The 60,948-nt window shown below is 41.6% G+C and overlaps 1 protein-coding gene across 2 annotated transcripts; it reads left to right on the top strand.

Annotated features, from left to right (window-relative positions):
* The first annotated feature begins 301 nt into the window (after nucleotides 1–301).
* Timd4 (T cell immunoglobulin and mucin domain containing 4) lies at nucleotides 302–34,045 on the top strand. 2 transcript variants are annotated; one of them, XM_021726499.3, is made up of 9 exons: nucleotides 302–411; nucleotides 5,609–5,950; nucleotides 9,202–9,459; nucleotides 10,860–10,943; nucleotides 11,452–11,547; nucleotides 29,789–29,829; nucleotides 31,350–31,434; nucleotides 32,910–32,949; nucleotides 33,867–34,045. In XM_021726499.3, the coding sequence occupies exons 1-9, from the start codon at nucleotides 354–356 to the stop codon at nucleotides 33,949–33,951; spliced, it is 1,089 nt and encodes a 362-aa protein (XP_021582174.2). In that variant the 5' UTR covers nucleotides 302–353; the 3' UTR covers nucleotides 33,952–34,045. The 2 variants fall into 2 exon arrangements, with proteins under 2 accessions (XP_021582174.2, XP_077907692.1); XM_078051566.1 differs by lacking the exon at nucleotides 11,452–11,547.
* The last annotated feature ends 26,903 nt before the right edge of the window (nucleotides 34,046–60,948 follow it).

Here is a 60,948-nt window from a genome sequence, read left to right as displayed (position 1 = left end):
TAGGAGTTGGGGTGACCATGGCCATGCCCAAGTTACACATGCACATAGCAGGTGAGCAAACACATGGATGTTCATGCACACATAGGAGATTCCCTGACGAGCGTGAACAGAGGCACATGTACACCCCCACCGTCACTCCACACATTTGTGCACACACACTTATCACCAGGACAAAAGTGCTCAGCACATTTTATCACAGATCCCAAATTGAGGGAGGCTATTCAGGATGGGGGAAAGGGAAGATAATGAGACAAAGAGAGAACTGAAACTGAAATGTCCTACCCTGTCAGCAGTAAGCGTGGTATAAGAAATGGGTCTTGAATAGACAGACAGACAGACAGACTCCTGTCAAAATGTCCCAAGGGCCTCTCCTTCTCTGGCTGGTGATGCAGTTCGGGTGGATTTATCTGGGTAAGTGTTCTGGAACCTTCCCCTATAAGGGCTCGTGTTACCCAGGTGTTCACCATGAGATTGATCTGGGAGCTTTTGGGTTAGGGTAACTTGTGCTTATGTTGAAAATGACAATTTAAGAGAAGACAGAGGTAAATGGGGATAAGAACTGTCACCTTCAGGAGCTATGTATCAGTTAGAGTCAGAGCAATTTGTTCTAGTAAGAACCCTTGCTATAATTCTTATTATTCTCTTTATTATGGGAGTGTTGTTTGCTTTTCGTTTTGTTTTGATTTGCTGGGGAAGGGCTTCAAGGTTTCTTTCCTGCACATTGTTTCCAGGTTTTGAATGATGTAATGCACCACTTAGCTTTGGCCAGTGACACCCTTTGCACCCCGGGGTTTTCTGCAGACACTTGCCTGAGCTAAGGTTGCTTCCCTGTCATTAGCATTGACACTGAATTGCTCTGCCTCTTCCATGTGTGAAGTGAGGGACCCTAGTGAGAACTCTGACTATCTATGATTCCAGGATTAGACAATATCTAATGGCGCTACTGTTTTGAAAGTCTGCGTTTATTCGGGTATGAATTTTAAATACGTCCTGTAGGAGAGAACACCTTTGTTCCAAGGAAAATCACTGTGTTCCCTCTCTCCCTCAAGACCACATTGTGCTATTCTTTCTGTCTCTTTCTTTCCTCTCCAAGAAACTCCAAGCAACCTCTGGTCTCCACTAGTCAGCCTTTTCCTATCCACCCTGTAGACTGAATTCTGGTCTAGGTGCTTCTGCTGAGTTCTCCTCCACCTGCAGGAGTTCCTGCATCAGAGAACTTGTCACCCAAAGTAACTGCTCTCTTCACTTTTTCTGGTGCAGACGCTTTGTAGGCTCAGAGAGGGCAGGACAGGTTGATTTATTTCTTGTATCCGAGGACCTGGTTCCATGCTTGATGCATAAAAGACTGTCAAAGAATAGTCTAATGAAGTCTCTGTCACTTTGACATGTCATTTTGGGTTCGGTGTGAGCATTCCCTTTTTTAATGTAAGAAAATGATGGTCTGACTATCACTATTTTTTTTTTTACTTGTCTTTATGTTGCCCTGGTAGCTTGAAGTTTGGAGAGTTTTGTTATGTTGAAATTTGATGGAGTGATATCCACGTGTCCTGCTTCAGATAGGTCAAGAATGGGCTTCTCCCATCTTGTTTGAAGGAAATAGCACCTGATAAACTGTATTTTTTTTTAACATGCCTTTTCTAAAATGGTCAACTTAGAGGAGAGTGACTCCACAGAATTACCAAGGATCAAAACTGGATGTGCACCTAAGGGGTACCTAATGAAACCCTGCACTCTGTAAACGGTGAAACCAAGCCCTGGATTGGGAAAGGGACATCAGCTGGAGAAGAAACCTAGCTGGCCCCAGAACCTTGGTTATACCCAACCTGGTAATTCCACAGAGGGGAAACTGATTCGATTCCAGTATTTCCTTATCAGGATACTTTTACAGCTGAAGGAAAAATTCTTGTCCCATTTCCAAATCCCAATGTGCTTGGTTACTTCTACTTGTGCTTAATTAATTTCATATGGCATTTGATATTTCATGTCATGTGAACCTTAGACATCTTCCTGAGGTGAGTGCTTCCTCTTTGTCCTTTTTTTTTTTTTTTAGTTGTAGTTGGACACAGTACCTTTATTTTACTTATTTATTTTTATGTGGAGCTGAGGCTCGAACCCCCCCAGCGCCTCGCACGTGCTAAGTGAGTGCTCTACCACTGAGCCCCAGCCCCAGCCCCTCCTCTTTGTCTTATGATGATGATCACTGTGGCTTTTCTGCAAGAAGGCAAAAGCAGTAAGTGGCAGATGAGGTTACAACGTGACGCTGAAGGGTGTTTTCTACCACACCTCGCAGAATGCTTCCTTTTTTCAAATATTGATTTTTTATCAGATGAGTAATATAGAAACTCCCTTACTGGAAAACTAAAAATATTGTAGTGCTAAAATCCCTTCTGATCAGTACACCCGGTTCCAGTCCCTTCCCTGTTACTGTGGAGGTAATTGATGTCATGAATTTGGTCTGTCCCACCACAGACTTCTCTATATCTCAGCCCATAAGAAATGCAAACTGTTCCATTTATTTATTAAAAATGTTTTATATTTTATGTCTTCTTTTGAAATTGGCCCTCTCCATACATTAAAATAGCTTGAAATTTTCATGCAATTCATATAGGACTTTCTAACACTATTAATCTACTTAGACTTCCTGCAAACTAAGAATGCTGCCATTCAGCCATTCCACACACATTCACAGACTGCAAAAAAAAAAAAATGATTTGACAATAAGCATCCTTATGCATACATGTTTCTGTAGGGTGGATAACAAATATGAAACTGTCTAGCATAGCTAGGACTTGCATGTATTGAATATTAATAGAAACTACCAGTGTGTCCCCACCGTATAGCTCCGCAGGTTCACACCCTCATTTTATTCCAGTTTGCTGTAGAAGGCTGAGTCCTTCCCTTCATTCCCCCAGTGTCTGGGAGCCCCGTTTACTCACATGCTGGCCAAGAGTTGATTTTGTATGTTCTAAATTTTTGCCAGTATAATGGGTAAAATTAATTGGTTGCTCCAATTTTCTCCCATCTTTGCCAGTTTTTCTATTGGGTCTTTTGTTATTATGTAATAGGATGCCTCCTTTAATATCATAATGTTTTAAAAAATAAAAGAATCGCCAGTAGAATATATATATATAGTACTGAGGATCCTAGGGGTGCTTAACCAGTGAGCCACATTCCTTTCCCTTTTTTATATTTTATTTAGAGACAGGGTCTCCCTGAGTTGCTAAGTACCTCGCTAAGTTGCTGATGTTGGCTTTGAATTTGTGATCCTCCTGCCTCAGCCTCCCAAGCTGCTGGGATTACAGGTGTGCACCAGGGTGCCCAGCACATTTTTTAATTCATTTACCAAATAGTCATAGGAACAAATTCATAATTCAGTGGTATTCATTTCAGGCATGTATGTTTTACATTGCTAACACTGTGGGGAGTGAAGACAATGTACTTCTTAGTTTTTTTCCTGGCTTTATGGGGATAAATGGACTTCCCGGTACACCTCCATAATCTGCAAGGCCTTTCCACTGTGGAAAAGTGAAGAGACTGAATCAAGGAAGATTGAAAGCTGGTCCAAACTTGGAATGCGCTTCCATTGTTAAGAGCCAACTGTGGAAAGTTCAGGAACATATAGTTTTACTTACCACCTGGGGGACTCTTGGGCTTCAGGATCACCATCTCCTAAGGAGGAAGACCTGGATGTTCCTGAGACAGGAGGAACATGACTCTATTTACCATGTTACACAACTCAGCCAATCAGCTCCTTGAGTTAGTGAATAGAGAGTCCCATGGGAGGGTACCTTGGAGAAAATAATTAGCAGAAATCCAGATACTGGAAAAGGTACAGGATGTTATTTTAAGGTTTTGAGAGATATATCCTCCTGAGCTATCACTTCAACAGAATCTAGCAAGGGTGTGGGTTTTAGAAAAATTGATCATGGTCAATTGAACCAATGGGTTTGACATGTGCAGTAGTGAAAATGTTTCATGGATTCCCAGAGATGGAGGTAATCATAGAAGAACTTCCCTGGTGAAGAAGAACTTCTCAAACACTGGCTGAACAGCCAACTGTAGCAGAACAACCCGCAGAACCTGATTAATGTACCCATCCATAGGCCTCAGGGAGGCTGACTCTGATTTCAGCAATAAATTTATGTATTTTTAACAAGGTCCCCAGGTCATGCCCATGAGAATCAAGGTTAGGAAATACTGATGTTTCATTTTAGAAACAGTGTACCATTCCATCTCACATAGCTTCCATGGTAAACGCAAACCTCCAGAATTTTTATATGTCACAGCTGCCATTTTCTTTTCTTTTCACATTTTTATTGGTGCATTTATTGTACACAATGATGGGATTTGTTGTTACATATTCCTACATGCACACAATATAACAATATAATTTGGCCAATATCACTTCCCAGCAGACAGCTGCCCTTTTAGATAATTCTGTGGCCCTTTCTAGCTCTAATATTTAAAAAGCACTAAGTGAGATAAGCTTGGCATGAGAAGCCAAATACTCTATGATCTCACTTACAGGTGAAATCTAGCAACAGAATAGAAGGGAAGATGGGGAAAGGAGAGATGTTGATTAAAAGGTCTAAAATTTAGTTAAGACTGGGACAATAAGTTTTAGTGATCTATATCACTGCATGGTTTTCCCAGTTAAAAATAATAATGTATATTTCAAACTTGCTGAAGGACTTAATGTTCTCACCACAAAAAAAAAAGATACATTGGTGAAGTGATGAACATGTTAATTAGCTTGAAACTTTCTACAGTATATAAATAGATCAAAACATCATATATACCCCCTAAATGAACACACTTATTATTTATCTATTAAAAATGAGTAAGTAAACATCTATGAATTCCTCTTAACTTCATATTCTGTAACATTAAAGAAATGGTCTAGAGAAGCAATTTCCATTTCCAACACTGAGAGGCGAGAAGGATAATGGAATACAGTTTAACAGCTCATCTTCCTGTCATGGTGCAGTCTGGGTTGGGAGACTCATTTGAGGCATTTGAATCAGTAGTACATGATATTGGCTTATTGAGGTTTTGGATTAGTTTGCATAAGACAGTGAAATTGGGTTATAGGGTCTGAGCTTTGATTTGAGAATTTATTGGTTTACTGAATGGTAGTCAAGATCAGAGTGTTTAAATCGGTAGAAAGCTCTCACTGCCAAGATTAGTTTATAGACTCAGGTGGTCGACCATCTCTACTGGGGGTGAACTTGTGTGGAGTTAGGAGCTCCCGGGTGCTGAAGGGCACATCAAAATTTTATGCTAAAGAAACCTGCTGGGCACACTAGTGCAGGCCTGTAATTACAGCTGCTTGCAAGGTCGGGGTAGGAAGATGGCAAGTTCAAGGCCAACCTTAGTGATTTAGCAAGACCCTCTCTCGAAATAAAAAATAAAAATAAAAATGGCTGGCAGTGGTAGAGTACCCTGTGTTGAATCCCCAGAACTGCAAAAACAAAACAAAACAATAAACAAGAACACAGACTATAATTCTTTGCATCTTCCTGGAAGCATCTATTTGCAGGAAAGCTGTGTTGCATGTCCGAGAGATTTGAGTCATGTGCAGCTTAATGTTTTCATTTTTCCCTTGCAGTACCAACTGCATCAGAGGATACCGTGACATCGTTTTTGGGTCAGTCAGTGACTTTGCCCTGTTTATATTTGTCCTGGTCTCAGGACAGAAACAGCATGTGCTGGGGCAAAGGCCACTGTCCCAATTCTAAATGCAGCCAGGCGCTTCTCCACACGGACGGATCTAGAGTGCTCTCTAGTGCGTCTGAAAAATATAGGCTTCTGGGGAACATCCAGAGAGGTCATGTTTCCTTGACCATCTCCAACACCAATGAAGAGGACAGTGGGGTGTACTGCTGCCGCATAGAGGTGCCAGGCTGGTTCAATGACGTGAAGAAGCATGTTCACTTGGTGCTGAGTAGAGGTGAGCACATGCAGACGGGCTTGTTTCTGGGGAAGGGGAAATTCAGTGACTAATGGGTGTATGGTCAGATTGGTATAACTGTGACCAATATATCCACAAGAACAACTTAGAGGAGGAAAAGTTAATTTGGGTTCATGGTTTCAGAGGTTCAGTCCATGCTGAGCTGACTCATTGCTCTGGGCCTGAGGTTAGCAGAACATCGTGGCAGAAAGGCCCGCCGGAGGGAAGCAGTCAGGACTTGGCACCAGGAAGCAGAGAGAAAAGGTTAGAGGGGAGAGTGCTCAGCTCAGCAGGGACAAAACACCAACCCTAAAGGAACACCCTCAGTGACCTAGTTCTTCCATCCATACCCTACCTGACCACCATTACCATCCAATTAATCCGAATCAATGGAGAAATCCACATAATCTAATAATTTCACCTCTGAACATTCTTGCATCCTACACATGAGCTTTTGGGGACACCTCATATCTAAGACATAACCGTGGGTGATAGATTCACTGGTGGTAGTGAAGAGGCTGTATTTGCCTAGATGGTAATTGGAAAGATTAGACTTGAAGTGCTAAGCCATGATATGAAGCAGGAAAGGAAACTCAAACCAAGTTTGACAAGACAGCCTCAGAAATGAATGAGGTTGAAGGTGGGGAGACAGAAGAGAAAGAATTAATTGCGGAGTCAAACTGATGAGGGCAGCTGCTACTTACTTAGGGGGTTGTCTGCTAACAGAAATTTGGGCACAGTGTTTTCGGATCTCCCAATTTTTATATGGATTGTGTTGATTTTTGCATATTTTTTTCCATAATTTTTCCAAATAATAATTAAATACATACCATGTGAACTAAATAAAATGTGTTCACGAGTAAGCTTTAGCCTATTAGCAAATGGTTTGTGACTTCGGACAGAGGGAAAAGGACTGGGGATCTGGAGACAGAGTAGTTTTTAGGCATATGTTTTTTCTGTTGCCATCAGTGGCTTCTGATAAAATTTGGAAAGCAGGGATTCCTAAAGATCTGAGCTATGTAGAACAGGCTGTTTAGAGCCTCTGGTTAAATTATGCTATCAATAACCCACTTTAGTGCTTGTCCACCATGTAGATTCTCAAAGTGAGGTGTGTATTATGCCTGCATCCACATCAACTGGAAGATTCTTGGGCTCTATTCCTAACAGATCTGTACCTTGGAAGGCAGGATCTGGATATGTTTCATATTATTTTTCCTCCACATTTTTAACTGGTACATTATAGCTGTACACAATGATGGGATTTGTTGTTACATATTCCTACAAGCACACAATATAACAATGCAGTTTGGCCAATATCACTCCCCAGCACTTTCCCCTTCTCTCCCCTTTTCCCACTCACTGGTTGTTTTTGTCTACTGATCTTCCTTTTATTTTAATGAGACCTCCCCCCACACCCCCCCCCTTTTTCCTCTCTAGCCTCCACATTTGAGAGAAAATATATGACTCTCGACCTTCTTTGACTCATTTGACTTAACATAATGGTCTCAAGTTCCATTCATTTTCTTGCATAATTTCATTCATCTTTATGGCTGAATAAAATTCCATTGTGTATATATGCTATGTTTTCTTTATCCAGTCACCCATTAATAGATACTTAGGCTGGTTCCACAGTTTGGCCATTGTGAATTATGCTGCTATAAACATGAGTATGCATGGATCACCATAGTATGGTGGCTATAATTCTTTAGGTTAGATACAGAGGAGTGGTATATGGCTGAATCATATGGTGGTTCTATGCCTAGTCTTTTAAGGAACCTTCACATTGTGGATATCTATATTATTGAATCTCTCCATTGACTATGAAACACTCTAAAATTTGGGAACAACTAAAAAGAATGCTTTAAATTAGAAAACTTTCATACATATCGATATATTTTTCTTTTATGAGATGGAGGGTATTCTAATTTTGCAGAAGAAAATCTGCAATTTTGTTGAATTTTGTTGAAGTTAAATGACTCTGACCCAAGTCTTCTCTTGTCTTGTCCGGTATAACTAGCTATTATTTTATAAAATAGTAATTGACTTTCATACTCTCCAGGGTCACTTCCAAGTTCATTTGGAACAAATAGTACATTTTTGCCTCATTAAAGTCTAGGGAAATTTGACATATTCTAGAGAAGATGAGATGCATTGAATAAACTATAGATAATGAACTCAAATTTAGATGCTTATGGAATGCCTAATGTTGGCATGAACCAATCTTTGATATCTGAAGTAAACTACATTCTCATCAAAAGTTGGACACTTTGGTGCATTTTGGATGCATTAGTTCATTCATGCATTCATGAAATGCTTTTGGAGTACCTATGATGTGCCAGGCACTGTGAGGGGTATTAGATTCACAGAGGAGAACAAGATAAATGCTGGGATTTTCTCCTGATGCTTACAATCTAGTAGAAGTAGACCTTGAACAATAAAAATCAAACAAACAATAATAATCAAGTAATTAAATTTATAGAATTTTTGAAATGCCACAAATGCTGTGGAGGTGAAGTAGGAGAGCACAATACAGAGAGTCCTAGAGTAGTTATTGCAGAATCTGAATATCATATCCACAGAAGGGACCTTTTAGTTGAGCCCTCCTTTTATTTGGGTTGGGGTGCTGGGGATTGAACTCAGGGGCACTTGACCACTGAGCCACATCCCCTGCCCTATTTTGTATTTTAGTTGGTGACAGGGTCTCACTGAATTGCTTAGGACATTGCTAAGTTGCTGAGGCTGGCTTTGAACTCACAATCCTCCTGCCTCAGCCTCCCCTGAGCCCTCCTTTGAAAGAGGAGTCAGCCTGGTGCATAGATAGTGACAAGGAGAGAACAGGATGCAGCACACACAAAAGTTCCTATGGCTCGAAGGTCAGTGAAGAAAGTCCTGTTGGCTGGAAAAAGTGAGAAGAGGAGGCTGGAGCCATGCAATTGGAGCCTGGGCAGACCAAAGCGTGGGGCTGGGTTTTTGGTCCCGAAGGACCCCCATCTACGTTCTAAGCAGGGAAAGGCATGATCAGATCTGTCATTTAAAAAGATGACTGTAGCCAGTATGTGAAGAATAGATTGGAAGGGAAAGGAATGGAGAAACCCAACATTAGTGAGCATTCCAGCGGCCCAGGCCCGTGGACCTGGTGAGGGTGATAGAAGTGGAGAGAAATGGACAGGCCCCCCGTACCTTTGTGTCATTTCCTTTCCTCCACTCCTCCATCTCTGCTTGGTGCCAGACACGTCTTGTATTGGTTACAGCCCCAACAACCACCAGGAAAATGACCACCTTGCCCCCAACCACCACCCCTCACATGACGACAACCACAGCGGCGGTGCCTCCAACAACAGCCGTGACGACCCCTGACCTCACAACCAGAGCACCGCTTCAGACGAGGGCCACCTCGGGCTTCACAACGTCCACCACGTGCCCCCTGACAACAATGACCTCCCTCTCGGAGGTGGCCACGAGTCTTCTGACCACCGGGCCTTCTACGGAAGGGCCTGACCTCACCACAGGTAGATGGCAGAACTGGGCCCCTGTTCCCTTCCGCTGGTGAGAGGTGCCCGGATTTCCTTAGAATCAGGTGATCACTGGGATCACAGCCCGAGAACCTTCTCTTGGGTCTCTATGGGGGTGTGTATGCACGTGTTTGTGTTCGTGGTCAGGGCCTGTCATCACAGATACCACGTGCCGGTGGCTTAAACAGGAGAACACATTTACTCACAGCTCTGTGGTCTCGGAGTCCAAGGCTCAGGTGTCAGCCAGGTTGGTTTCCTGTCAGTCCTCTTTGGTTTGTAGATGCTTGTCTTTTCCCTGGGTCCTCATATGGTCTTTCCTCTGTCTGTTCTTCTGTGAGACCAATCATATTGGATCAGGTTCCATCCCTAGGATCTCCTTTGGCCTTAATTACCACTTCAAGGGCTTAACTCAACATGCAGTCATATTCTGCAGTCCTGAGGGTTGTCATGTCACCATGAATATGAATGGGGGGGGGGGGCGACAGGCAGCCATCAAGCAGAGAGCACTTGTGTGTGTGGATATTATTTCACTAAACTGTTCCTTTATTGTTTCATATTTTCTTTTTCTGTGTCTTTTCCTTTGTGTTTTTTGGACAAGTCAGCTTCCTGTGCTCTCCCTTTGACCTACCAGGAGTCTTGCTTCCTAAAGAACCAGGAAAGTTTATTTGAAGTCAGACTCCAGTGCTATCCTTTTAGGGCGAAGTCTCTGATTGGTTGAGGAAATGTTTTTAAAATAGGTCAACTAGTTCTATCCTGGTTTCTCTATATTTCCCCTGAATTTTTCTTGACCCTGCTCCTTTGTAACTCTCAAAAGTGACTAACTCCATTGCTTGGTGGGGTTTGTTTAAGCTTCCTCCACATTTCAACCCTGATTCTGAGGTGAGACTATTGGAAAACAACCACGAGGCAGCATTTAGCAGCCTCAGTCAGGCTCAGATAATTCCAGTGGATTTCCAATATTGAATTGGCCGATTCTAGGATTCTCTGAGTCGTCATCGAAATCCATAAACTCTAAATTATTAATCAATTTTGCATTTTTTTTTCAAATTCCTTTAAGCTTTAAAATAACCATCTTAAAACATCTTAGTTTCTTTTCTTTTAGTCTCAAAATTACCTTCCATCTTTCAGGAAAGCTGGACATACAGAGAAACCACAAAGGGGACTGTTAAAAAAAAGGGGGGGGGAGGGCTTGTAGGTCTTGGCCCTTCCTAACCCCCCTCCCAGGCCCCTCCCTTGCCCCACTAGGGCTCTCCCAGACCCCTCCCACCTCTCCCCAACTCCCTCTCCAGGCACTTCCCTGGCTCCTCCCCATCTCTGAATACTACCACCTACCACAAGTACCGTTCACACTGTTTTTTTTTTTTAACTGCCTTTTATCAAACTTTTTTCTCTCCCAGAATCAGCAACTTTTCGTGGTTCCAGCACGTCTTGGAAAAGCATCAAGGCAACTTCTGCATACACTGCCTCGTCTATGGCCAAAGGTGAGCGGACCCTCACTGTATCTTTCCTCACCTCTCGGATTAGGGAGAAACACTGAGTAAAGGTGATGTGGAGGTGGGGCATGGTGGCCTAGGCCTGTAATCCCAGCAACTCTGAAGGTTGAGGTAGGAGGATCGCAAGTTCGAGGCCAGTCTCAGCATCTTGTGAGGTCCTAAGCAATTTAGTGAGACCTGTTGCAAAACAAAAAATAAAAAGGCCTGGGAATGTGGATCAGTGATCAAGCAGCCCTGGGTCAATCCCTGGTACTGAAAAAAAAAAAGTGTTGAAACAGAAGACTACAGATGACCTTGAGGCCCTGAGGCATTTGTGCCCTGAAGTCCACCTGGGACAAGTTGGCATCAGAGCAGCTTTTGTGGTTTGCTAAAGGTAGCAGGTGGCCTCTCTAGCATGTGGTACTCTTCTTTCTCATCCTCATTCCAAGGACTTTAGTTTTCTTTGTTGAAACTCAGTGGGATGCTTGTTTAGTCTTCTCCCTTTGTTCTTCCAAAGAGTCTGAAACTCGGGTTCTTAGGACTACATCCCAGGGAACACAGAAAAAGAGTGACTCAGGGGAAACTGGTGATTCCGTGACTCCTCTTCAACCAGGTGAGGGAGCAGTGTGCTTGTGATTGGTTTGTCTTTGGCCATGGGAACAATCTGCCACATGACTGCGTGTCTTAGGATTCTGCTGATTCTGATCCACTGGGGCCTATTCCATATCCTCCTGTGAACTGGGATCAAAGTGAAACCCTTCACAAGCCTCAGAGCGGGTGGGGTGGCTTCTGCCCTCCCCTGCTCATTTCCAAAGCCCCTCTGTTGAACTCCATGTCTTCTTTAGCAACTTCAGACTTGAAGCCCGGAATAGTGGTAGGAAAATCACAGCTCATCTGTCAAACCGTTACTTATTTATTTTAAATCACACAAACGTTACACTAATGCACATAAAGACAGAAATGAAATTCTCCTTGATTCATTGTCCTCAATCCCAGCCTCTCCACTTCCCCAAGATAATCACTGTTAATTGAAGATGGTCATTCCAGATCTTTTTTTCATTCCCTTATATGTGTGTGTGTGAGTGTGTGTGTGTGTGTGTGTGTGTGTGTGTGTGTGTTTTAAACCATCATATCATATACAATAAGGTACTGCATGTTATATGATGCATATGATATTTGAGTAAATATCATTATTTACTTAATGATGTATATTGGACCACTTATTTTTTTCAGTTCATTTAGAGACCAGTATCATTATGTTGAATTGCACTAAAATAGGTCATACCATGGGTACTCATAATATCTATTGCCTATTGAATGGTATTTCAGTTGCTCCAAAGTTTTTCTATTATAAATGATGCTGCTGTGAACATCCTTGAATATGCATGCTTCCTTCGGCAATTATGCAAGCATTTCTCTAGGTAGATTTGGTGACCAAGCAGTAAAAATGCTAGATTGAAAAAAAAAATGTGCTCTTTTCAATTTAACAGCTATTACAAAATTGTCCTTGAGAAAGGCTGTGCTGATTTATTTTCCCACCCACAGAATATCTGCTTTCCCATATCCTCCTTATGCTTGATATGACCATTTTATTTTTTTCAATCTCCTGAGAACATGTCATCTTGTTCTTTTCCTGTTTTGATTAACAGAGAGTTTGAGCATCTATGTCAATCAGAAAACAGCCATCCCTTAACTCAAAGGAGGCAATGTAATAGCACTCACAGGGCTCAGAAGATGGGAGTGGGGGAAGGGGAAGACAGGAGTGCGTGGAAGCAGGGGGAAGTTTTGCAATGAGACTACAAATTAAGATGCAACGTGAGTGTGATCTGATGTTGAGAAGTTTTGGCTTGCATCAACTCATACAGTGTGAAGATCTGGAATGGAAGTTGATAGCTAGAGGGAAACTGGGAGACAAGATCCAAACCCTCTTTGTTCAGGGTTGAAGTGAAGTTGGGGAACTACTTTTTGCAAAGGTAGTGGAGGGTCAGGATAGTGTCCCCAAACTACTATTCTCTATTCCATTTTAAACATTAGACTATTTTACACAGAATTACAAGGGAATAATCTCTTTTCTTATTTTCTATTCTATCCTGATAATATTAATTTCACTCCTTATGGACCAAATCCTAGGACAGAGGGAGCCCTTGCTGCAATGTCCATAGGTTAAAGCTGAAGAGGGGCTTGCCACAAGGCCAGTGGCAAGCTTCATTTAATAGCTCTTAGTAGATGCCCAGAGAGCTGTTTTATCTAAATTTCCCAAGGTCAATAGTTTTCAGGTACCAGAACCAGGAAGTCTAGCTCTGATTGCTTTTTTTGGGGGTGGTGGTGGTGAGGAAGAGTACTAGGGATTGAACTCAGGGGCACTCAACCACTGAGCCACATCCTCAGCCCTATTTTGTGTTTTATTTAGAGACAGGGTCTCACTGAGTTGCTTAATGTCTCGCTTTTGCTGAGACTGGCTTTGAACTCATGATCCTCCTGCCTCAGCCTCACAAACCTCTGGGATTACAGGCATGTGCCACTGGGCCCAGCTGATTACATGTTCTTAAATATGACTTGACTTACCTGGGCTTCCAGTCTGAAATAAAAGGTCATGATTTTTTTTTCATTTATCACCCTATTCTTCCCATTTTTTTTATTACAATGAAACACAGCATATTTGCAGTCACCACCTATTGAGGACTTAACTGTATATTAGGCGATGATTGAAAAGTTTTTATGTCCATGTTTGTACTTAAATTTCACAGTGATCATCCAGCAGGTACAGCTATGATCCTCATTTTACAGGTAAAGAAATGAAAGATAATAGAATTTATTAAAGAAGCCAATAGTTTCTTTTATTAAAGAAGCCAATACTTTTTTCCCCACTGTACATTTTATTTGTATTATCTCTTATTTTTCATGAATTCCTATGAGGTAAGTAGAGTTATCCCCTCTGTTTTAGAGTCCACGAAGATGAATAACTTGTCCAGTTGATGGCAAGCCTCGATTTAACCCATGTCTTTCCAACTCTAAGGCTACTCTGACAATCCCATGCTGCTTCCTTCTGATCTCCCCTTTGGAGCCTCTTATAGAATAAGGGTTCTTCTTTGTTTTAGTGAAAATGCTTTAACCCAATTTAGAGGGCCTGCATGTCTCTGGGTCCTCCCCAACTCCCATTCTGGCTAATTGTCTCTAATTCCCTCCCCATTTCTTCACATTTTTTTTTTTTGATGGTAAGGCTTCTATGGTTGAGGGCTAGTTTAAATCCTTAGCATTCCTCAGAGTAGCAATTCTTCCCTCCACTCTATGGATACTAAGAAATGGAGCTCGAAATGTGGAGCCACTTGCCCCAGATCACACAGCTGGATAGAGAGAGAGAGAGAGAGAGAGAGAGTCAGTCAGTCAGTCACACCCCAGATTCAGGGATTTTAAAACTATGTCCATTTTTAAAAATAATTCTATTTATTTATTTTTATGTGGTGCTGAGGATCTATCCCAGTGCCTCACACATGCTAGGCAAGCACTCTACCACTGAGCCCCAGCCCCAGCCCACTATGTCCAATTTTAAACTATGTCCTTAAATGAGGATTATCTATGGATAAACTTTGGGTGGAGGTGGGGAGCATAAATCCCATGAAATTATATGTAGACTTTTTGTGTGTACACAGTTTTTTATGGAAAAGCTCAGAATTTTCATGGGATTCTCCAAAATTTCTGCAATTTCCCAAATGGTTAGGAACCATAATTCAATTACAAACACAAACAAACACCCATGAATGAAAACTCTGATGAAGATCTTTCGAAGATTGTTTTCTCCCTCTTAGAAGTCTAGCAGGAGCATGCAAACTCTTAACCCTCTAAGAGGATTCATTTCATTTATTTCTGGGAAGCAGAAGTATGTGCAGTGATCCCAAATTGTTCCCTAAAGCCTCGATCACCATTATTTATGGACTCCTAAAGCCAGAGCAAATAGAGTGGACTGGGATTAAGTCCCCTGCTGATTGTATCTCAGGCTCACTTTAATGGCTTCAATATCTCCAGTTCTTTCTTTCTAGTCCTCCTCCTGGTCTCTGGGTGGCCTTGGCTGGGATTTAAGAGGACCCGAATGCTCATGAGTACATTGCCATTTTGTGGTGATTTTTGTTTGTTCCCCTTCTTGCTCTGTCCTTTCTGAAATCTCAGTTTCCTCAAACTGTACAATGAGGATTACAATAAAGGGCTTTTAAGAGACGGTTAGGTGAGGAAGTGCATGCGTGTATAACCATTAGCTGGTAAATGACTGTCTTCATGAAGGATTCCTGTGTCCGTTCTTTACATTTCTGCTGCTAGTCCCCCTCACACGCCTTCCTTGTTAGGTTAATCCAGAGGGATAATAAGAGGCCGTTAGTATCCGATGTCCACTGACTTGCTATTCCTGATACATTCATAGACTCTTTGTCGTTTTTATTATTTTTTTAATTACTAATTACACTGGGGAAATAGCTCCTGAGTGACAAAATTATGAACTTGAGGAAGTTTTAAAAATCTTATAGTAGTGATTCTCTAAGAACAGAGTAAATGTGAGATTCTGAACGCTTTCCACGGACTCCTTTTTAGGATGCTCTGCGGAACTGGAAATTACTGGCTTTATTACTACGGGTGGACGTCTTCATTCTCCATTGTTTTGTCTTTCTTAATCTATGCTCAGTTTTGTTCCACTTTGTAATTTAGACTTGAAAAATCAAGTTCTATCTGAAAAGGAGCTGTGATCTAGCTTGTCATTCAGGGCTTCCAGATTCATGTTTTTAATGTTATAAGGCCACTCTATGTCCACATCTTCTAGTTTAATGGCCCCCTCCTCCAGTTATAGAGTCTTTAGTCTGCATCAAGAGAAACTCTACCCAGGATTGACATCCTTACCTCCACTCTTTAACTGCATAGAAATGGAGCTCAGAGATGCAGTGACTTACCCAAGATCACACAGCTAGACAGAAGCAAAGCTGGGACTCATAGCCAGGATTCAGGGATACTGATTATGAGTCTATGAACTCCTAGAATGAGAGGTGGGTGTAGAGGGAAGTGTTGTGTGGAATACTGGGGAAACTGAGGCACCGAGAAGACCAGTGATTTGAGAGAGGCCTTTCGATGAGTTGGGAAGAGATCTGCCACCAGAGCCAGCTCTCCTGATCTCATGCATGGACGGCCTTTGTCCCAGGACTGGCAGGCGTTATCTCTCAACAGGGCTCCCTTGAGGCAGGGTTTCATATTCACTCCTAAAGTATTAGGATTCACTTTTTCCTCAGCTCCTAAATGGATCATTATACCAATCACCAACATGAAGTCAAAATAGTAGACTAATTCAAATTCAATGCACCTGAAAAATGCAAGTCAAAACTACAAGATTCCATCTTGCTCTAGTCAGAGCAGCAAGGAACAAGAAAACAAACAACAATAAATGCTGGCGAGGTAAATGTGGGGAGAAAGGAACACTTGTACATTGTTGGTGGGATGTACAGTCACTCTGGAAAGCAGTTTGGAGATTCCTTAAAAAAACTAGGGATGGAACCCCCATATGAACCAGCTAATCTCACTCCTGGGTACTTTCCCCAAAGATATAAAATAGGCAATCTACAGTGACACAGCCATATCAATGTTTTTTTAAAAATTTTTTTTTAAGTTATCAATGGACCTTTTTTTGTTGTTGTTTATTTATATGCAGTGCTGAGAATCAAACCCAGTGCCTCACATATGCTAGGCAAGCGCTCTACCACTGAGCCACTACCCCAGCCCCACATCAATGTTTACAGCAGCACAATTCACAATAGCTAAATTATGGAATCAGTCCAGATGCCCATAGAAATATGAATGGATTAAGAAATTGTGATACACACACACACACACAGGAACACACATACAGACACCATGGAGTTCATTAAAAAGAATGAATTTATGGCATTTTCTGGTAAATGGATGGAAATGGAGAATATCATTCTAAGTGAAATTAGCCAGACTCAGAAACTCAAAGGTCAAATGTTTTTTTTTTTTTTCTCATATGCAGAAGCTAAGAGTACAGGAAAGGAAAAGGTGAAGGAAGGATAAGATTACATAAAAAACCAATTAAACACTAATTAATAGATGAATGAAAGAAAGTCTAGTAGAGTAGAGGAAGGAGAAGTGGGAGGAGGAAGGGAAAAGGGGAAGGGAAAGGCGGGTTCATGAACTTAAATCTATTTCCGTGCATGTATGAGTTTGTCAGGATGAACCCAGCTACTCTGTATAATAACCTTTAAGCTCTTAAAAAAAACATTAATGCACCCAAATGCACATGATAACTTGAGTGTAAATCTAGTAAAATTGGAAGTAATAGTGTATCTCTGATAATGTAACATTTTTCTTTTTCTTTGCTTGTGATTTTTGGCAGTAGCTTCTTGTAGTTGTTTATTTATCATTTTTAGTTCCAGGGACAGGAATGATTGCAGAGTGGGGTAAGGATGCTTTGGGGAACATTTTTTCCTACTACTGTGTGTTCTTTGAAAGCCAGCACAAGCTTCACTGTGCTGCTGGCCTCTCCATGGAATCAAAGGATCGTCAGAGGAAAACCATAGCTGGAGATGGAACTTTCTTATCTTTCTCTTGTAGTCTGGCATTTGGTTTAGACACATGGAAAAAGGTAACATGATCTTTACTTGCTACTCTGTATGTGGCACAGGACATAAAAATCAGGAGCTTCTGGACCGTGTTCTGTGGGAAGGGGTGGGAAGGGCTCCACATTTTACTGGCACAGACAGGTGTGTGGGGAGCAAGCCGTCATGGGGCTTCATGTTTTGAGATAGAGACGTGAAAAGTTCACTGGGGCCTGAAGAAGTGAGAGATGGATGCTATCTTGGAAAAGAGAGCCAAGGTCAGGGATGGTTTTACTCAATGTTCTTTGCACTGGTTCTTCCAAGATGAGATCACTTCGTTGATGGGGGATGAGGGAAGGTCCTGCAGGGTCACCTAAGGGCAGGGAGACCAGCTTGAGCAAACACAGGGAAGACTGACAAGAGAGTGAACTCTCTAGAGATGGTTTCACAGTCCAATTTGGCTAATGGAGACAGGAAGCTGTGGCTAGATTCTTAGGGGCTTGAATGGCGGATTGAAGAATTTAGATTTCATTCATTCCAGATTCCTCCGGAGGAACCTTTCATGACTTCTGAGTAGGGAATGCCATTTCCAGCTCTGTCTTGGGGACAAGTGCTCTGGCAGGAGTGTGGCAGATGTGTTAGAGGAGCAAGCCTGGAGGCAGGCAGGCTACCCAGTGGACTCCTAGAGTATTTCAAGTAAGAGAGGAATGTCTGGACCTGAATGCTGGTAGCAGCAATGGTAGAGAAGGACGCGCCAATCACTTAGGACTCAGGAGTCAGAGGACTTGGTCACAAAAGAAAGAAGGAAGCCACTTGGGAGACTGGGTTGGTGGGATGGGTTAACTGGTAAGGGAAGTGCAGGGGAAGAGGGGACTCTGTGCGGAAGATCTTGCGATTGATTGACACGCCTCTGAGAAATGGCTAGCAGGCAGTTAGAAGTGTGGGTCTGGGCTGACTCCTGATGCCAGGGTGGAGGGGGGTGCCTTTCATCATTGGCACTTACCTTATCAAAATACTTACTGTGATGATGCACAGAGTAAATGCTAAGAACTCGCCAGTCTGCCCTGATTTCTTGTGTGTGACCTCAGGAGGGATGGTTCAAAGATATAATTATTGCTAATTGCACTTAATTGAGTGCTTATTATGTTCCAGGGCTGGGCTCAGTGTTCTGGATACAGACTGTCCTTCTGAGGCATTGTCTAGACCTGTGAGGAAGAGTCTAGTATTCTGTCCAAGAAGAAGAAACAGGTTTGGAGAGACTAAGGAATGTACCAGAGTTGGAGCTACGGGTCTCTTGGGCTCTTGAACCTGGCCCCTTAAACATTTCATTGTGTCATCAGCCAAGGGGGAATTAGGGAAGCTCCTGCAGGGTCACCTAAAGATATTGGGAGGTGAAGGGAGAGATGAAGAGGTGCAGAGGAGGGTCCCTTCTCCCCCTGCCCTGTTGAAGGAACACTAGGGAGAAAGTGGTGGGAGAAAAAAGCCAGTAAGGAGGTAGACAGGGAGATATCAAAAGCAAGATGGGATCCAGAGGGCACAGGGTCAGAGGAAGCTGTCAAGGGTTAGGGAGGGTGTAGCTGTCTGCGAGGAAATCCTCAATGCTGTGCACTGTGGCAGGGGGGCCTCAAAGAAGAAGTGCAAGAGAAGTTAGAGTTAAGAGGAGGCTGAGGAGCTAGCACTTAGAGTCCATGCAATCTATAAATATCAAACCAGGCCTTGGGTGGGGTCACGGGAGCTTTGTGAAAAATATAGATCACTCTGCTGAAGCCAAGACTTGCCACATAAGAACCCCATGCGATTGGCCAAGAAACTGTATGTGTAGAAATTTCCTCATGAGATTCTTTCTTAGCCATCCCAGCTGCAGGTCTGAGAAGGAAGTACAGTACAGTCTGCTTATTTTACAGAGGAGGAAACTGAGGCACAGATGCATTTGAAAAGCTCAAAGAGGAGGAGGGACCAGCCTTTTGGTGAGACTCTTTGGGTTCCCAAATGAGAGCTGATTCCCCCATACTGCATTGTTTTATTAGATAAAAGGGAGCCCTGTTAGAACCGGATGCTTTTCTTGGTCCTTAGTTGATCAAGGGCATAAAGAAGTTATAAGAGGAATTGTCATTTCTCAGTCTAAGCTCAGCATAAGGAACAGAGGGGAGCAGAGAACAAGGTAGAGCTCAGGTTTGCTCACGAATGCCATCGTTAGAAGCGAGAAATTGGATGCTGTTGATTTCAAAGTCCACGTCTTCCGCGAGGCATTAGCAGATCTGTTTTATCTCCTATTCCCGGTGCTGCTCACAGACTTGAATCGGTTGGTAGGCTGACATTCCGGGGGATAAAGCAGAAGGACAGACAGTGGATGCTCACGATTCTTCTCACAGTCGCATTATATCCTATCCGCCACACAAATGGTATTTTTTATTAATAAAGTTGGAATTGAATCCATGTAATTCTAGCATCTAGCAGCTCACCTTCAGAAAGGTCAGCCAAATAAGATCAAAGACAGTTGTCAAGCTTCAAGAGTTATGTCTGGCAAGTCAAACACAGAGGGGAAAAGAAGTTAAGTGTGAGGCATTGAAATAGAACACAGAGCCGGACCAATGCCGGACTGTGACCTCTCTTCGGGGACAAATGTCCTCCTATTATTGATCCAGGGAGGGGCTTCCAGGCTCTTAGAGAAAGTTCTGATTTCACAGGGGTGCAGGGTCCATGGGTCCTCAGTGATAAGATCTCTGTTCTCCTCACTGGGAATAATTCTATTAATAAAGACAAAAATGCCCTTGGCAAGAGCATGCCACATGCAGTTGGCAGGTGTGATGAGCCCTGCATGCTCAGAAAGAAGGGAAGTGGAATCTGTAATCAGATGTCATTGCTGTATCACTTACTAGCAATCATCGTTAGCTGTGCAACCTTGGGCATGGCCTGGGACCTCTCAGAACTTCAGTTTCTTCCTCTTTCAATCATTCTTTCCAAGTTTACTTAACTCATAGAATCATTTTGAAGCTCAGTGGAAACAACATACGCTTCATGTCCTTCTGATGCTTCCGTTGTGCTCATAATAATCATTGATGTCAATGTGCATTAGGATCTCCTTCCCTAAAACTGTACCCATATAGGTGGCAGCTGACTGGGGTTTCATTCTAAACTGATTGCTTATTATTGCATTCAGTTTCCAGAGCAAATCTTTGCAAAGCAAGAGTTCTGTGAGCTCTTCCCACATTTTACAAAGTCCATCAAACCCAGAGGATAAGAGCTTGAGCTCTGCAGGTAGATAATCTTGGCTCTGAGATTTGCTCTGCCCCTTCCTAGCCACGTGACCTTAGCAAGTTGCCTAACCTCTCAGTGCTGCAAAAGTTTCCCACTGAAAGACAAGGACAATAACCATGCCCACTGCACAGCATTTTCTGAGGATTAACTGATGTCAAACATGGAAAATACCTTGAGCTGTTGTTTGGCTTGTAGTCAATTCTTAGCTGCATTATTGTTGTTGGTACTATCAATAATTCCAAGGCTGCTTGGTGGAACACGAGCCTTCCCACAGCCCTGAGTCTGGAGTTACTGATCAGCTGGTCTGGTTGTAACAGAATGCCAGATATTGCCCTCAGAGGGGTGTCAGAGGGAACAGGTGAGAGTGGAGGGGTCTTATCTTTGCTTTGCTGACACCCTTAGATTGGCACCCAAGGAGAGGAGCCTGAGCTGGGCCCTCTGGTGATGAGATTTTTGCTGCTGGGCTATCTCAGGAGCGTGGAGGGTGGAAGCAGTTTTCCAACCTGGGTGCCCCTTTTTCTAGAGTTTCTGTTTCTCTCCTGTTTCCCTCTCTTGTGTGAAATGTGACAGCATCTCAGCATTCCTTCCTCTCTATGATCCTCTTCCGGTATCAACACAATTTGCTCTCTGTTCCCTTTCAAAAAAAAAGAGGCCCACATCCACTTTTGCTCTGGTAGCTAAGGACTCCCCAACTCCTGAATGTTCTTCTCTTTGGTTTATTAATTAAAGTGCATATGTATTGTGTTCTTTTGGCTCATTCCTTATAGAGGCTTCCAGATTTGAAAAAAATATATATGTGAGTTCAGTAAATGGGTGTTTCCACTTTTTTCAGGGGAGTTCTGAAGTCCCATGTCTGTTAGTGCCGACCGGCAAGTTCAGCAAATAAGAACAGTGTGTAGAAGTCAGCAAACACAGGTTCTTGTCACTTTCCTTGGAACTCACTACTGTGAAGACTTGAGCAAATAAACTTCTCTTTCTCGGTTTCAATTTCTCCCTTGACTAAATAGGTAAATAAATAGATAGACACATAGATTGATAGATAGGAAGCCAAGGAGGTAATTTCGAATTCCTCCCAATTCTAAAATATTCAAATTGCCATTTTTTGGGATACCTTTGCTTTCTCTGGATTTCTTAAAACCATACCACCAGTGATCCAGAGAGGGCAGCATAAGCCAGGGGTTCATCACGAAAGAAAAGAAACTTCTCAGAAGGCCTGCAGTTATCACTTTCAGAATCCTAGGATCGCGTTAAGATTGTATCGTTGAATTGACTTATTTCAGAACTAATTTTGTTTGGGAAGTGGATCCACATGAGTCGCGGGGTCTATCAAGAGTGTTAAAAAGTACCCACTGAGAAGATGAAGTGCAGTTATTTCTCATTGATTTCTGGCTAGAATTCCTCTCATTGGAGAGTTTTTGTTTTCAAACTGGATTTTAATGCACTCTTTCTTTTCTCCCAGAGTGGCTGTAATCAAGTCTTTTTTTGAGTCATTCAGATTTGGGTTCAAATTTCCTGTTATTGTCCCTTTATTGTCTGAGTTATCTTGGGCAAGTGATTCGACAAAATAAATAAATAGGAAGTAAAGGAGGTAATTTCTTTCAGTTTTAGTTTGCATGTCTATAAAATGGTTTTTGTAAGAAACAAATGTGATGATTTACATAAAGGGCTTGCCACTGTGCCAGGCACCTAGTTAAGTGTTCAATAAACTGATTCTGGCAGGAGTCTAGTAATTTAAAGCAAATTGTTACTAATGGAATGGGAGCAGGGATGATATTTAAAGTGGATTCTTAAAAGACTTTTGAACGTAAAATGTCAATGGCAGCTCAGAATGGCACATAGCACATGGTCTTTGCTGAGCGAGATTGTGGGTTCTCCCACCTGAGGCAGAATCATGTGGAAGGAGAAGTCTGCCGTCACCTGAGGGTCTCATTGGAAAGCTCTTCAGATTAAAACTGTGCTCAGATAGGATGCATTTAATTTCCTGACTCCACTGTTTTTGCACCAGTAGGCTCAGCATGCCATGGCCCAACGAACTTTTCCTGTACAGGGCCAAAAGGTACATTGAGGCCTGTGGGCCACAGTCTCGTCTGGGTGACAGTCACTCAGCTTTGCCACCAGAGCGCAGAAGCAGTCGTAGCCAATATAGAAACAAATGGAAACCACTGTGCATCCATAGAACTCAGGGGTACAGAAATCTGAATTTTGAATAGTAATTATTCTCTTTGCTTTCCCCTCAACTCTTTAAAAATATGGAAACAATCCTTGGTTTGTGGACTGCACAGAAACCCTCCATGAACTGGCCTTGACCCTCAGGTCATATTTTGCAAACTCTTGATTTACATCATGCAGACTCAGGAGGGTTCCTTGGAAGGGACCGGTGGATGCTCAGCTTTTTCCCAGGGTTCTTGCAGAACAGCCCCTGAATGCAGCTTCCTACCCTATTAGGTTTTATGTCCTTAGATGGTCAAAGTGCAGTTCTTAGTGCCATAGTTTTCTTGCTTAAAATTTATTGACTTTGCAGGTTACAGAATAAATACTTGCTCTTGTGAAAAAACAAAAAGGTTAAAACTTCATCAAATGAAAGTTCATATGTGTTCCCCTCTCTATGAGCAAGAGATAATCCCTGTAACAGTTTCATATCCACATAATAATATGTTTTATTATTTTTTACAAAATTTTTTTCCTCTTTCTATTCCTCCTTCTCTTCCTTTTACAAAATTATCCTATGTTCTCTTTTAAAAAATTTTTTTGGTAGTTGTAGATGGACAGTCAGCCTTCATTTCATTTGTTTATGTTTATGTGGTGGTTGAGGATCGAATCCAGTGCCTCACACATGCTAGGCAAGCCCTGCGCCACCGAGCTACAGCCCCAGTCCACATTCTGAGTTCTTTTAAACTAACTTTAAATTTTATTCAACAAATCTTTTCTGCAAACCTACTATATCCTGCATGGATTAGACTAAATGATATGAAATATTTCTTAAAACAATTTTAAAAAACCTTTTTTCTTTTTTATTACATGTATTAATTGTAAAAACTAACGGATTTGACTGCAGTGTTTCCATACATGAGTATATCCTGCTTTGATCATGTCCACCTTCCTTAAAAGCTTTTTATTTTCAAATAATGTTAGATTCACAAGTAATTGCAAAATCAGCCCGGAGAGGTGTCCTAGGCATTTCCCAGTGGTAATGTCTTAGTGACATAGTCCAAACCAGGAACCTGACATGGCACAGTTCAATTGACTACTTATTAAACCTGCTCAGATTCTATCAGTTTTTATAGATACTCATTTTAAATTTTTTTTATCTATCAAAACAACATCAATCAATCAACTTCTATTGGGCATCATTCTTTATTGGTGCTGTTAGATCCAGGGGCATGTACTTTTCTATTAGCACCTCTCCAACCCTTGTTTGGCTGTGGGCTGCTGGGTTTCAAACAGCTCTCTTCAAGGTCTCACCTAGAAGGTCACCTCGGTGCTGCTTCAGAGAAATAACACACAGCTTCCGAGTTTGCTCTTGACTCAGACATCTTGGAGAATTTCCAATGATTCACACATGATATGAAGAGTGTTTTACTGCTAAATTTTTCTAACTCTTTGAGCATATTTAGAAGTTATGCAAAAGTACTAATGAGAACAGATTTAAATTTTTTTTTTAGTTATAGGTGGACATAATATCTTCATTTTATTTTTATGTGGGCCTGAGGATTGAACCCAGTGCCTCACGCATGCGAGTCGAGCGCTCTCCCTCTGAGCCATAATCCTCGACAACAGATTTTTTAATTGTCTATAATCTTATCATTCAAAGTCAGATGTATTTGTTTTAGTGTTTCCTTTTAGTTTTCTTTGGGGAGCAAGAGGCATGCGTGTGTTTCTGTATATACACATTCATCTGTATCCACACATTCATTCCTTATGCTAACTTAGTACTATATCCTTTTCAAAAGATTAGTATGCAAAGATAACTTCCTCAGGTCATTCAGATTTCTTTGTAATAAGACATCCAGAATTATAAAAGTGAAAAGGACATAGGAGATCGGATGGTAAAATGTCAGCATTTTCAGGTGAAGGCTGTATAGCTCAGAGAGGGGAAGTGTCCTGGCCATGGTCACACAGCTAGCAAGCATGGGATAAGCACTTACTGATGGTGGAGAGGGTCCCTGGATGCCAAAGTAAGAGAGGTTACATGGCAGGACTTGGAAGTCCTCTAAAATCAGGGTTGTTTCAGGAATTTCATTTTGTCAAGTACCCTTGCCTACCAAGAAATCAAGAGACCTCTTCACTAGTTTATAGCAAGAATTCTACCTACCAAGAAATCCCTATGTTAGTGTTTTCATTTAAATAAATGCTTGCCCTAAAGGGAAATCTAATATTAATCAGAGGTTTTGGTGAATGTGTAAACTCCGAAAAAAGTTTTTCTTTAAAAGATTTTCAAAATTTTTAAATAACACCTAATAATGCTACCTATCTGCGGGGTACCTTGTGATATTTCAATACATGTACACAGTGTGTGCTGGTCAGATCAGGGTAACTGGTATGTTCATCACCTCAAACATTTATTTGGAACATCAAAAATCCTAATGGCTATTATGAAATATACAATTACTTGTTATCAAGAACAGTTACCCTCTTCTACTGGAGAACATCAAAAGTTCTACCCACTTTCCTCCATAACCATTAACCAACTTTTCATTCTCCCTTCCCCCTGAGCTTTCCCAGTCTCGCTAGTAACCACTATTCTATGCTCAACTTCTATGCTCAAGATCAACATATTGAGCTTCCATATATGAGTGACAACATGCAGTGTTTTCTTGCTGTGGTTGACTCATTTCACTTAATATAATGTCACCCAGTTCTATATTGCTGCAAATGACAGGATTTCATTCTTTTTTAATGACTATATAATATTCCTTTGTATATTGTATACATATCCCATTTTCTTTATCTGTTCATCTGTTTGTCGATAACTTGTTGATTCCATATCTTGGATATTATGAAAGGTGCTGCATTAAACTTGGGAGTGCAACTATCTCTTTGACATACTGATTTCATTTCCTTTGGATATATTCAGTAGTGATATTTCTGGATCATATTTTTAGTTTTTTGAGGAAACCTCATACTGTTTTCCATAATTGTTGTACTGTTGTTGTTACCCTTTATCCAAATCCTTACCCACCAACTTTTTTTTTTTTGGTCTCTCCAATTATAGCCATTCTAGCTAGAGTAAGGTGATTTTGGCTTTGTGGTTTTGGTCTGTGTTTCCTTGATGATTAGTGATAAGCATTTTTCTTATACCTGATGATCATATGTATATCTTCTTGAAGAAATGTCTCTTTAGTTCACTTGCTCGTTTTTAAATCAGTTATTTTTGTTTTTGGCATTGAGATGCTTGAGTTCAAGTTCCACATTTATTCTGAATATTAATCCCTTGTCAACTGAACAGTTGACAAATCTTTTCTCCATTCTCAAGGTTGTCTCCTAACTGTTGATCTTCTCCTGTGCTGTACAGAAGCATTTTAGTTTGCTATGACTCCGATTTTCAAGTTTTGCTTTTGTTGCCTGTGCTTTGAGGACCGTATTAAAAAAAAAAAAAATCTTTGCCTATTCCAATATCCTGGAACATTTCCTCTGTTTTCTTCCGGTAGTTTCATGATTTCAGTCTTACATTTAGGTCTGTGGTTCACTTTGTGGTGATTTTGCAATAGTGAGAGAGGTAGGAGGGCAAAGGCTATTCCCCAAGAAGGTCACAGTCCGAGGTTCTAGGTGGACATGGTTTGGGGATATTGTTCAACCCACTACAATGCCCTGCTCAGAACTGCTTTCTAGAAACTTCTGGGAGTTTTCTGTCTTTGTCTGATTGTTTTGTATGAGAGCCCAGAGCCTGGAGAATCTGAGGTCGAGGAGACACCGCCAACAGGGAAGCCAGGGTCTCGACTTGCTTAGTCCCCATCCCTGCCCACCAGCATGGCTCCTTTTCTCACTTGACTGGAGTTTCTCATTGCTATTCTGCATACAATGCTGTAGCCCCTAGCGAGCTTTCCTTCTAGGCTTTTAGCCTGCTCCAAAGAAGAATGGAAAAAAAAAATATGTTCTTTGGTATCCTGCAGCAGTGTCAGTGTTTGCAAAATGTCTCTCCCATTAGGCAATTGCAATTTAAAACACAGATTAGATTTGATAAAACTGACCCAGGCTGGCTTTTCCCTTTGATGGTTTCAATTTCAGGTTTATCCATCACAAGTGATTACAATGCAACAGGCTTTTGACAGAACAGGAGTAGGAGTTTTGAATTCTTACCTGCAATTTCCAGCTCCAGGGGATAATAGCAGAGAGAAAAACAACAATAACTTAGTTGTAGGATATGAAAACACGGCTGAATTTCCTCCTTGGGTTTTGATGCTCCTAGGCATTCGACAAGTCGCTTTCCCTGAACAACAAATAAGCTCTCTGGTACCAATTATGAGCCCTACACAAGCCAGCACATTTCTTCTTTAGCCTTAACTGCAAGTAAGCTTGGAACGGGGTGGTGGATTTAATGATCCATCTCAGCAACTATTAGCCTAGAGTCTACTGTATCCAGGCTCCTCTCTCTCTCTCTCTCTGTGATTTTTATATTCGGCTTCTGTTTCAGGGTTTTATTGTAGATGTGATTTTGTGTCTTCCTGGAGGTCTTTCCCCCTGCTCTGCTTTCCAGCACATCTCTTTCTGATCTCTCTGACTGTTTTCTTGTTTGTTGGTTGTTCCCTCCTCCACCTCCTCTGCCCACATTTTAATGCTGATGATTCCCACAGTTCCTGCTCTTCTCTCTGGACAGGCTGCTCTTGGATTGCTTATTCACTCTGAGGATTTTAACAGCTCCTTGGATACTGATGACTCCCAGATCAGTATCTCCAAATGCACTCTTCCAAAATTTCATTCAAATACATCAATTGCTTGTTAGGCAGGTAGTGCTTGTGTGTGTGTGTGTGTGTGTGTGTGTGTGTGTGTCCCGGGGGTACCTTAAGCTCCTTGACCTCCCTGAGCTCTACCCCTCTCTCTCCTAGACTTGCACTTCTGCTTTCTTGTCCCTGTTCCCCGTCTTGGCTGACCTTTATGTAGTGCTTTCGTGACTCAAGTAGGAATTGGGAGTAAATGAAGACTCTAACCTTTTTCTTACCCCACATTCGGTCTCCATGTCCTGTCACCCCCCTACTGAACAGTTCTGATATCTGCCTGTTGCCCTTCATTTCTACGCGTTCTGAACTTCAAACCTGGAAAAAAAAATTCTTGGCTGGGTTGGTCCCTTATCCCCGCCTTGGATCCTATCCTACCAAAACATTTCTGTGGTTTCTCCCTACCTTAGACTCAGGGAGACTTCCCAGCAGCACCCTCCTGGACTGGTTCCTGTCCACCCTTCTTGTCCGCTGCCACTCCGGCCCCTGGTATTGCCCACGGCCACTCACCACAGACAGGGCACCATGTTGCTTCTTGCTTCTGTAACTTCCCTGTCACCATTGCAACCAGGGAGTGCCTGGGTCACTATTCCCTGCCTGGTTAATTCTTACACAGCCTTAACTGTGCTTATTCATTCAATAAGCATCTAGTGAGCATCAAAGTATGTGACAGGCAGCATTAGGGTCCCAGCATGAACAGGCAGAAGGGACTCGAGGAGCTCCATCCAAACAAGACCTTCACTGAATGCCACGTTGAGCCACATTACCACCTTGGTCTGGGAGGCTGAAATAATCTTTTGACCCCTCAGTATTCTTAGTGTCTGGAATGGTTCTTGGCACTGGGTAGGTTCTCAGTAAAGTTCCCTTGTCACTCAGCTATGTTGTTAGTTATGAGTGATTAACTCCACGTTTCAGGAGAAGCGTGCCCTTCACATGAATGCTTTCTTGGCCCTTCAGAACAAGCCTGCCATCCTAGACACACCCCGATAGCCCATGCAGTTTCTTCACAGAATTTCACACAGTTGCGATTGATTATCTTTTTCCATCACTTACATAACAGCCTTGTGTCATGTGATGATGGGGACCCTTCTAAGAAATGCATCATTAGGGGGTTTTGTCGAGTGTAGCCTACATAAAACTGCAGGGTACAGCCTGGGCTAAGTGGCCCTGATGTGTGTGGCACAGCCTATTGCTTCTGACCTGTCACAAAGGAAAAACATCAAGTCGAGCACAAGAGAAAATCACGCAGTGGAGAGACATGGGGAAACATGAGCTGTCACGAGGCTGCGGGGGTCACAGGGCATACATGCTGCTTTAGACATTTTTTTTTTAAAGCAGAAGGAATATACTCTAAAATAACAATAAAGCTCTATTGTAGCAAATACACAAGCCAATAACAGGCACGGGTTGGCAGGTATCGTATACCGTACATAATTAAATGTCTACCCTTTCATATGACTGGCAGTGCGGAAGGTTTGTTTACACCAATGCCACTGCAGGTATGTAACACATTGCATTGTGACAATATGACACCTAGGACATCACTAGGTTATGGAGATGTTTTGGCTCTGTTATCATCTGACAGGACCATTGTTGTATATGTGGTTCGTTGTTCTCCAAAATGTTGTTATCTGGGGCCTGGCTCCATTTTTATTAAATTTGGTTTTCTGCAGTGAGTTGTACCTATGAGGTGTAAGGTGTGGCCAGCACCGTGTGCAGCCTGTGATACATGCCCCATAAATACGGGTTAACTGACAGAAAGACTGACAGATTTTCATGCTGGAAAAGATCCTGAAGGCACTGCGGGGGTCAAGGGAAAACTTAAGAGCCGAGAGTCTCATTCCTACCTCTGCAATGGGGATGTTCCTCGGGGATGATGTTGGAGAGCAGATGAATTTCCAATTAGAACCATGTCCAAACAGATATGCCTAAGTCAATTACAGAAAAAAGGAAAGATGGTATCAAAGCATGAAACAGATCAGCTGAAATTCCAGAGGGCCTTGAAAGAACGATTTCAGGAGGTAGTTTTTTATTCTCCCATAGGAAACATATAACCATTTCTCTCTCCTTTCCTTCCCAGCATCGGAGATGACAAGTCCCACGCAAAGTAAATCAAAAGAGGTAAAAGACCTGTGAAGTATGTGAAGTATCTGACTTAGATTTAAAAAACCCACAGTAGAGGTTTTGCATAGATGAACTAGGGAGAGCAGAAAATTGCTCAGGGGGAAAAAAAATGCATTGCAACTATTACAGAATACTCAAATAATTTGTAGACTTGTACTCGGGGCAGACATAATATTGATTGCCACTTTTACAAGTGCAGATGTTCTGAAAGAGAAACAAAAACAATATATAAAAACACACAAAATCATTTCGAGCTCCTTCTGTGTGGCCCGGGATTATTGACATACCGCAGAGTCTACACCTGCCACCAGCGTTCCCTTCATTTATTTTTATTATTATAAAAATGACTGAAGTCACTCTGAGTGAAAAGTCCAGACAGAACAGATGTCTGCAAAAGAAAGGGATGTCTCCTCAGAGACAATCTACTGTCTTTATCGTCACTATCCCCATAGCCTAGGGCATTCTGTGTGTTGGAGAATGGGACAGGAAAGGAGGAAGGACATAGAGAGTGTGGCTGGTCAGTGGGTGATAAATAGTGTATGTTTGTCAGGCCTCGTGGCCCACGTCTGAAATCCCTGTGATTTGGGAGGCTGAGGCAGAAGGACCACAGGATCAAGGCCAGCCTCTGCTCATTAGTGAGACCCTGTCTCAAAGTTAAAAAAGGGTTGGGAACATAGCTCATTAGTAAAGTGCTCCTGGGTTAAATCCCCAGTACTACAAAAACAAAACAAAACAAAACAAAAAACAAACAAACAAAAAAACAGGAAAAGAAAGAAGAAAAAAGTATGTTTTATGATAACTAGCAATATTGTTACCAAGTAAAAAAATAGTGAAAAAAATAGCATTATTTTTACATTTTTACAATTCTATACCTAATGGGAGACTGGAGGGAGCCTCACACCTGCATTCCATATCCTGTGTGAGGGAGAGCCTTGAATGATGTCATTGCTGGTCACATGACCTCTGGGAAACTCAGGACAGAAAGACAGTGAAAATGGCAAATCATGTCCCCAAGAATCATTCTGATCCCATGGGCTCCCTGACTCCACTTTGAGAATCACTGCAGTAGAAAATTTGAAATTGAGCTTCATTTTCTCTTAAATCCTGATTTCTCTAGAAGCCCAAGTCAGCCATGATAAGAACTGCACAGGCCCCCTGGGGCCCACAGAGTTAGGCAGTGGCTGGGAAAGAGATTTGACACAGCAGGCACCCAGCATGGCTACTTTTCATCCTCCGATCTCTGAGCCTCATGGCCCCTTTGCCTCATGTCCAAGACTTAGGAAAATTCAGAGATATAAGTAAGATCTTTCAGGTTTTCACAAAAAAAAAATAATTTTTTTTTGAAAACCTAACTTGTAAGACTGACTTTATTTGGACATCGAGACACATTGGGTAGCTCGGGGTGGAAAGTGGTCAAATAGCTGGAGATTGGAAGGCATTATGGGGACGGATGTGACCTCTGGTGTGGACATTCTGAATGAGTGGGCCGATCGACTGCCTTGCCTGTGTCTCCCCAGAACCACGAGACCAACCTGGTGGTGATGGTCGCCTCCTGCGTGGGGTTCGTGCTGTTGGTGTTGGTGGCTACATTTCTCCTTCGAGGTAAGCTGGGCAGGACCGGCAAGGAGGAGCCCTTCAGAGCAGGGTAACTATCTGGGGACCCCACTGTGGACACTTTCTGTATCCTGTCCCTATCTTCCATCCTCAAACAGGCTCATCTCTAATCACAGTCCCCATCCCAGCCAGGGAGGTTACAGGTAAACCCATCTCCATAAGGTGCTAATGGCTTTGTGGACTGTCCTGGTAGAGTTTACATTACCAAAAATAAATAATAATAAATAAATAAAATTTAAAAATTTAATAAATAAATAAATAAATAAATGCATCTTCCCTGATTGGACACTTACTCTGTGTGCTTCCTGACCCAGGATTCTTTTTTTTTGGGGGGGGGTACTGGGGATTGATCTCAGTGGCACTCGATCACTGAGTCACCCCCCTCCCAGCCCTATTTTGTATTTTATTTAGAGACAGGGTCTCACTGAGTTGCTTAGCACCTCCTTGTTGCCTAGGCTGACTTAGAACTCGACCCTCCTGCCTCAGCCTCCCAAGCTGCTGGGATGACAGGTGTTTACCTGGCTGACCCAGGACTCTTGACATGCTAGGGATTCCATCTACCTTACTCCCTTAAGTGGTAGGTACTATTGTTGCTGTCTTAGAGCTGAAGAAACCCTTTGCTAGGATGGCCCCAGGAAGAAAACCATAAATGATCTTGGGCTGCTGAGTTCCCTAAAAGCAGGCTTTCTTAACCTAGGGGCTACAAATATCCTTCACAGAGAGATGCAAATACCTGGAAATCATTTGCAAAAATGTTCATATTCCCGAACCTGCATTTTTCAGGGGACAGGGTTGATTTTCTGTAATAAATCTTCAAGCTGGTCCATGACCTTGAACACAGACCCCACCCCACCAAAGAAAGACAAAGACACTGAAACACTGCAAAAAGCCAAAAAACAAGAGTTTGTGGTTTTCTTGAAAACTACAGACACATGGCCGTAACTGATACCCCTTATAAAATGGAGAGAAATTATTGTTTCAGGGCAGCCGGTCACCAGATGAGACTAGCAGCCATCTCAGCTGGGTTTGGGCAATAGTGAAATTCGTGTATTTCAACACCTGTCCCAGGTGAACACCACAAAAGGAAATTTAGAACTTCATGGAAGCCTATCAGCCATATTAGCTGTCACACAAAGTCATAGTTATAGTTTTGGGGAAATTCTCGGTAGATCACATACAGAAGTGTTTGAAAACCTAAATGAGTACTTTACTTCTGGGCCCTCGGATGACTCATCAATGAAGCCGCTCCCTGGGGTTGCCCTCACGAGGGAAAAGCTGAGTGACTCAGGGCTCCTCCTTAGGCCCAGGAAACAGCAAGCCTCCATCTGGGGAAAGGTGGCTTCCTGGCCATCCGTCTGGGGGGCCTCCCTTTGGGCTCTCTGGAAGGGAGCACTGGGCTTTCTCCAACATCCCACTCCTTCTAGCACAGCCCCGCTCCTCACATTGCTGCCTTGTCTTTTCAGGGAAAGTCACGAAAACCAGTTGTTTGCAGAAACACAAGAGGTAATTCATCTTGCATGACTGTTGTGATGATTATACAAGCTGTTACAAATGATTAGATACTACCCAGCGGTTTAATGACTCATGCTTGTGTTCTGATTAAACACAGCGTTGGAGAGATGTGGCTTTAGAGGTGGAAAGGTTGTGGGGATTTAGCTCACATTAACCTCTGTCTCAGTTAATACTATATATGTTAAAAAAAAATGGAAATACAAAGGCAGGTGGCATTAATAGAAGTATAGCACGCAAAAGAAAGAAGGCAAGGTGTCACTGTACTCTGCTTGAACTTTGTTCAACCCTGGGTGATTGATTTTAAAAATATCTTGTTAAATTGGAATTCATTGAGAGGAGAGTTGGGAGGATGGACAATGAAAAAAAAAAAACACTCAGAATATTATTCTTGGGATTTCATTCCTCTGCCCAATGAATTTTATATATATCTGACTTGTTCTATAGCTTTTTGGGAAATAAAGAAAAAGGTTTGGTGTAGGTTGCTGATGAAGGCCTTGCTTTCGTTAACTCATTGCATTGAGAACTCAGTGTTTATTAACTAATAAGCATCAACAAGCTGGAAAACAGAGGCTCCCCAGTGTGACTTTCCAACATCATACTTGATGATCCTTTTGGTAAATAGATGCATAGACCATGATCGTATATTTTATTTTGCTAAGAAAGTTTCAATTTTCTTGAAACAGTTAGGCAAACACCCTTCATGTCCTGCAGTCTTGGTTTTCTCATCTTTAAACCTAGAAGCTTGGACAGGAGGGACTCCAAGCACAATTTCCTCTAATGGCCTTGGTCAGTTGCAGGGTAATTCAGCAGCATCTGTAGTGTGTGTGTGTGTGTGTGTGTGTGTGTGTGTGTGTGTGTGTGTCCCTGTTCTTGGTGTTTTCCCTTACCAGATTTTCTTCTCTTCACAGATTAGACAAACTTGGAGAAAGCAAAAATGCTCTCAATGACATGCATCATGGACAGGACGATGAAGATGGGCTTTTCACTCTCTAACTTGCTACTTTTTCTTAGGATTGAGCAAGGCCTTGATGCTTGAAATTTCCATTTAAGTCTTGTGGTGTTATAAATTTCGTTTTTTTTTTTTAAATGTTTCGACTATTGTGTTGATGTTATGGATTTGGTTTAGTTTTAATTTCACATGTGAGAGGTCTTTGGGAGACCACATCTTCTCTGCCTCGTGCTTTAACCATCTCTGTAGTGTCATTGATCAGTGATCTTCTATATGATACCTGGGTAACCTCATCACCATGCCATGGCAGGAGTCCAGCCAACCTGAGGGCTGCTCTGAGATTAAGAAATATTTGAAACAAAGTTTGTCTCTGATGGCATCTGCTTCTGGGTCCCTGATGAATTCCTTGCACTGATACAGAACGTGTCCAATCTCTCCTACCTGGAACCTCTCCAGAGGGTGGCAGGAGAACTTCACGTCTCTATCCTGCCTTGCTTCTGGGACTCGATTTCTGGCCTGTCCACCACCGTCGTTGGTTTCCTGTTCTACGTGTGTGTAATTCTTTTTCTGCTCAGCTTTCTAAGTTTCAGGCCCTACTGCAGGTGTCGTCTGAGCAGCCTGGGATCTGTGCCTTATTAATAATGCAGGAAAGATGTGGAATCACACCATCATTTTGATTCAATCCTCAAACTCCCCCGTTTTCTGCACTTTTTTTTCTTTTTTTCTTTTTTCACATTCTAGTATCTTCAAAGGTGACTATAGCGTCACCTCTTAACTCTTGATTGGGAAATTTAATGTGGGAATCAGCCAGAGTCCCTCAGAGCCAAGCATGGTGAATGACAGGGACAGTGCCTGGACACCAGGGTGACAGCAGGGCCATCCAAGTACATAGCTCTCAGTAAATTCATGACGATTTTCTCCTCAATAAGAACACACTCATTTCAAAACGTTAATGATACCAGCATGAGAAACCCTAGGAGAGAGATCAAACTCAACAGTCACCGAATGAGTAGATGTAAAAGAGTGTATCACAGAGGCTCCTGGCTAGCCAGTGGGGACAGGAAACCTGATCTGAGAGTGTTTGTTCTCAGACATGCTTCCCAGCACGGGTGGAGTAACAGCTGATGGCAGGAGCACACCGCCCTCCGGGTCACATCTTTGGGATTTCTACTCTACTGACATTACCATTAGGAAACAAAAAAATATCAGTGTTATGATTTGACCTGTGCAGCCTATAGGTTCCTTGTCCTCTTAGTTCATAGGACACTGATCCATTCAGCAATTAATAAAAATCTCTTGCTTGCCGGGCACGATGGCACACGCCTGTGATCCCAGTGGCTCAGGAGGCTGAGGCAGAAGGATCCAAGTTCAAAGCCAGCCTCAGCAAGTTAGTGAGGCCCTAGCAACCTAGTCTCTAAATATAAAAAAGTGCCGGGACATGGCTCAGTGGTTAAGTAACCCTGAGTTTAATCTCTGGTACTGAAAAAAAAAAATCCCTTCTCACATACACATTAGAAGAACAATGGGCCCAGAGCAGCCTGGCCCATTTTAAAAAAGGACGGATGTGGCCTAAGGAATAGAAGCAACTAGCAGAGGATCCGTGGTTCCTTAGGTTCTGTTGTCTCCATTAGTTTTGACATTAGCTTGAGATTCTAATGATCACTGACTGGTGTGTTGAACTCAAACATTTATTTAGAAATAGAGTGGGGTTGGGTCTAAAGTCGGGTTCAGGGTCTCAATTTCCCCATCTAGAAAATTGAGAGGGGGCTAGAGGACTTGATCAAGGTAGCCAGGTTGCAGTATTGTGTGAGCCAACAATATGCCCACCCTCATTTAGCTCCTGCCCCCATCCATCTTCCTGAATAACCATCAGTGTCGTTACCAACTTGGGTCTGATTAGAAGAAGAAGATAGCAGATCCCTCTGAAACACAATGCTTATTAGCTCAACGACTATTTTTCTTCTTTGCAAGAAGCCATCTTCAATCATTTCCCAAATATTTTTCTGAAACTCCTGGTTCAAAATAAGAAATTTTTCTATGTGCAATTGTAGTATTGAACTATTAGCTAATATTGAACTACTAGCCTAGTAGATTTCAGTCTTAGTGGAACTTTATAATCTACTCCTCTCCCTCCCCCTCCCCCTCCTCTCCCCTCCCCCTTCTCCTCCCCTCCCCCTTCTCCTCCCCTCCCCCTTCTCCTCCCCTCCCTCTCCTCCTCCTCCCTCTTCCCCCTCCTCTTTCTTTTTTAATGCCAATTCCGGACTCTTACCCTTTAAAACATTATTTTATTCTGTGGTGTGACCTAGGCATCTTTTTTTTTTTTTTTTAATGTCCCAAAGCAGTTCTACTATGTAACTAGGGCTAGGAACTGCTGCTCTAGCCTGGTGATTCTCAAACCACCACGCACTCAAACCAGCACCCTTAGCATCATCAGAACTTGTTAGAAATACTAATTCTTACCCTCCCCTCTAGCAACTGAATCAGAGGCTCTGGGAGTGGATCTCAGAGGTCTGGGTTTTAACAAGCCCTCCTGGTGATTCTGATGCATCTTGGAGTTTGCAAACTCTTAGACCATAATCATCTCTAACAGGTGGATTGAGATTTCAAGGAAAAATTCTGCCTCTACCATGAGCCCAGCCTGACAAAGGGTTTGGAGTTTCCAGCACCAGCAGGTGGAAGTCCTGCTGCTTCCCTTCACTGAAACTGTCACTTTACTGCTGCTTGGACCCTTTGCAGTAGCTTTCTCACTGTCACCACCACCAAACTCCTTTTGCTGTCTGTTCTGCACACTATGTCAGAACTGCCTTCCTCAATGCAGATCTGAGATCCCTGTCTCCTGGCTTCCAGCCCTTTCCATCTGCAGCCCTCAGCCCTAGATAGAATAAGCAGCCTTAGGGTAATGATGTCCATCTCTTTCCACCGTGTTTTCTACCCCCATGACCCCTCCCTTCGCCTGCCACCCCTTTGCCCTATCTAGAGTTCGTCTAATCCTCTCATGTTCATCATAACCATGAGTACATCTATGAAGACACAAATGGTGTGAAATACTTTGTATACAACCAGAGATATAAAGAATTGTGCTCTATATGTGCAATATGAATTGTAATGCATTCTGCTGTCATATACGACAAATTAGAATTAAAAAGAAAAGAATAAGCAGGTTTAGGGTATGCCTTGAGACATAGTGACAAACTGGTCACAGGCCAGGTAGCTGATAACAGTTGAATAAAGCAAAGGGAGGTCTTGTGGCCTATGGCAATTGGAGTGTTTGTGTGTCCAGTTAAGGGCCTGAAAATTCCAAGTTAGTTGAAACAATGTCCTGGGCAAACAATACATGACTATGGGCTATAAAGGTAATAAGTTTGGGAGTAGTTGTAAGAGGTGAATTTTTGTTTTTGTTTTTCTAATTAGAACAAATTTTAAAAAAGAGGTGGGTTTTTAAAATTAATTTTAAAATATATCATGCTTAGACTCCTTGATCAGAGGAAGCTGTTGGTGTAGTTGCTCCTCTTGTTCTCTTCAGGTACTTGGGATGAATTGGTAGCTGTGTCCAAACAAGTTCCTAATATCTATTGTGTGCTGGGGATGGGAACCCAGGAGGGACAATTGCCTCCCACAAGGAGCTTAAAGTCTAAATGAGACCAAACACATGTGGGAAGTGCCTTACAATGGAATCATGCTGTTTCCCAGTTTCCATGAGGCAGGACGGCAGCGTGTGGCTCTTATTGCTGATGGTTATGGGTAAGTCCAGAAGCAAACCTTGCAGATTTAAAGCAGCCTAACTCTTCAGTCTTGACCTTGGCCTTTCTAGGCTAAATGAAACAGGTAACACACAAATTTTAATGAGTATTTTCTGTATTCTGGGTATTCTATTAAGTCTTTCAAAGTCATTATCACACTGGATCCCAGAAGAAGGTCCAATGAAGCAGATATATTCCTCTTGCTTTGGAGCTGAGAAAACAGATGCACAGGGCAGGTGAAGGAGCTTGCCCAAGGTCACAAGGTCCAACTTCTGGAATTGGAACAGGCCTGAAGGACCTTGCATTCTGGACCACTACCCTGAACTTCTCAGAGAGGGCTGTAATTTATGACATCTTGCATAAGGCACTGCGGCACTGACCTGCCCTGGACCTAAGTAGATTTAGTTTGCTCAGATCCCCGGCAACCTGAGTGCAATATCAATGGTTCAATGGTTCTCCAATCCCAGCCTCTTTGTAGCTCCGTCTTCCCTTTTTCCCATATTATTGACTCAGAATCTGATTTGCATTTGCAGAGGAAACAGCGAGTGGAGAACCTGGCAGAAACCTTAATGATGCCAAGAGGGACACATTGAATGGAAATGTGTTGAACTAACTCATGAAGAGCTGAAGCCAGCTGTCAGCAGGCTTAATGAAAGGTTAACAGGAATTCAGCAATGGGCGGCTGGGGAGACTCTTTGTCTCTCTAAAGAAAACAGAAAGTTGAGAAGTGGGCTCCCTGGATGGAGGCAGGAGCAGAAGGAGGAAGCCACTGGAAACCTCAAGTCTGACTCTAGAAATAGAGTTTCATTTAGATTTGTAAACATGTTACAGTCTTAAAAAAAAAAAAAGAGGTACTGTGAGTTCTCAGTGTCTGAGCATCCAAGGACAGTGGAGGGAAGTGTTCGGGAATAAGATGAATGCTACTGCTCTTTTGAAAAAGGGGCGGGACGGTGCCTAAATGGCTGCTCACGGAACAGGAGGTGGCTTCACTGTGCCTGACCTGAAAAGGTGGTGTCCTGCAGTCATGTGCATGACCCAGGCTGCACATGGAGCAGCAGGGGCGGGGAACAGGAAAGATCCTCATGCATCCTTCAATTCAACCCCTATTTTTCTGCTGAAGAAACTGAGGCCAGGCTTCAGGCCACACAGCAAACCAGAGCTCCAATAGGGACCTACTCTGTGTTCTCCAGGCTTACCTTAGTGGCTGTCATCAACTTGATACTTGGATTTTTCAAAGTTCAACTGCATCTACCTGGTTATTGCCCTCCTGAGAGTGACAGCCACTAATCCATGAGGTTCTCATGGAATCTCAGCATTCCACAACCACAACCGCCAAGCCATCTTTCCCAGCTTACTGCTGACCTGTGGTGCATTGCTGCTCCCCCAAAAGAGGAAATGGAATGCAGAAGAGGGGAGTTTGGCTGCTCTCTTGCTCCCGACTACCATGACACATTTGTCCTAGTTTGCCTGGGACTTTGCCACTTTTAAAACTCAAAGTTCCACATGTTGGAATCCCTCACCCCTACTCCCAGGCAAACTGTGATGGTTGATCAATCTAAGTCCATAGCTAGAGACCAAAGGCAACCACTTTCCCAGTTCTTTTACTGACAGGCCCTGCACTTGACACTGGGGTAGTAACCAATTTTCCTGTGACTCTGTAGTTGATCCAAAGTAGAATTTAGCTTGCTCAAATCTGGTGTTAGAATAGAATACTACCAGATCTAGATTCTAGACCATTGGCATTCAAAATATGGGGCTCAAATCAGTGGTATTTTCATCTAGGAGTTTATTAGAAATCAGAATCCCAGACCTTAGTCTAAACCCCCTGGATGGGAAAATCTACAATATAACTTGTAAGATCTGCAAGTGACTCACATGCACATTTTATTTTTAGAAGTTCTGGTCTAAAGCATTGATTTTCAAACCTGGTGACATGTTGGAATCACCCAGCGCCTAAAAACATACTGATTCCTGGCTTTCCTCTGAGGTCCTGATTTGATTGGCTTGGGAGAAACCTGGGCATTAGGAGTTTGTAAAGCATCTCAGATGACTGTAAGCAGCAGTGTTCACAAACCACTGTTCTAAGGGTAGGATAGCTCTGTGCCAGAAAGCAATGCTGCTAATTAATCAGGATAGAGCTTGGCTTAAAGTTACAAGCTTATGTGGTTTTAGGGCTCTCACCTGATTTCGCTCAAAGAAATGATCAATAAAATTGGTGAAAAAAATCTGAGAAGCCAAGATAATGACCAATTATTATGAAAGAGGCTTTTCGAAGTAACTAAAAGCCAAGATTTAATGTTTCGTCTTTGGATGTGATAATGAGAAAACAGAAAAGATAAACAGGGAAGGAATGTCTGAGGGTCAGGATGGTGGTATCCATCTGTTTAGAGGACAGCCCAGGGATAATGAAGTGATGCACCATGATTATAAGAGAGACACAGGGGATTGGTTAAGTGGAAATCTTGGTTACAGAACAAGGAACATGATAAAGAGGCAACTGACAATCCTCTTGTATCTGAATACAGTGGGAGACCCCTGCCAGAAATCAGATAAGCATTCATTGCCTCATTAAAATTGTATTCAGCTGTAAGTAAGAGAAACTAAAAATAGTGACTTAATCACTAAAGACTCTATTTCATATTATTGGAAGTCTGATTTGGAGCTGTTTCGGGGCTGGTTTGGCAGCTTCGAGAATGAATTATTAGTAAGATTTTTGCCACTTTCTTGGTTCTTCCCTCAGGATTCCAAGATGGGCTGCTACAGTCTGATATGTTTCCAAACAAAAACATTTCTTGCAGGAAAAAAGGAAGTGACAAGTGGGACTTTTCCTCTAATATGACTTTTTACCAAAAAAAGAAATTGCTCATAAAAGTTATTAAGTATTTTTTCATCTGTTTCATTGTCCAGATCCCGGTCACATACCCAGCCTCTGGCAAAGGGATTGAGATTGCCAGGGCTAATTTACACCGATCACAGTTCATCTGCCAGGCCGGACACATCATCACTCAAACAAATATTAGGATCAGTTAGCTTGGGGAAATGGGAGGCTGTTGGGCACACAACCTCAATTTCTGCCATATTCACTCATCCAACAAGAGCTTGCTAGTTTCTCCTAGATGCCAAAGGGTCTCGCAGGGTGCTGGAGGCTAGTAATGGATATGACAACCCACACCCTGTTCCCAGGCAGTTTACAAAGCCATTTTTATCTTTATTGTGCATTTTATGATTCCAAATGGTCGGAGCATTTCTGATGTACCTGAAACCGAAAGAGGAACAGGAAAGAAATGTCTCGTTGTTCTGTGTACACACCTTGAAACTCCAGAACCGTACCTTTGATGAAAGTATCACAATTCAACAGAGGAATAGAGCTGATATTTCCAAACCTAGGAGGGAAGGCAAATTATGGTAAGAATTTGTAGCTACAGTGAAATGTTACAAGCTTGACAGAGAGTAGTTGGCTTTAGCAAAGTTCAATACTGCAGAATTGAAAATAATCCTACCTTTTATTTCTACACCCCTTCATATTTTCTAAACATTTCAAATGCAGAGTGCTCTGTGTTGGATAAATGGAAGCACAGAAAAGCAAAGCCATGTTCAGGTTCCCACCATTGTTAATGAGAACCAAGTGTCCTGAGTCCTCCTTAATCCAATAGATCAATATCATCATTATAGGATGCTCAGGTACCTAGCTTTTTGCTCAGATCTCATAACAGGACTAATGAGCATCACTAATATTATGTGCGTACTTGGAGTAGGCCAGATATTTCCCTAAGCACTTTCAATGCATTCTTCTATTTAATGGTAACAGTATCCCCCTGAAGTGGTTGCTAGTTTAAATCCTGTTTGACTGATGAGGAAATGGAAGCTGAGAGAGAGAAATTGGCTGGTCCAAAGTTGAGGTGGCATGTTAATCAGCTTTCCATCACTATGACCAAAATGTCTCAGAGAACAGCTAAGATGAGGAAAAACTTATTTGGGCTCATGATTTCTAGAGGATTCAATTCAATGTCTGCTTACTCCATTGCTCTGGGTGAGGCAGAACATCATGGCAGAAGGGCCTGACCAAGAAGATGTGCTCAGGTCATAGCAACTGGAAGTGGGTGTGGAGAGAGAGACAGACCATGGACAGATATAGACTCACCTGTGCCCCTAGTAACCTACTTCCTCCAGCCGTACCCATCTTAGTGTCCACCAGGTAGTCCCTTCAAATTATTAATCCATCAAGTGGATTAATCTAACAATGAGGTTTCCTTTCATAATCTAATCATTTCACTTCTGAACAATTCTGCATTGCCTAATACAAAAAATTTGGTGTGTCGGGGGAACCCTCACATCCAAGCCACATGGATATGCAATTTCAAAGCATGGAAATTTACCTGGTGCTCTGGCCCCTCCAGGTGTCTAAAACCACCCCAGTGATCTCTAAATGGGGCAGGTAGAAAGGACTACTCACCTGTGAGGTTTAGGTTTCCTCCGTCTGCTGTAAAAAGATGGCTTGCTCTTCTTCATCCTTAGACTGCAGGAATATGACCAGTCTGGAGGTGGGCCGGCAGCAGCAAAGGGCATGAATGTAGACGGGGGCCATTTAGACTTATCTCCAAATTGATTCATATATTCAGGTAAAGCATTTGAATGATCAGGATTGAATATTTAAGCTGTACTACAGATTTGCCCTTCTCCATCTTTTTAAAGTGTACCAGGAGAACCTTAAAAAGAAGAATGAAGCAGAGGAGAGAGCAGGAGGAAGGGGAGGAGAAGGAGGAGGAGGAAGGAAAAGAAGGAAAGTAAAAGGAAATGGCTTGGGCCCCAGGCTCCTTCAGTCAGCCCCGGGCTTGCTGCCCTCCTCTCTGGCCTTGTCCTCCTCCTGCCCTTATCTCTCTGCCACCCTGTTTATCATAGCTCCTCTGTTCCATTTCTCTCCTTCTCCTCTCCTCCCCTCGGAGAGGGAGCTGGTGTCTTATCTCCCTTCAGCAGCTCCATCATCAAAATCCTATCATTTTTTTTCCCTCCTGACTCAGGATGCCTCTGCATCATTATAATCGGTTCCTCTGAGTTTTGGTTTTTAATCTCTTCCCAGACTCGATCTCAGACCCTTCTTCACTGAGATGAAAAAGGCCTGGAGGAGATAACCGGAGCCCACAGCACCTTCTGGGCAGGGGATAAGACGATCAGGAAAGACAGCAAGATTGTTCTTGACCCTAATGCCCTGGGTTTGCCCTGGTGAATCAAGTTTCTTAATTAACCCAAGACTGTCCATCAACTAATGCAGCAAACTCCACCATCCTCTCTACAATTATTGTTGAAAAACTTTGTTACATGTCAGCTGGTGGACAGAGCACAGGTCTTGGAGATGAACCAGCCTAAACACGAAGTTGTCATTGTCCAGCTGGGTGGACTGGGAAAAGTTGCTTGTGTTAGTCTCAGTTTTATGATCTGTATACTGGGAGTAAGGATGTCATCCTCCTCATCAGTGAACATGAAATGGACTAATGTGGATAAAGCAGTTAGCAAGGTGGTACAGAGTAGGTGCTCTGTGATGAGCAGGGACTGCTGCTGGCCACTCTCCAGGCCCAGCAGGTTTGGAGACATACATGCATGTTTATTGATTTTGCATGATTTCCTAGTAAGGATGCACCCAATGCACTTGGAGAACTAGAAAGTCCAAACGGGGAGGCAGGAGCTCGGGGATTCATTTTAGGAGTTGAACATGTATGTCCTTCTCTGTGGTTCAAATACTTTGAGAGCCTAAGAATCATCTGGGAACATGTTAAAATACATACTGAGCCTGAACCCACAAGATGCTGATTTGGTGAAACAGGAAGGTCTCCCTGCAGCCCATATTTTTATACCTTGCTCAGGGGAAGAGTGCTGAAACAGAGATCAGAAGATCAGAGTCTGAGAACACAGAGCACTCATATTAACCATGTGGATTCCTAACCATTTCCGCCTTGCCACTGTTTCCTGAATTCTCAACAGGCTTTACCCTCCAAGGACACAGCCCCCTCCAGCCCTGACTCTTACTCTTGGATTCTGCTCCTGGTTCAGAGTTAAAACATCTTTTTTTTTTTTTTTTTTTGATACCAGAGATTGAACTCAGGGGCACTCAACCACCGAGTCACATCCCCAGCCCTATTTCGTATTTTATTTAGAGACAGGGTCTCACTGAGTTGCTTAGAGCCTCGCTTTTGCTGAGGCTGGTTTTGAACTCGCCATCCTCCTGCCTCAGCCTCTCAGAATACAGGCATACGTCACTGCGCCCAGCCACAGCTAAACTTTTTGAATGCCCGTAAGTGACTACGGTTGAATCTGGCTATCTTCTGCAATATGTCCTAAATTCTCTCAAAGTGACACTGAAGCTCTCATGACCTCTGTACACCTGGCATAGGAGAAGTGGGTGTTCTTTCTATGGGGTTGTTACTTTGCTGTCTTCATCAGTCAGCTGTTAACTGACTTAGCCAATAATTGAGATAATCAGCTTGTAAAGAGGAAAGTTTTTTTTTTTTTTTTTTTTTTTTAGTGCGCGATTTTGGAGGTTTTGGTCCATGACCCATTGGTAACGTAGCTTTGGACTTGTGATGGCACAGGACATCATGGTGGAAGTGTGTGGTAGAGAAGGCCTGTTCACCTCATGGTCAGATGCAAAAGAGGAAGAGATCAGGGCTTCACACCCTCTTGAAAAGTATTCCTCAGGGACTTAGGACCTCCTACTAGGCCCACCTCTTAAAGCTGCTACCAACTCCCAACAGAGCCAAGCTGGGGAAATAGCTTTTGACACCTGGGCCTTGGGTGACTTTCCACATCCAAAATATAGGATCATTCTCTCTTGTCTTTCCTTTATCCTGCTGGAACCAGACATCCCACTGGGCTTCCGATGTCATGGAAGATCTTGGAAGACGGTAAATGCATCATTTTGAACTTGATTTCTTGATTGAAAAACACCAGATGTATGGAATGTAGACAATGCTCATTGCTCCTAAGGTATTTGCTGGAACTTATTTTTTTTTTTAATTTTTATTTTAAAGTCATCTCCTGTATCTCGGCTCACTTTGGAATTTTCTACCTCCACTAAATGATGGGGAAAGGAATAGAAAAAAGATATCCCAGTTTCCATCTGGATTTTGGTTATTTGAGGATTTGTGGCATGTTGATTTAGATATCATGCAATTATTTAAGCTTACACTTTCATGGAGACCTAAACAGCAGAAAATGGCGCATAGAATAAAGGAAATGACAAGGGTATAACCACTTCACACCCACTAGGTGGCTGCTATCAAAAAGGAAAAAGGATGTGGAGCAATTGGAACACTCATACCTTGTTGGTGAGAATGTAAAGTGACACAGCTGCTTTGGGTAATAGTTTGGTGGTTTATAAAATGTTAGACATAGTTACTATTTGACTCAGCAGTCCAACTCCTGGGTATATATTTAAAAAAACTGAAGATATATGATCACATAAAGGCTTGTGCTTGAATGCTCCTAGTAGCATTATTTACAATAGCCCCAAAGCAGAAATGACCCAAACGTCCATTAACCTATAAACAAATGTGGAATATCTGTACAAGAGAATTCTATTCAGCAATAAAAAAAGACATGAGGCTCTTATTCATCATATGATATGAATGGACCTCAAAACATTATGCTAAGTGAAGAAACCAGAAACAAAAGACCACAGTGTATGATTTCATTTAAATGAAAGGTCCAGCATAGGCAAATCTAGGGGGACACAAAGATTAGTGGTTATGTAGGGTTGGGAGTTCAGGAAGCGAGGAATATACTAATAGGCACTAGGTTTCTTTAGGAGGTCTTGAAAATGTTCTAAAATGACATTGTAGTGATGGTTGCATAAATTTATAAATATACTGAAAACCATTAAACTCTACACTTTAAACAGGTAAATTAACAGTATGCAACTTATAACGCAATGAAGCTCTTAAAAATGGTCTATTACTTGAAAAGAAGGTGGGGGTCTGACCCCCTTGGGGGAAAAAAAAAACAGGCATCACAATTTTCTAAGACCAGAGTAATTTTTAAATTGCAAAATTTCATGCAGTTGTGGTTGATTAAAGTTTCCCTGACTTACATTTTTGACATACTGTGTGAATGTGAATGCTGTCCAAGAGGTTTCTGCTGTCATTGCCTGGAGGAAGAGAACTTTTGTGAATGAGAAGGCGAATCTGTGAGTGTGTGTGTGTGTGTGTGTGTGTGTGTGTGAGAGAGAGAGAGAGAGAGAGAGAGAGAGAGAGAGAGATATGGGCAAAAAGGGAAAGTGGGTAGGCCAAGGGAATGCTTCAGCCATACAGGAGGTAGTTTTCAATTGCAAAACTTGTTTAGATGAGGTAGCCTGCGCCTCTGCTGCTGCTGCTGCCATTGTGCCAGCCCCTCAGGTCTCAGTAACGGTTGGGTGATGCTCCAGGATGGGAAACAGGCCAGTTTGGGAACAGATTGGATCCAGCTTCATTCAACATTACTACCAGTTATTAGATAATGACAGAACCGAACTAGGTGCAATTTATATTGACACATCACACCTAAAGTGGGAAGGGCAGCAGTTCCAGGGGACAGCTGCCATTGTGGAGAAGTTGTCTAGCCTTCCGTTCCAGAAACTCCAGCCCAGAATCACTGCACAGGACCATCAGCCCACACTAGATAGCTGCATCATCAGCTACTGAAATCATTTTTGTTAGTTGTTTTATTATACAAAAAGTGCATACAATTTCAATATTTACGGTCTTTCTCTTCCTCCTGACATCTCCAATTCTCTTTCCAAGGAAAGCTACCTTTGCCTGTTTGGATTATGTATCTATTTATTCTTTTGTAAATGTTTAATTCATAAACAAGCAAAATGCATGTATTAATTTTTCTATTATTCAAAAAGGATTACACTGTACAGATTGCTTGGTACCTTATTTTTTTTCCCTACTTTATAGTTTATTTTGAAGATCTCTCACTACCAACACATCCAGATCTACTTAATTCATTTTTTTATTGTTGAATGATGTACCAGTATATAAGACTGAGCCTCCTAACTATCGTTAGTTAGGCTGAGACCATTCCTTTGCTATTACCAACAACACTGCAATGGAAATTCTTATATATATATATATCTTTGTACATTAAAAGAAGCAAAACTGGATGATATATTCCTATAAGGAAGGCTGACTCGAAGCATATATTTGGAGAAATTATGGTAGATTGGTTAGTGCAACATTCTGCTCCAAAGTATTTTCCCCGTGTGTATTTCAATTAATTATACTCCAAAATTCTGAAATGCCTGTTTTTGTTTCTTTTGTGTATGTGAACAACAATTCGTTTTCTTCTCCAGACTGGTGACCTTTACCTTTTAATTGGAGCAATTTATTTATACTTAAGTGAATTAAGGATGTAATGTAGGTTGAACTCTATGATCTTATTTTGTGACATTTTGTGCTGCCTATTTTTGTTCTGTTCTTTTTTTTAATTCCTTTTAGACTTTTAAAAATTCTGTTTCTAAGTTTTCTCTATTCAGTTGAAAATGGTATAACATCTTTCTGCTCTTTGAATGTTTTCTATACAAGGCATAACTATCTTTACCTCATCATAGTCTAATGTTGATCAATACTATTATTCTTCTCTTAGACGATCCAAGACCTTAAACACTCTAGCCAGGAATGGTGGTGCCTGCCTGTAATCCCAGTAGTTTGGGAGGCTGAGGCAGGAGGACTGCAAGTTCAAAGTCAGCCTCAGCAACTTGGTAAGGCCCTAAGCAACTTAGGGAGACCCTGTCTCAAAAAAAAAGATTTAAAGAGAAAGGGCTGGGAATGTGGCTCAGTGGTAGAAGAGCCCTTGGGTTCAGTCCCTGGTACAAATCAAAAAAAACCAAGAAATGTTATAATTCCATTTTATCTTCCCTTGATATATTGCTATGCATTCTAACTATATGCAAACTGATTAATCTAACATAATATTATCATTATTTTAAACAATCACCGTTTACTTAGTTTTGCCACTTTTTGTGCTCTTTATTTCTTTCTGAATATCTGACTTTCCATCTGGTATTATTTTTCTTTTGCCTAAAATACAGTTTTTAGCATTTCCTTGGAGCAGGTCTATTTTCAGTCAGCTCTAGAGATTTTTTTTTTTTTTTTTTACATCTTTTGGAGACTTTACTTGGCTTTCCTTCTAGAGAGGATATTTTCCCTGGGTTTAGCATCCTTGGTTGGCAGTTACTTTCTTTCAGCATATTGAAGACAATTTAGCACCCTCTTCTGGCTTCCATGATCTCTGGAGAGAAGTCAACCATCAGTGTAACAATTGTTCTTTTGAAGTTAATCTGTCTTTTTATCTCAGGCTGTTTGAAGAGGTTTTTTCCGCCCTGGGTTTGGTTTTCTGCAGTTTCACTAGGAATGTGTTCAGGCCTGATTTCATTTTATTTATCCTATTCAGGTTGCATTTGACTTCTTTCATCTATAGATGTATGCCTTTCATCCGTTGTGGAAAATTATCAGCTATTAGCTCTTCAGAATGTTCCCTCAGCTCATTCTCTCTCTCCTTTCTGTTCTCTAATTTTGAAGCAACCTGTTTTTCACGATCTCCTGTTTTTTAGCCTCTCTTCTGCATTGTCTGCCTTGTCTCTCTCTCTCTCAGCAGTATTATGGATAGTGTCTTCTGATGTATCTTTAGGTTCAAAATTCAGTTTTAAGCCAGATCAAATATTTTTTATAATTATTAGAGTATTAATTTCTAAATTTCTAATCAGCTCTTGAATTTGTATTTTTTTCCCAAATCTGCTAGTCAGTGTATAGTTACCAGTTCCCTGCCCAAATATTTAAGCCTCACTTTTAAAAACCTTTTTTTCTCATAACATTTGCCATTTTAATCATTTTTATGTACAATTCAGTGCCATGAATCACACTCACAATGTTGCACACTCATCATTATTTCCAAAACCTTTTTATCTCACCAAGTAGAAACTCGGTATCCATTAAGGAATATTTCCCTCATTCCCGCCTATCTTCCTTCACAGCTCCTGACAAACACCATCTCTGCTTTCTGTCCTTACAAGTTGTCCTATTCTATATATTTCACATAAGCAGAATCATACAACAGTTGTCTTTTTGTACAGGATTTATTTCAGATAGCATGTATTCAAGGTTCATCAGTGTATAGATTTCATTTCTTTTTAATAATATTTCTAAATAGGGCTGGTATTGTGGCTCAGTGGCAGAGTGTTTGCCGAGCATGTATGAGGCATTGGGTTTGATTCTCTGCACCATATATAAATAAATAAGATAAAGATCCAGCAACAACTAATAAAAATATTAAAAAATAATAATGTTTCTAAACTCTATTTTATTGTATGTATGTACAGCACTTTGTCCATTCATCTGTTAATAGATACTTTGATTGTCTCCACCTTTTGGCTGTTGTAATGCTGCAATGATCATTGACATATCCATATCCGTTCAAGTCCCTGCTTTCAATTTTGTGGGGAGGGCTACATACTTAAGAGCAGAGCCGCTAAGTCCAATGGGAAGTTTATGTTTGGCTTTCTGAGGAATCAACATGCTGTTTTCCATAGTAGCTGAACCACTTTAAAGTCCCACCATCAAAGTGTGAGTATTCTGATTTGTTCACATACCAACACTTATTTTCCTATTAAAATAATTACAGCCACCCTAGTAGGTCTGAAGTGGTATATCATGGTTTCATTTTTCTTAATAATGTGGAGCATCTTGTTTGCTTATTGGACACTTATGTATATCCTCTGGAGAAATATATATTCAATTCCCTGGCCCATTTTTTTTTGCATTTTAAAAAATTGGTGCATTATAGCTGTACATAATGATGGGATTTGTTATTATATATTCATACATGCATATAATATAACAATATAATTCGGCCAATATCAGTGCAATTTCTCCCTTTGATTTTCATGAGATCTGCCCCCCACCCTTCTTTTCCTGTTCCTTCTTTGACTTCTGCATATGAAAGAAAAAAATACAACCCTTGACCTTCTAAGTTTGACTTATTTTGCTTAACATAATGCTCTCAAGTTCCATCTGTTTTCCTGCAAATTACATAATTTCATTTTTCTTTATAGCTGAATAAAACTTCACTGTGTATAGTTTTGTGGTATAAAATGTATACCACATTTTCTTTATCCATTCACCCATTGGCGGGCACCTAGGCTGGTTCCACAGTTTGCCATTGTGAATTGTGTTGCTATAAACATGGGTATACATGTATCACTGTAGTATGATGCTTTTAGTTCTTCAGAATCAATACTGAGGAGTGTTATATGACTGAGTCATACAGTGGTTTCATGCCTAGTCTTTTGAAAAACCTCCATGTTGATTTCCATAGTGGTTGTACTAATTTACAATCCCACCCACAGTGTAAAAGTGCCCCCTTTTTTTCCTCCACATTTTCTCTAGCACTTTTTATTTGTATTCTTGATGACTTCCGTTCTAACTGGTATGAGGTGAAATCTCAGTGCAGTTTTGATTTGCATTTCCCTAATTGCTAATGACATTGAACATTTTTTCATATTTTTTGGCTATTCGTATGTTTTAAACAGAAGTGTCTGTTTAATTTATTTGACTGAAACATATTTAAATTGGGTTGTTTATCTTCTTGTAATTGAATTATAGGAGCTCTTTGTATATTCTAGATATTAATGCCTTGTCACATAGATGATTTGCAACATTTTTTCCATCTCTAGGTTGTGTTTTCATGTTTTTGATAATGTGCTTGGATGCACAGAAGTATTTAATTTTAGTTGTTTTCATATTGATTGTGTTCTTATTGTCACATCAAAAAATCCATCACTAAATCCAAGATTATGAAGATTTACCCCTATGTTTTCTTCTAAAAGTGTTTTGGCTTAATTCTATGTTTAAGTTACTGGTTCCTTTTTAGCTTATTTTTCTGTAAAGTTTGAGGTATGGATACAGCTTCATTATTTTTCACGTGGAAATCTAATTGTCCTAGAACCATCTGTCAAAGAAACTATTTATTCTTTCTTCCATCAAATTAACTTTTAACTAAAGCTTAGATTTACTTCTTTGAAAATACTTTAAAAACAACAATAACAAAAAAAAGTATGTGCTTGTCTGATAATTTCAGTATTTGAGGGATGTTTGGATCTATTTATTGTCCTTGGTCTAGTTGGTTCTTACTCATGTGTCTTTAAAAAAAAAATATATATATATATACAAATATATGTATATATATATTTGTAGATGGACAAAATACCTTTATTTTATTTATTTATATGTGGTGCTGAGAATCGAACCCAGTGCCTCAAACATGCTAAGCAAGCACTGTACCACTGAGCCATCACCCCAGCCCATCCATGTGTCTTAATCTCTCATGTACCTGGTTTTATTTTCTTGTATGGAGCCTACTTAACTTGAAAAATTATTTCTATTAATAGTTGGAGGCCCAGCATTATGTGATCTTTTTTCAGCTTGGGGGTGGGGTACACATAAGAGTGGAAATGCATTTATTTTTGCTAAGAAACTTTTTTGTGCCACACCTTAATTTAAGTTCAAGATTTGCAGTTCCATGAGTCACTTAGATGTCTTGCAGCCAGATTATAAACCAATGTGAGAAGAGTGTTACCATGGGTTCACCCTTACCCTGAAGGCATAGCCCTTTTTGTTCTCATACTGGATAGTAGTTTATCAAAGCCTCTAACTTTAATGAGTCCTTGGCTTTATCTCCTTTCCTCTAACTCCATGAGGCAACACAAACCACAGCTCAATTTCGCAGATATTCTTTCCAGGTCGGAAAGTACTTTCAAGATAAAAAGTAACTTTGAGTTTAAGACTTACCTCTCTGGCCTATAGAATATTCTTTAGTTTTAGAATTGGTACTTTTAAATTAGTTATATGGTTCTTTGATGTTTTTAAAAATGTATTGTTCATTTTTTTTTTTTTTTTGTGTGTGTGTGTCTAATGTTAGGATGGATCGCCCAAATTTCCTAAGCAGCATTACCAGAACTGATTAAAAATGTCTATTTCCTAAATAACTTTGCCAATGCTAATTCTTATCAAATGTATTAATAAAACAATTTTCTTTGAAACAAAGATAAGCAGAACAAAATGTAAAGTTATACATTCATCTTACATTATCAGTGGGGAATTTATTCCAGGAACACTTGAGGATGCTCCAGTCCTCTGTATAAGATGGTGTAGTTTATATACATAACCTATGCACATCCTCCCAGCCACTTTAAATCATCTTTACATTATTTAAAATACTGAATACAGTGTAAATGCTGTGTGAATACTGTTTTGTATAGAGAATAATAGCAAGGGTTGGGGAAGTCTGTGCGTATTCAGTACAGACACAATTTTTTTTTTTGGAGGGGGATTATGAGAATTGAACTCAGGAGTGTTTAACCCCTGACCCCTATCCCCAGCCCTTTTTTTGTATTTTATTTAGGGTATCATTGAGTTGTTTAGCAACTTATTAAGTTGCTTTGAACTCTCAATCCTTCTGCCTCAGCCTCCCAAGCCTCTGGGATCACAAGCATGCACCACCATGCCCAGCCAAACATAATAGTTTGTTTTTAAGAATTTTGACCTGCTGTTGTTTGAATCTGCTGATGCAGAACCCACATATATGGAGAGCTGATAGCATTTAGTTTTCTCAATAAGAATCTGGTGTCTGCCTAGTAGTGTGTGGTGATGGATTTCTAATTCATAAATTCTACTGCCTGGGGTGTGATCTATTTATCCTGTTGGGAAGTAGAAAAAGGTAGAATTCATATCTATATACAAAGAGTGGAAGGACTGTCATTGGGAAGAGGTAGTAATCACGTTCAGTGTGACTCTAGAAGGCACATCAAGGTCTGGGAATGGAATTTTCCAGAAATGAATTTCCATCTAACCAAAGAAATGCAAATTACTAGAATAACTTAGAGTGGAAAATATTGTAGTGGAATTAGATGTTTGGTTGCCTAGCATTCATTTATTCTCCTTTCTATGCATACTGATTTCCTGGATACCTCCCTTCTGCCCTTTCATTCTTCATAGTTCCCTTGGAGTGACTTTCATTCCTATCTAACTAGGGTATCAGAGCTGAGCCTGGCTTATCACAGCACTGAATAATCCCACTCCACCCCTGCATTGGTCATCAGGGCTCCAGGTGGGCAAATCAGAACCATGAAGACAATCCTGGGACTTATGTTTGAATTATCTAGTATGCTGATCTTCTTTTTTTCCCCATTTTTTCCATATCATTTATTGAAATTGGAAGTATCTTCTCTATTAGTCTCAAAGGAGAGAATGGGAGGTTGCAGTTGCTTTGTGCCACCACAAGGGGAGCCCATGTGACAGGAAATGGAGCTCAGACATGGGAACAAAAGTCAGACCCCGGTGACACTGGATGAGTCATGCTCATGGCAAGACTAAAATTATGATCTTACTTGGTTCATGCTCCATGGATATGAGGAAATCAATTCCTATTTTCCTTAAACCACTTTGGATTGGATGGTTTGCTGTTTGAAATGGAAAATAGTGTAACCAAAATGAATTAATTCACTTTGGGAAATGAATTCCCCATTCCCAGTAGTATTCATCTAGAAGAAATTGACCAGTCTTCAGAATAGGTGGGGAGAGGATAGCCAGATTTTCTGAAAGGCTGGCTTTGAGGACAGTCAGCTCTACATACTTGACTCCCCCCAAAGCTCTTCTTTGCTGTGTTCCTCTTTGGAGCCATCTGGACTCAGTAGCTTCAGAGATTCCAAGAACACAGGACTGGCTATCCCTCCTGGTCAGGAGATGTAGAAGGTAATACAAGTCCAGGCCTAGGAGGGAGAAATCCATAATGTTTAGTCACATGTATACAGAGCTCGGTTATACACTTTGCACTAAATTAAGTTGTCTTATTTAGCCTAAATAAGGCTTCCTAACAGGATTTGCGTCATATCCTTGAGTGATTAATGAGTTTCTTTGCCAGAATGAATTATTGATTAGACCTTTGTATCATCTGCCTGGAAGATGATGGAAAACTAACTTTAAAGAAATTCACATCCATACATATATGCATAAAAGATATTGTGAGTACTGTACTTTAACTCTCCATCAGCTAATCATTCCATGAATATTTATAGAAACACCATCTGAGTTATATCACAACATTGGTTTATTTTTAGGCTAAAATAAGTAATATTCCCCATCTGTGGATTTAAATGTCTCCTCTCCTTTTGTTGTATAATTACATATGTTTTAGGTCCAGATGTTTAATTTATTCTTAAAAATAGGAAAATTTCTTTTCAAATCAACTGAAATACCAAGTACTTAATAATGATGATGCCTTACATTTCTGTGATGCGTTTAATTTTACAAAATGTTTTCCCTCAATTTCCTCAATGTATGATATTAATTATCACTTAGCATATGCCAAGTGCTTTGCTAAGAAGGTCTTATCAATTATATTAACCAATTCTCACAAAAACCTAAAAAGCTAGCTACTCTAATTCTCCCCTTATGTGAATGAAGATCCTGAAATTTTGGAAGGGTAACTAGGTTTCCTAAAGCCAGAGTTTAAAAATGTGCTTTCACCTGGAGCCCTAACTTTTAACCCATATTCGAAAACAACTCTGAAAACCCTATGGTTATTAAAATTTTAATATGGTCATCTGCATGAAAATCTGGAATTCTACCCATAATTTTATGAAATCATGGCATTATTATCTCCACTTATCAGAGGAGAGAAATAAGACAGAAAGATAAAATGACAAGACCGGGGACCCATTGCTTTATATGGGGCTACAATTCCTTTCATTACATCAAAGTATTGTCTCCAGATTAGACAGCACTTTCATTGATGTAAGAAATATTTCTTTTGAGTCCTTTCACAATGTTTCACACAGTTATAATGGAAGTAAATTTTATATAATAAATGCAAGTGTAAAAAATGGAAGTATTTCTTTTTTTCCCCTAAATCAGGCTCTAAACCTATGAACCAGGAGGCTGTAAGAAAATAACTTTTAATCAGTTTTAGAGGTCCTCTCCCACCTCCCCAAGGATCATATCCAAGTTTTGGAGACATATCTCGTGGCCATTACCAGACTCTTCCATTACCAACCCACCAGAAAAGCTTCTACTCTTGGGCTGAGGTGGGGAGCATTTCATTGAAGACAAATGTCTCAGTTATATTTATCCAGGTACAATATCCAGTAACTGGAATCCACCTCTCTGGTGTTCCAGTAAGCTGTTCTCTGCTCCAAGAACCGGTCACATCTCTTAGGTGTCATATTGGCCAAGTTCTCCGGTAGCTTGTGAATCAGCTCCATCTCCTTCCCATTCTTGGGCATATCCTCTTTTTACTCATGCTTCAGAGGCACTCCCTTCTCTCTGCTCTTTCTATCACCCCAACCCCACCCTACATTTTCTAGGAAGTAGAAGATTCTAGAAAACAAAAGCTAAGACACCGCTGATCTGAGAGTAACTTGTGCCTTTGACTTTGCAGCACAGATCTCCAAAGGAATGGGACCATGAAGATTCCACTCCCTGGCTTTGGGGGCATAGTGAGACAAACAGGAAGAACAAAACAGGAGTTAATATCTCAATAAACCATCCTGCCATGTGGTTCTTTCTATCTATCTATCTATCTATCTATCTATCTATCTATCTATCTATCTATCTATCTATCATCTATCTATGGTTCCTTTTTGAAGAAGACAACCAGCAAAATACCTATGATTGAGTCCTGTTCTCCTCCTGGCGTGGAATACTTATTTTAAGTCAAGATGCTGCTTTTAAAAAGGGAACCCACTAAAGAGATCTTTTTTTTGCAATATCAGAGAGAATAAGGATGCCTAATTAAGAAATAATAACCTGGATACTACTCTGAAGAAGAGGGGTGCTGTGGGATTTTGTGAAAAAGAACCAATTCCCAATGGGGGAGAAATATCCAGAAGGCACATCTATGATCCTAAAAACTGAGAGAACTTTCTAGAGATCAGGTGGAATGGGATGGAGTGCTATGGAGGTCTTAGTTTTCCTGATAAAGGGGCTATTTAAACAGAGACTGAAAGATAATATGTCAAGGTATTATAATTTATATTTAAATATTAAATATGTGTGAGATGGTTGTTTTGTTATCATTTTGCATTGCTGAGGATTAAACCCAGGGTTTTGGTACCTGGTAGGGAAACACTGGACCACTGAGTTACATCCCCAGGCAGGATATTTGATGTTTAAGGAGACTTTTCCCCCTGGGAGTCTGTTAAGCATTGTCAGCTGGACTTACAGCCGATATGGATTGTGGACAACTAAGCTGGCTGACAGATTCCAAAGAGGATGAGGTATTCTTCAAAGACTGTGCTTATGGGAATCTTAGCTTTCTTTTAGAGAGGGAGCCTGGTATGCTGATGAAATCTTAGACCGTCCCTGCCTTTAGAATTACTAAGTGGATTGCCTGAAGACAGTCCAGGGGAGACAGATCTGCTGGCCTCAAGGTAGGCGGAAGGTCTTCCAGCAGAGGGAAAGTTTGCCACATTTGAACAAGAAAGCAAAACAGAACAATGTGGGCTCTGCAAGAGACGACTTGTCACATCCAAAAGTCAAGGAAGGGATAAACTGCAGGGTGTTTTTATCCGTGACCTGGAGACCTCTCAGTAGGTCCTGTTCTTCTCATTTTTAGAACTGGGGACTGTCACCACCAGGACGGTGCTTGGAAGACAGTGTTCATGGTGCAAGTGGAGAAAGTGAGGCCTGAGAGGGCAGGGAACTTGCCTGCCATCAGAAGTAGCCAGGGACTCATCGAGAACCTGAGGCTTCATTGAGTCCAGGTGAAGTGGGTGCCTGGCCTTTCTATAGGAGTATCTTGCCAAAGCATCTGGGTCACCTCCTGATTTGAGAACATGATCAGTTGTGAACACTGTGTAATGCTAGGCTGAAAAGGGAGCATTACACTTTCCTGCTCATTTATTTATCTCATTTCTCACTCCTGCTATGCAACCATAATTCTCCACAAATTGTACGTGCCTACAAAGCACCTGTGGATTTTTTAAAAATGCAGATTTGGGTTTTGCAGATCTGGACAGGGGTCCATGATTCTGTATCTCTAATAAACTCCTCGATGCTGCTAGAAATTTGTTCTGAGAACGCTTACTAGTTGCCAGGTCCAGTGGGGGGTGTGGACAGTGCATTCAGAGGCCCCACACTGCTATAGTGTTAGTAGATCCCTCCCAGCATTTGCTATGCCGCCTCTCAATGACCTGCACCTGCTGAACTCACCTGAGGCAGGGCCTCGCAGATTCCTCCTAACCTCATTAGAGGAGATAAATGTTGGAGCAGCCATTGCTAGTCCTCTGTCTCTCTCTCTCTGTAGAGAGCGAGCTAGAGAGAGAGTGAGTGAGAGAGCGAGTGAGAGAATGAGCACAGAGTGAGCACAGCCCCAGTTGGAGTTTGGGGAGAAGTTTTCAAGAGGTTCTAGGTAAGTTTATTTGGCGGCGTGCACCATTGCAAATGATTCCTACTGCACTTCCTTCCAAAATCTCTCCGACCCAGATTTGACAATGTTGTTAAATCGAATTAGGGATAATTCTGAGATGGGGGCTTCGGGGGCTTGCTCATTACTTTGTAAAATCAGATAGAGTCCATTAGACGGTCACACTATGATCACTTGCCTTCTTTTTACTCAGCTCCCTGCACTCTACCAAGAAAACCAATTTGGAGCTTACAGAACTTCATTCTGAGAATTCCATTATCATCTGCCATTCATAATTCATTATTTAACCTCTGTGGAGGGTAGGGAGTGTGATTTTGAACAGTCTCACTGGAATAAAATCACAGGGTTAATAATCTCTGCTCTTTGTGTGTAATTGGAAAAAATGGTATCCTGGTAACAAGACGTTAGCAGAAAACAAGATTTTGTCCGTTTCCATAGGATAGAAAAAGCAAAGTGGCAACTGGAATAGTTTCATTGCGAGTTTCCTGTTTTTTCTTTACTCTTTCAGGATTAGGGTAAACCTGTGGGCCCTGCAATTGAGGTTAACTTCTTATAGTTTAAAAATTTTAACTTCTTATAATTCCTCCAGAGCTGGTTGATTGAAAATACCTAGTTTAGATGATAGAATGCCATGGAGGTTATTTTGCATCTGGTTGTTTCCTCTAACAATGAGTGTAGAGATTGTTCCCCATCAACATATAGATACCTGACCTCATTAGAGGAGCTAAAGGCTGGATCAGCCATTGCTAGTCCTCTCTGTAGAGAGAGCGGCCCTGATTGGAGTTTGCTAACAAATCTCCTTTGGGAAGAAGTTTCCAAGAGGGTTCTGGTAACTTTATTTGGCGGCGTACACCATTGCAAATGAATCCTACTGCACTTCCTTCCAAAATCTCTCTGACACAAGACTTGACAATGTTGTTGAATGCAATTAGGGTTAATTCTGAGATGGGGGCTTTGGGGGCTTGCTCATTACTTTGTTGGTTTTAAATTTTAAATGAGGCTCAGCTGCCTGGGGAATCCACACTTTATTAACTGATTCCGTGTTGATGGGCCTCCAGGATGTTTCCCAGTGTCTGTGGTAGGAGGTTTTAAGAAGCTCAGGTGGGAAAGGAAAGGAAGCCCTTGTTTCCCAACACCAGATGCAGGGCAGATTGAGTGAAAGTGAGCCCAGTCTGAGCACTGGTCCCTTCTCGAGTTTTCTAGAAATCTCAATGGAGTGGAAGACATTTACCCAAAATTGGGGGTAGTGAAGAGAAGCAAAAACCAGAACAGCTGCTCCGGAAGTGTGGGAGACTGGCTGTGAGGGATGGTGCAGAGCAGCTTCTGCTGGAGCCAGGGACAGGCCCCTCCCCTCTTTAGCCCCGGCATTCCTAAGCTCCAGATGCCCTCACCTAGTGAGAGAGCCACCCACAGCATAGCTGGTCCACTTAGCAACTGGCCAGCCACTGTTGCCGAGGAACCTAAGCTTAAGGAGAAGATTCTGCTAACAGAACAAGGCTCAGCCTCACGTGAAGCCATTGCTAGGGCAGGACCGTCCTGAGGGCCTGGTTGTCCTTCCTTGGTTTTGTTTTTATAGCAGGTTGCACAGCTTTGGTTGTTTGGATGAATTTGGTGTTTCAGTGCCTCCCATATCGTTAGAGGGACCTGAGCCAGGCAGGGACTTGGTGAACTTTACCTGGTTCTCTGAATATCTGCAACTGCCCGGTAGCCATTTCTACCCTCGTACCCCAGAGGCACCTGGAAGCTGGCAAGTTTTAAACGGAGACTGTATCATCTTGTCTGTCCTTCCAGGGCTTCCTGGTGTCCGTTTTCTCATATTCCTGCTGATTGGTCTGTTTAGGTCCTCGTTATCTCCTGAACATCATGTGGTCTTCCTGCCTACAGTGTTTCCCCTGTGGATTTAGCGAGGACCAATGCTTCCCAGGCACCTACTTTTTTTTTGTTTTTTCTTTTTACCCCAGTAATTATTTCAACATTCATGGCAGTAGAGTGTATTTTGACATATCATACATACGTGGATTATAACTTATTAGGATCCCATTCTTGTGGTTGTACAAGAGGTGGAGTTGCACTGGCCGTGTATTCATATGTGAACACTGCAAAGTTGTCTGTCAACTACCATCATTCAAACGTCATTCTACTGTCTTTCCTATTCCCCTCCCCCATCCCGTCCCTTCCTTCTCTGTCTAGTCCAATGAGCTTCTTCCCTCCCACCTCCTGATGTGTTAGCCTCCCACTTGGCCTTTGGTCCCAGGAACCTTCTATGTCACAACTTTATTCAAGGAGTTGGCATTCTCCAAAACCTTTTATGGCTGTTTTAGTCATCTGTTTTGCTGCTGTGACTTACAGACCCAACCAACACAATTGTAGAGGAGGAAAACTTATTTGAGAGCTCACAGGTTCACAGGTCTTAATCACAGAAGGCCATCTCCATTCCTAGGGGGCTAGAGGTGAGGCTGAAAATCATGGTGAGACAGAAGGAAGCAGCTCACATCAGGGAGCAGAGAGAGAGACTTCACTGTTCAGATACAAATATATACACCAAAGCCACGCCCAAATTCCCGCCTCCTCCAGCCATACCCTGCCACTTTGATTAATCCTATCTGGGATTAACGCACTGATTAGGTTAAGGGTATAACCCAATCATTTTTCCTCCAAACCTTTTTATATTGTCTCACATGTGAGCTTTCAGGGGACACCACATCTAAATGGTAACAATGGCTTTCCTGTCCAGAGGTTATGGTCATAGCCACCTTTCCTTAGCTGGGCTCTGTGAGCCTCCCACCGCTGCCCTATGCCTTCCCAGGCTCTAGTTCAGATCCTCTCGACTGCCCTTCCTTCCAGTTTCTTTCACTGCTCTTCATCCTTAATACAAAACCGTTTCAAAAAACATGCCGTATCCTTCTTAAACCACACGGCACCCACGTTCATGCAAACTGTATATACGGACCAGCAGAATATTCACAAGTTCCTGGGTGAGGAACTGCTCAATCTGAGGGGAAATGCTTGAGTTGAAGATCCATCTTATTGATTTTTCTTCTGATGCAGTTACTGGATTTGCTGCCGAGTTTTGTTTTTGTTTTTATTTTTCTTGATTTATTTTATTTTTTTTACCACCATAAGGTTTTACTTTGCCAGTGTGCTTCACAGGAAAGAATTGGAAGTAAGTTGGGAATGTGGGGAAGGAAGTTGTTGGTTCTCTATTGCAGAACTTCTACCAACGATAATGCCAGATTTATAACTCAATCATGGCTAGGCATTTCTCTTTGGGTTTTACATTTTCCCATAGGGATAACTGATATTTATATGCAAAGTAATTTAAAATAGTTATGGCTAGCTTTAAGTCATGCTAGATAATTGCATTTTTTAGGGCTTTTTTTCCCCTCTTACAAATAATTTCTATTTTCACTTTTCTTGTTAACAATAAATTTCTGTATGCTATTTCCTTGTTTGCAACAAATATTTGTTGCAGAATGGATTTGGATAAGCACTTTGGGTGGTTCCCAGCTTTTCAGGAGGGGGATGAGGAAGACAGCCCTGTGCTTAGCTGGCAACGTTTTTTACAGGGCTCAGGCAAGTTTCTCTGGTTTCCCTGGAAGAGTTTCAAAAATAGAAAAGGAGCTTCCGGAACTGGAAGTCCACACTTGACCCCCTTTTGGTAGGGTGAAGAAGGCAGACTTTTATATTTTTTGGTGGGGGGGATTACCAGGGATTGAATTCAGAGGCACTTGACCACTGAGCCACATCCCCAATCCTATTTTGTATTTTATTTAGAGAGAGGGTCTCACTGAGTTGCTTAGTGCCTCATAGTTGCTGAGGCTGGCTTTGAATTTGTGATCCTCCTGCCTCGATCTC

This window comes from Ictidomys tridecemlineatus, chromosome 1, assembly GCF_052094955.1.
Source record: "Ictidomys tridecemlineatus isolate mIctTri1 chromosome 1, mIctTri1.hap1, whole genome shotgun sequence".
Classification (NCBI taxonomy): domain Eukaryota; kingdom Metazoa; phylum Chordata; class Mammalia; order Rodentia; family Sciuridae; genus Ictidomys; species Ictidomys tridecemlineatus.
This window is presented reverse-complemented; position numbering and strand designations above follow the sequence as displayed.

Coding starts and splice junctions, on each gene's coding strand:
- Timd4 (XM_021726499.3), top strand. CDS start 354: ATGTCCCAAGGGCCTCTCCTTCTCTGGCTGGTGATGCAGTTCGGGTGG. Junction 9,460..10,859: donor AGGGCCTGACCTCACCACAG/GTAGATGGCAGA, acceptor TTTCTCTCCCAG/AATCAGCAACTTTTCGTGGT. Junction 11,548..29,788: donor CGTGACTCCTCTTCAACCAG/GTGAGGGAGCAG, acceptor TTTCCTTCCCAG/CATCGGAGATGACAAGTCCC.